The following is a 72,089-nucleotide window of genomic DNA, read 5'->3' as shown; positions in this document are numbered from 1 at the left end:
AGCTTCAACTCATTTAACTTTTATTCAAATAAACTTCAACTTATTTAACTTTGATGGATCTATATAAAACTTTATCTTGGTGTTAAAACTTCTAGTCTCTCAAGTTCAGTTTTTTACCTCTTTTTAAAAGTTGTCTACGCATGCGTACAACACTACCAAAAAACAATAATATTTTGGGCACTTTACACAATTCTTACAAAAATTGGCATTAAAAAAAAGACTTCCTTTTGCTTACTTTTTGAGATTATAATTGAAAATCTAACAATAAGTTTTTAAAAAACATGCCAAAATAGAGACATATAAAAAATGATACAACTGTAAAAAGAAGCTATTTTTTAAACATATAGCTTATGGTTCCTCATAATCATTGCTACACCATCACTAGTTGATGTGCCTTTCCTTGAGAAGGTAGACGAGGCATCCACTTCTTCATTATCCATAAATACATTTTTTTTCTTCTATGTATACACTTGAAGCTTAGAATCCTTGGGTCATCTGCCATGTTAGCATGATTGAGGATGTGCTACAAAGTGCAACTATAAAAAATTATGTATATGATTATATTACAAAAGTGTTATCTTGATACAATTATTATCCTAATTATAATACCCTATTTTGGCTCTTGATGATGAGAGTAGTATTAAAATCCATTTTGAAGCTCTTGAGTATCACAATTTCTTAATTGATAATATATACTTTTTTTTTAAAAAGTTCGTTACGTATAGATGAATTTAATAATATCATGAATAAGCTATTTAAAAGTTGTCTAGTTTTGAAAAATAATTACACTCTCATTTTTAAAGTAGATGTGTCCATGTGACAATAAGGGGTTAAATGGTAATTTTAGTTATTAAGTGAGTTTAGAAAGCATGAAAAAGCTCACTTTAAGAAACAAAAGTTTATACTTTCCAAAATACTTTTTTGTAAAATATCAGGCAGAGACTCATGTTCGAATCCTACTAGTTATTACACATGGTAAGAATGTTTTAGTTACAACATTTACAGCCAACTTAATGCTGAGTAAGAACTTCTCAGCTAAGAGTTGATGTTTTTCATCAACTTGATACAAAACATCAACTTTTATGAAAATTTGATATTTTGCATCAAGTTGATGTAAAATATTAACTTTATATGCAAAACATCAACTTTCTATGCAAAAGATCAACTTTTTTACAATACTTGATGTTTTGTATCAACGTTATGCAAAACATCAACTTCCCACAAAACTTGATGTTTTGCATCAACTTTGATGCAAAACGTCTAGTTTTGTGGAAAAGTTAATGTTTTGCATATCAAGTTGATGCAAAACATCAACTTTTCCACACAACTCGATGTTTTGCATCAAAGTTGATGCAAAACATCAACTCTACCACAAAACTTGATGTTTTACATCAAGTTTGAGATGCTCGGGAGGAGAAGAAAGTTGGAGGATCAAAGGCTGGTTTTCACAAATGGCCTGTTTTAGCAATTTCGTCCATGTTGGCATACTCAGACAACCTCTTCCACAAATTTTGAGTATTAGCATGACTATGTTTCGATGCGTTGTATTATGTATAGACGTCATAAATTGCTTTGTGACATCTATACATCGCATTGAAACATAGTCGTGTTGGTACTCAAAATTTGTGGCATAGGTTGTCTGAGCATGCCTACATGAACGAAATTGCTAAAACAGGTTGTTTGTTAAAATCGAGCTCCGATCCTCCAACTTTCTTCTCCGAAGCATCTGAAACTTGTTGAAAAACATCAAGTTTTGTGGTAGAGTTGATGTTTTGCATAAACTTTGATGCAAAACATCGAGTTGTGTGGAAAAGTTGATGTTTTGCATCAACTTTGATGTAAAACATCAACTTTTAGGAGGCTATTTTTCTTAACTTTGAAATATTTTTATATTTTTTATGAGAATTATTTTTTATTTTTATCACCAATAAATCTGTAAAATATCATTCCATGTATTAGATAGCAACCAATAAAATCTAAAAAATCTTTAAAAAAATCTTATAAATCATAGAATTTTTAAAAAAATACCTAGGATAAGGTGATATAGGTAGAACATAGGTTTAGGGCTAAGGACCTAAAAAACACATATGGTCGATCGCAACCTTTGACTACAAATTTGAGAGGTCATTAAAAAAATGCTTATCTATGTAACCATGTAACGTTTGTATCATAAATAATATCGCTACATAGTAGATGCCAAAAATTCATGATAGAAGAAGAGCTAGATGAGATAATCCATGATGACCTCTAATCCATTGGTTTTAATCTAGATATGCAAAGCTCTATTGATTTGGAAAACCACGAGTCGATTGATTTGCCAATCTTAATTTTCGTTCTACAATTCAATTTTAAAGCTGAAGAACTATAAGCAAATACACGTGGTGGGACCATCTATGTTGAGGAGGGGAGTGCATGTGAAGAACTATAAACAATTCAATTTTAAAGCTGAAGAACTATAAGCAAATACACGTGGTGGGACCATCTATGTTGAGGAGGGGAGTGCATGTGAGCCTCGACTTTGCCATGCATGTGTGCAGTAGTATGCTCTCCAGCACAGGGGACCTTGAATCTACTGTCATCGTGAAATCTCCAAGCTCTTCTCTACCACCATTCTAGAAGCCATAAGCTCCTCTCTTTTCTCTTTGTACACAAAGACTCTTAGCATCCTTCGCATGTCCTCAAAATAATTATAACCAGAGTTCATTCTACACTACCCTTAGACATAACATCTCTCAACATCCTTCATATGTACTCTAAATAATTATAACTAGAGCTCATCCTTCACATGTACTCTAAATAATTATAACTAGAGCTCATTCCTACACTACTCTTAGATATACGATCACCTACATTCATGATAATGGCTATTTGGATCAAACATCAACACATGCATACTATGAATTTTTGCCACCACCACATATGTACATGTTATAGGCTACAATTTCTTGCCCCCACCCTTATCCATATTGCATAACAAGAATTTCCTTCATGAAAACAAATGCCTATGTGGGTCAAAATTTACACCCATAGGCTATATGATGTTTGTCTCTAAAATTGTCTTGTCGACAAAATATTTTAATTTTTTACTCTTTGAACATGCTTAGGTTTACTCAGAGCCTCCGTAGTTACCATCTTCTACATATATATATGAATAGAAGTCTACCTTTGCACACCTATAAGTTGACCTCTTTAAAATCTTAGCATTGGTTATATATCATGCCCACTATATCTGCTTATAAAGAGCAAATAATTATGTCATGCAAACTGTCAAGGTAAGTATATACTAAAGGCTTTGCTATTTGGGTCTAGAAATAGACTCAAGGATGTTTGTAGAATTTTTCATAAATTATGATGTTTATATTGTTATGTGCTCTACCTAAGAAAGTCCATTAAAAAACTGTCTTACATTCATAAAATTTATAAAATAAAATTTTATTGAAAAATATTGATATTTCTTTAAGTTATGTAGACTCCTATGTTATTTTGTAAGTCAAGTTTATTTTTATGTCACAAACAACAGCAGTTTATAAATCTACGAAGGTCACATGCATTCTCAATCTTGAAAAAAATAGCAAAATTCATGTAATTTTTAAATTTATACATGGAATTCTATATGTGTTTTCAAAAAACTATGTTTTTAAGCCATTTTTGAGATTTCACACATTTTGGGACGAAATCTTTTTAGGTAACCCTCGTCAGTTACCTATTTTGCTCGCAACAGTAGAAAGATATGAAAAAAAAATACTTGATAGTTTTTTACCACCTTGTAAGGCTACTAAAAAGAATGAATACTTGATAGTTTTTTATCACCTTGTAAGCCTACTTAAAAGAATGAATACTTAGTCAGCCTTTAAGGGTACAAAAAAGAACGAGTACTTGTCTTACTAGCCTTTAAGGCTACTAAAAAGAAGGAATACTAAGTCTTAGCCTTCTTAAGACTACTAAAAGAACGAATACTTGTCTTACCAGAATGATTTTGATAATTATTTGTACACCTACAATAAAAATTCTATCAATAAAATTAGGAGGGAGCTTTCTTCTCAATCATAGAAAATAAAAATGAAATAAACAAATCTTATGATTAAGAACTTTTATATATTTTTATATACTCTTTCATAATGATTAGTGACCAATTATTATTACTCGACAATTTCAAAACAAAATCATTTAACTTAGATTTCTACCATCTGTCTCGATAGACTGCCCCAACCCAGAATAGAGTCGTTATTACGCTGCAAAGGACGAGTAACGAGCTCAAGAACATCTCTTGCATTAGTGGATCCATGAATCTGGGCAAATGTGAATTCGACAAACCATTTTGTATCAATACCTCTTGCCTCCAAAGGGTTGGCGTGGGCCATCTTGGTAATTGCTAAATCAGGTTTCAACTCATGCATACGCTGCACCTGAGTATAATTATCTGGTTTCTCAACAATTCGTGGCATGGGTGTTTTCATCTTTTTGCAAGTATGTTGCAAAAGCAATAATTTGCCAGCTTGATATCTCTTAAAGGTAAGACAAATAACATGGTCTAAAAATGAGAATGTTACTTAGACTTGCTGTTTACGAAGGCAAGCCAAATAACATGTAACATTCTACATTACATGTAATATTTTAGCTTACGTTTTAGTACTAAAATTCACGTATCCGCGTTGTCTCTTGTGCCTAATAAATTTCCATGAATCATGTATTTTTGTTAAGTGGATTTTTACATTGTCTCTTGAAGTCACTCAAAAACATGTAAAATATAAGATGCTTCCACAAGAATGTGTTTGTCAATATGGTATATACACAAGAATGTGTATGTCAATATGTAAAATATTGTCAAGATTCTTGCACAAGAATGCGCTTAACATGTGTAGACATAATATTTACATGTTCAACACAGAGATATTTTGAGTAGTCTCTTGTGTATTATTTTGCTCTCCAAAACAAAGGTAGTCCTCAAATTTCTTTGGGTTTGAAAGAATCCCACCAATGGGGAATTTAAAAACTTTCAAAGAATAAAAGACAAATCTTAAGTAGGTTCACTCTAGAAGGGTTCAAATTGTTTGTACATAGATAAAAAATATATATGTATTTATTTGAAAGAATCCCACCAATGGGGAATTAAAAAACTTTCAAAGAATAAAAGACAAATCTTTAGTAGGTTCACTCTAGAGAAGGGTTCAAATTGTTTGTACATAGATAAAAAATATATATGTATTTATTTATTGAGAAGGAATTTTTTTTCCTCTCTTTCTCTCTCCAAAACAAAGATAGGCCTTAAATTTCTTTGGTTTTAAAAGAATCCCACCAATGGGGAAAAAAAACTTGAAAGAATAAAAGACAAAGCTTAAGTAGGTTCACTCTAGAAAGGTTGAAATTGTGTGTACATAGATATAATATATGTGTGTGTGTGTGTGTGTGTGTAGGAAAAACACACCCCATTTTCTAGAGGGAGGGGGTCTATTGTCTCCACCACCTAGAACAAAGCACAACACGTGCTTCCATTAGTTAGAAAATTCCAATCTTCCAAGTTATTGGATCCCTCACAAAAGGACCACCAGAGATATTTTTACTTGTACATGGGAAAATTTTCTATGGAAGAGAGTTGATGTTTGTGAGGGAGATTTGTCGGCTATGGCAAAAGGGAGAGAGATACGTAGGTTGTTGACAGATGCGATTCTAGTGATTTGAGATAATTAGGTAGTTAGCTTGCGCGATGAGGCCTTCGTGTGTGTGCATGACTCTCAAGGAACTAGGCGAGGTAGCCTGACAAGCAAGAGGAGGGGGCGACCAAGTAGGTGCAGATGTGAGCATGGTTGTTCTAAATGGCATCGATGAGATAGACACAACAATCTACATTGATGTAATTGAGCAGAGGGGAGGGAGGGAGAGAGAGAAGAGAGGGGAGAGAGACAACGTTTGATATATATGTTAGTTGTATAACGTTTAATAAGGCTATTTGTTCAAGATTCTATCCTTTCTAATTAATTAATGTTTTTTTATCCTAGTTAATTAATTGATTTTTCTTTTTTAACGTTGGGTGACAGGTCGCTGTAGGCCGGACAAATATTACTTTTTGATCGGGACTCGGCAAGCAATTATAATTTCGCATCACGCGTTTTGAAAGAGTCAACAACCATGAGCTGGGTCATTGACTTCCTTAATATAGATCGATGGAAGCAGCGTAAAGAAGCATCGAATGCTCGCGCTCGCTCTGTGTCTGTCTCGGCTTGTATCTGTCACAGATAATTACAAGCCTCCTCACGTTCTTGTTTCTCCCGCGACTACAGTTGATTGTGTCTGTCACGTTAAAAGCGTCTTCTTCTTCCTCTCTCTGCTGCAACTGCAATCGCCATCTCTCTCTCGGTCTATACACTACAACCGCCATGGGTCTGCAGTTGCGCAGCGTAACGCAGCTCTTCGGGCGACGGAAGTATAGCCGCGTTCTTGACCAAGCAACTGGTGAAGATGGAGCTCTAGATATAGTCAACCCTACCAGCAGTAATTTTGATTACGTTGATGATGATAACCGTGGGAATGGCAGCAGACAGGAGACAGCCCCTCCCACCGGCCGTCATCCAAAGGGTGCAGGAATAAGGGGGTTCAGGATGCGCCCAAAGCTTCGCACGAGACAGATCAGTAGCACAAAGCTATCAGTAGATCATCATCAGAGGCACCATGCTGCATATAATACTTCATCTTCATCTGCTGCAGATGGGCCTCAGGCTGCAGTGCAGAACTTCCTACAAGGGCCTGCCAAGGAAGGTGAAGACAACGCCTACCATCAACAGTGCACAGACTTGCTCAGAAAGCTGTCCGCACGAGGGAATAGAGTCCCTGGATTCGTATGAGATTAGATCATTAGCAGTGAGCACCTACCTAGGCTATAAGTAAGCGTTTGCAATGCATCGACAGCCATTATAGCTTATCTTAAACTGGTTGTCTTGTATAACACGTTTTAAATGTGCTCGCTTTTGCATTATCAACGTATAATTCAAAGCCTGAAATATATATTTTGCACATTTTGTATACCAGATCCACTTTTTTTCAATTGTATTACATTTTGTATCGTTCAAATTTAAGGGCATGCTTGCCTTCGATGTTTTTGGTTCTGGATTTAGGGGTAAGCTTCTTGCTCGTATATGTATAGCCAAAAGCATAGGCATAGAGGATCCTCAAGAAATAGCCCAATCACTCCTTGAGCACACTCTGTCCAATAACAAGAGAAGGAAGCTCAATATTGTAAGAAATCTTTTGTAAAGATGATACAAACACTTGTATCCATTCACAATTGAGATAGACCAAACTCCTAGGGGATTTAGCAAGGTCTCTCTTTGAATGAGTTGTTGCCTCCTCACCCAGATTTGCGAGTCATAAGAGACCGCTTCTTCCGCGTGTACCGCTCTGGATCCGGGGAAGGGGCTTCTTCCTTGTCCTGATGCACCTACATTGTGAGCTGCCCTGCCTGCCGACCTTCAATCCTTCAAACTGGTTCATGAATTTCACAAACTCCTCCCAGTTGTTGGAAGGCCTTAGGGCACCTGCCTGCTACGCTATCTGGATTAAAGTCTGCATATAATTCAGGGCAGTGCCCTTCTAGATGACCATGCTCTATTGTCCCAGCTCAACTTGGACCCTTTTCTGTAACTCTTCCTTATCCCTCTTTTCCCTTTTGGCCCAGTCTTAGAAGTCTTCTATCATTCTTCTCCTTGGCCCTAATTTTCTCGGCATGTCCTTCCTCATGGCATCTAGTTGATCTTTTCTCTTCCGGGGGTTAGCATGGGCTATTGTTAGGGTGACATTTAGCTCGTTTTGATGATCACTTTCCCTCCTCTTCCTCTTGTATTCCTCGTAGGGGTTGCGACCTCTACTTCCTTCTTAAGAGCCTTTATGGTCAACATGTCCTGCCTATGCTACTCTTTAAACTCCTCCACTAGTGCTTCCAATTCTTCAATTTATGCCTTGAGTGCAGCTTCGTTATTCTCCTACTTCTCCAACTTCTTTTCGTGCTGTAACCCATGCATGCTCCTTTAGCTCATTGTCAAGGATTAGGTCCATTAATGACCCTTTGTATATTACCAGCTCCTTACCCTTCCCATTTGTTGGTGCAGCTATCTTCTTCATGTCTCCTTTCAGGAGTGTGAACCTGTGCTTCCAGACATCCACCTCATTTTTTAGCTTCTCAATATCCTTGCAATACATTTCTTTGTCGGCACTTCTCCCACTGGCCTCGATCTCCTTGCCGTCTTGGCTGGGTGTGCTGCTGCTTCTAGGGCTCTTGTTGGTTCCGGCCTATTAGCTAGGCTTGGTTTGGCTATCCAGAGCCTCCTTCCAAATTGTTGTCCTATGAGTGGTAGGGGATCACTACAAGATGGTGTCGGGGCTTACATTGCTATTGACAACTTCTTTAAATAATCCCCCCACAGCTCCTTTAGATCTTCAATGGCCTACCCTTCCCACTGCTTCATCTTTTTAGCTTCAAGCTCATATACTTCCAAAAATTCATCAGCATCCAGGACAACCAACCTTGCTTCTGCCTTGACTAAATCTACTCTATCTCTATCGACCCTGGCCTACACACTTCTTTGATGATTCTAATATGCTCTTCTCTTATTAAGGCAACCTGTCCTTCTAGTGTGGCATGGCTCTCCCTGGCCCTTTCCAGATCCCCTTGCAGCTGTATAACCTCATGCTCCCTCCTTGCCATTGCCTCTTTCACCCTTTCCATATCCTCCTTGAACTTCTTGTTGGCCTTTTGGAGATCTCTGATCTTGATTTGCATCTCTCCTAGATGGTCCGTCTCCATTCTCCTTTTGTGCAACTCTTCCTACAAGGGTTTCCTATTGACTTTTCACCATCTAGATGATGGCATTCTTTTCCTTTACTACAACCTGTAATTTTGTCATCTCTTTTAAGCCATCAGTTCATGCATCTCTGTGCAAATAATTGAGGGCTCCCTGCACCCAATCTGCATCTATGTTTTCCAAAAAGCTCATAGCACCGATAGCAAGGATATCTGGCTGCACTTGCTCTAGCTGCATGCTTGTGCTTGTCAGTGCTTCCTGCTACCTGTTGCTCCAGTTGGTGCACCAGGATAGACTTACCAATGTTGGCCAAGTCCTCCTTGAGCTATTTGCTACTCTTTGTCAGCCGCCCCACTGCTCCCCTCCTTGGCCATCTTTCCCTTTTTGCTGGACTTCTTCGTGCCAAACTTCGAGATTCTCTTTTTTCCCAAGTCAACCTGCTCCTTTCCCTGTCCGAAATCTTATCCCTGGGGATTTTCAACTCTTCCTCTCTGGGCTTTGTGTCTTCATTTTGTTCTACCACTTCTTTTTGGCCCTCCTTCTTTCCGGCTCCTGATTGCCCCTTGAACAGAGCTGTCAAGTAAGGTCCAATCTTGGTTTTATTGTTCGGGTTGTTGATCTTACCAATCTAATCCTTTAGATTATTGTATAGCACTTTAGCCCATGCCACTTTGGTTCATGCCTTTGCCACCTTCACCATTCTATAGGCTTTTCACGACATGCATTATGGCTTGTCGGTGAGATTTATCATCTCCACCATGAAGAGCATTTTCTTCTATCGCTCCTCATCTGGAATGCCTGTTATTTTGAATTCCTTAGCCTTCCCCTCCAGCGGGCCAAAATCCTTGATCAGATCATCATCCTCGGCTGGCTTGACCTTAGCCGACAATATTAACACTTCAGCTACATAAAGGAGGTTGAATGTTCTCTTCTCACCTGATGGGAGCATTATGATGTTGGATTTCTTCAATTGCTCCAGCTGCTCAATGGCCTTGAGGTTGTGTTGGAGCTCCTCCCAAGGTAGCTCCACAATCTCCTTCAACCCCATTTTCTCCAACCATTGAGCGTGCTTGTATGCCTCCTTCTATAGGGTGGATGAAAGGTAGTTGCACTCCACCATTTTGTCAACTTTGGTTGCACTAGGTCTGAGTGATAGGGGCAAGGGTGGAAACAGAGCTCAAAAGAAGCGTCGTTCAGAGCGCAAGGTAGCAAGAACTCTTTGCATAGTGATTTTTGAATTGGGATTTCGATGGAGAGGTAGCCGACCGTTGTCGTGGTGCACGCTTTCCTTGGGTACGGCCATAATCGCTCAACATCTCCATGATTTTTCCAAATCGCTTTCACAATCTGGCCATAAGTGCCTACGGCACCTTTTGCAAGGTCATTGATGGTTGAGTCGAGAACAGGCGACGGCGATAACCTTCTAGCTCCTTCCTTTTCCTCTACTTCTTTGATTCACACCATATAACATTAAGGGGAAAAAAAAGGGAGAGAAAAAATCAATTTGGAGAACCGATGAGAGCGAATAAGAGTAATACATAAACTAAGAAATTAAGAAGATGGCAACAAAGAGAGAAAAAGAAAAAGAAAGAACAATAAATAGAGTAAAATAAAAAGGTCACAATAAAGAAAGAAGAAGAAGAAGAAGAAGAAGATAAATTACAGTCATTATTATTATTGGTGTTGTTGTTTTAACAAAGAAAACCCCAAAAAGGAACACTACGGACTTACAAAAAACATGGACACTGGAAAGAATAATTTAAGTATTAGCTTTTTTATGGTCTTCCTCATTTTCTCTTCTTCTTCTTCTTCCCCCGAACTAGTGAGGAATGAGTATTAAGCAGAGCATGTAAGCATCACTAAGTAATGCTTTGTATTAGTTTTAAAAGGGATTGAATATTTAGAGGCATAGCACTACTATTTACTATGGTCTACAGTTAAGGATACCATTTAGGCCACCATTCTAGGCCAATTAAAAAATTGTTTAATAAATCATTGGTAAATTTATATAATAAACATTTTCACTAGTAGTATAATTTTACCAACAACCTTTTTATAAATTAAATATGTTGGGTAGATGAACACTAATCCTAGTTTCTATTTTCCCCAAGTATTTGTTGTCAAAATAGGTGGTCTTAGTTTGGAAAGCACCCGTATTCTCAGGTCCACCCTACCACACCCACTTTCTAGTGATTGATCATGTATAACTTAGACCAATTCCATAAGCTCGGCCTAGCCTCGTCCAATCCCATTAGTCTAGACTTCCACCCTTCCCACTATGCCTATGGAGTTGGTGTGAACTCACACACTTGTAATAAAAGTTCTCTTTTCATTACACACATAATTGAATACAAAGTTCGCACACACACTACACTAATAAAATTTTCTAATAATAATAAAAGCAGTAATTTTAACTATATAATATAATAATTTAAATAAATATTATAAGCTAGAGAATCATCCAAGATACATCATCACAAAAGGCTACCCTTTATTCTCTCCTAGTAGATTCTTCTCACCTTTTCACAGGTTCTCTCACATTTACACATTCTCTTTTACAGCCTCTAACGAAGGGCTTGTTCTCGCACACACCCTATTCACTTGTATATTTCAACACATCCCCTTAAGTGAATACTCCTAGCACACTTGGACCCTATACCAAGTTTCCCTCTTACTTGATAGTCCGCGACCAGTGCCTAGCACACCTCCCCTCAAGTTAACTTAGCACACCTGGACCCTGTACCAAGTTTCTCTCTTACTTGATAGTCTGCGAGACCAGTGCCTCAAGTCCCTAAACTCATAGTCCTTGACACTCTCTATGTGTCCAAGGCTACTACAAGTGCCTAAACTCATAGTCCTTGACACTCTCTCTCTCTATGTGTCCAAGGCTACTACAAGTACCCGCGACCTTGACTAAAGTGCTCACATACATCTACCACGTGGCCTACATCATCAGTGGCTCAGAGGTGGTTTTACTTTGTTGAAGCAGGTTACATTGGGTTGTGGGGTCTCTCTCTCTCTCTCTCTCTCTCTCTCTCAGAGATTTTCACATGGCTCCTCTCTCTTTGGAGCCTCACATCTTCTCTTGTCTTCAGTCTTCTTGTCGCTCGTGGTGGCAGCTTCTCTTCACGCGTCCGTCTCTTCTTTCAGTCTTCTTGTTGTGGCAGCTTCTCTTCTCGTGTCCGTGTCTTCCTTCAATGATTCCTTTAGATCTTCTTCTCGGTGTGGATCCTCCTCTTGGAAAGAGATATTCTTCTTCTTTCATGGCTGGGGCCATGAGCTTGTCCGTCAGGTCTTCTTGCTCCATGTGAGCAACATATTTAAATGTTTTGTTGACAGTTCTTTTGGGCTTTTGATGTTTATCTTGTATCATTATGCAATGCAAACCCAAATCTATGCGGAAGGTCATACCTCTTGCCTTATTCCGGACAAGGGCAGTGTCTGATCCCATTTTTACACTGATGTAATGTGCCCAATACATAATGCATATAGCATTCATTCTTATTCACATTCCCAAATGCAACTCTGGCTCTGAATAATCTTGAATTTGAGTGTGATTTGCAGGCATTAACCAAGGGTTAAATGCAAAATGATGATTACCACAAATTTATCAGCATAATTTTCCCAGAAATTACATTAAATCAAGGGGAGTAACCAATTTGTACGGAATGGTTTGAGTATCAAACCAACTTCAAATTTCAATCTGAAGTTATAGGGATCTGTATCAGATACCTAATGGTTAATTTGAACCCTCAATTGTATCAAAATATAGTGATTAGCACTGATTAATCACTAATTAGCAAATGAATCCTCTATTTTGTGTGCAAAAAATAGAGTATGTGGGGAGCCCAGATCTGGGGCCTTAGACTTCAAATGAGCTCAAATCCTTTCAAGGCCATCAATAGCAATTATTCTAGTAGAGGATTAAGCCAAGAAACACAAGATTTGACCAAACATTGAATGCTTAAGCTCTGTTTTACCAAACATTGAATGCTTAATCTCTGTTTTACCAAAATCACCTGCAGATTTGATAAAGAGCTTGGATCTCATTGTAGAATTGATCAAATCAAATTCTCACTTCACCAGCTTGTAGAGCATGCTTGAAAACCCATGGAGCTACTATGAGGAATTAGACCAATTTGATTTCATGAAGTAGAAAACTCAGATTTCCTCCAAAAAATGGTGCCTGCAAATCGTGCTGCCACCGGCGTTCTGCGCTGATTTGCTTCAATTCCTTTGGGCTATGTGTAGGCCCTTGAGTCTACTATGAGTACCTAAAAAGGCTTGGGCAATGGTTGAGCCTACAAGGAGAGGGAGCTCCTCCACTGGCTGGGGGTGCAGAGGTTAGTTGAAAAAGAGGTGAAAATTTTAATGGGCTCACAAATTGATGGATTCTAGGCTTGGCTCTCATGCCATGTTAAAATTACAGCAATGTGATGAGCTATGGTGGATCAAATACTAGAATCAACATCATTAACAAAGTGATTAGATGATAATTAAGATATGATTAGTGAGTAATTAACAAATAGCTTAATGTAGGCATGGATAATCAAAAACCAAAAATTCTCATTAGGCCAATGCCTTAATTTATAGAGTTTACATCCAAGCATCTAATCCCACAGATTTCTCCTTGATTCACTCCACCTCTTTCGCTTGATTCTCTCCACCTCTCCCAGAATATCTCCACACTTCCTAAATCTTCTCATGCTACCCTTTATTCTCTCCCAGTATATTCTTCTCACCTTTTCACAGGTTCTCTCACATTTACACATTCTCTTTTACAGCCTCTAACCAAGGGCTTGTTCCCGCGCACACACCCTATTCACTTGTATATTTCAACAATCTCCTCGCACCACAGCCGTGATCCTTAAACAATGATGATATTATGCACCACTAAGCCCAAACACTCCCAGACTATACTGTGCTGACCTGAGAAGCCCTCACAAATCTCACATCTGACTCAAACACCCATGTACCCATCCAAAGGAACCATTTTTCTAGTCGTCACCCCTCCCAAAAGCACAAACACTTTGGAATCAATGCAAAGAGCCATGTATGACTGACCATCACATCCAAGTCGTTAACTACCTACTCGATACACATAAGAGCCACTTCTTCCTGTCCTTCATACCAATTGTTCCAAAGAGAACTTGATGTCGTGCACTCAGATGTATGGGGGCCGACAAAGACAGCATCAATGGGAGGATGTTACTATGTGTTTTTCATTGATAAACCACACAAGAAAGGTGTGGGTCTATTTCATGAAAGAGAAAAGTGAAGTATTTACTCACTTTCAGAATTTAAGAATGTTGTCCAAAAAGCAAATAGGTTTGCAGGTTAAGTGCTTTAGGTTTGATGGAGGGGGAGAATACTTCTCCAATAAGTTTAGTGAGTATTTGGAACTTAGAGGTAACTCATGTGTAGGTACAATCTACAGCAAAATGGTGTTAATGGCTCCACAATACAAAACAGGGTTCACATATCCTCACCATAACTATTTGTATAGCTCCACATTGAAAGGGGGGAGGGGGGGGGAGGACACAAGAATGTGCGTGCTATGTTATATATGGATGGACAACCCCTTCTTTGAAGGCTACTCTGTGTATACATAGGTTTATATATGGCATTATTCCCCTTCTATGTGTTGATTATATAAGATAATACCTTTATTTTAAGGCCTCAGTTGAATGTGCATGGTATGACACGTATGGATGGGAACCCCCCTGTCTCTTTGAAAATCGAAAACATAGTGCTATGTGTATACCTAGGTTTATATATGGCATTGGGTATGGCTGTACATAGTGCTATGTGTATACCTAGGTTTACATATATCATTATGTATGGCCATATATAAACCTCTGTGCATACATAGGTTCATATATGGCATTATGTATGTTCATATACATAGGCATATGCATATGTACTAAGGCATTATGTACAGTCGTACTACATAAGTGGAAAAGAAATGGATACACTTAACTTCTTCTTGACATTGTACACAAGAATGGTGCAGCAATGTTTGCATTTATGATTGCCCACCACAACATGATGTCGCGTGATTTGCATGAAGCGTATATCTCTCATTAGTGTAATTATTACTTTATCAATATGAAGACATTTGTTTTACTAATATAATGGACCTAAATCTCATCATACATTGTCTTGTTTTGAAATTATCACTTTATCAATATGAAGGCATTTGTTTTACCAAAAAAATGTGCCTTAATCTTAACATGCATTGCTTTGTTTTAATTTTTCTCTTAGAGAGAGAGAGACAGAAGCTTTCCCCTCTCACGTGGGACATAGCAAAGACTATAAGAGAGTCTCTTTACACCCTAACTCGATGTGTTGCATCAAACTAGTATTCTTGCTTCCCAAATCGATGAAATTGCATCAAGAAAATGGAAATCTTATGCAAACAATAGTTTTTCTTTCTTTTTCATGAAAAAAATCATAAAATATGCCAAATGGTCTTCCTTTTTCCCCCCTTTTCATGGTGTTTGTCTCCATTCTATGGTTGGTTCTTTTACAAACTTTTATGTTTATGATTATTATGTATTTTGTGATGAAAATCTATTAGTTTAAGAATATTGTGCTAACTCTTTTGGTGACCATTATGAGCATATCCAAATGATTGGGTACAAATGAAAATTAGGTTACGTTTGGATATGCAAATTAAGCAATTAAATACAAGAGATTGGATACTTTTCTTACATACCCCATGTGTACTAATACATGATCATGATGTGGCTACATGGAAAATCCACTGAGCAAGGATTACAAAGCTAAGACCAAGCTCTCCATATTGGGGTGTTATCTAGTAAATAATAACTCTCCTCACACAAAAAATGTGAAATAGCATACTAGTCACAAAGTGATTCGTATTTATTAACATAGAATATTTACAAGAAAAACTTGACTTTGGTGCTAGAAGTAGCTTGAACAAAGTAGAAATATGTTTCCCATCATGGGATTGTAAATCTCATGACACTTTAGGAGCTTAAAGTATGTGCAATAGCTCCTTTCACTCTTACAAACTTGATGGTATCACATGAGTTTATTCACAAATCCCTAGCTTGACAATTATCACCCCAATCTTTTAACTATTAACTATCAGAGCATATGTAAGGAATCAAGATACTAAAATAGCCTACCCACATATGGGTGTACAATCCTGAGTGTAATATTCAACAAGCAAAAGCCTATTTTGGGTGATGCAAACGTACATATTCCCCTTTGATATCATGAAATTATTATTTAGATTCATGAGAATCCATATTTACTTAGTTGTGGTAGTGTTTTTTAAACATGCTTTTGTGCTTGAAGTGTGAAAATATCAATGAGCCAATTTTTTGAATTGCCTTAAAAATGTTGTTACTTTCAAAGCTTCTCATTTTAAGGGGATTCATGTGTGTGTGTGTGTGTGTGTGTGTGTGTGTGTGTGTGTGTGTGTGTGTGTGTGTGTGTGTGCCTCACTAAGGGTTGGGCAATTGGGAAGGTTTCATATTGCATCACACATTAATATATGTAACCACAATAAGCATAAATGGAATTTCAAGGTCAAATTAATCAAATTTAAGCCAACTTGGCATGGATCTTCATTATAATGGCTATCGATAGTTCATGCACTGATGTGATGGCACTAAGATATACCACATAATGTTCCTAGGAGACCATTAATGTTAAGCTCAAATGCTGATAAATCACAAAAACTTTAACCTATTTGAAATCATATGAGAGCATATGCCTTCAGATAGGTGGCTTCTATGCTATTGATTCCTCGAACTTATGCCACTTAAGTGAGGTACCATTTGTCTTCCCTGGCCATTGCCAAAATCAAGTTCCAAATCTTCTCCCCTCTTGCTTGCATTTCCACATCCTTTGAAAGGAGGGGAGTTTTTGCCTTTTATATTGGCCTACCTTATCTTGAGGCCCTTATACACATGATTTCTTTATAAGGTTATATATTGCAACTTTCAAATCCAAACTTTAGTGCTATGATGATAAATGAGAAAAACATTAACCTATTTGAAATCATATGAGAGCAAATGGCCTTGAATGAAATCAAATGAGATCATATAGAACTAAACTACAATAAACTTAACCTTATGAGCTAAAATCCAATAGACATCAATTAAGGACTCAAACCATGGCGGCAAGGTTCCACTATATGGACCTTAGTTTATTGAGCTCCTCTCATATGACCCTTCCTAGTCATGTCATTGGATCTCACACATGGTAAACAAAATTATAAATAATGAAAGGTTGACCCCTAGTATCTATCCTATAAGATGGTGCAAAATTTATGTACACAATGCAAACCTACATTTAGCCACTACAGCTTCTTTTTAATACCTTTATACTTACATGTTTGCAATGGGGGGAAGAGAGGCTCTTTCATCTTAGTTTTATGGATCACAAAGAAGTAGCCATGCACTTTCGTGGTATTGCATACTCATAGATGCACAATGCATACAAATAGATAGCCATTGACGTAGAGGCAATTTCATCTACAAAGGTCAAATCACTAATCATCAAAAAGTTGATCATATATTTGGGCCAATCTTTCTTTCCAAATGATTTTTTTCCATTTTTACCTTTCTTATTTAATGGGTTCTGAATTACATGCCGCTAGGTAGATTTGAACATAGGTGTTTTGGCAACTATGGAAAGAGTGAGTTGAGTTAAATTATGGGAATGCATATTTTTGCCTTACAAGTGGTTATATAGCATTTTACAACAACCATAAGGCAAACCATGCAACTCACTCAACAATTAGACCCAAGTGCCAAATTTGCATTCAATCTTGGGAACTATATAATGCAACTTAATAGGATCGGGTGTTCCGCGTCTTACTGGATGCTCGGATGGAATGAACATGCTTGATTAATGAACAAAGTCTTACTGGATGCTCGGATGGAATGAACATGCTTGATTAATGAACAAGAGTGCTAACCACATGGCCATGAGCTTTCTATGTCAAACGTGATACAAGGAGCCAAGCAACCATGCAAGTTGAAGGGTAGCCTATTTTGCTTACACATGTTGTAATCAAGGTTTTGCCTAGCATCTATGAGAATTAAGGTTCAAGTTGCAATATAGATGCTATATATGCATTTCGCCGAATTAACCTAAGAGGCCTTGAAAAGGAAAATAGAGAGAGAACTTCATCTTGGTGTTGCTCTGTTGATATTCTAGGCCATGGCTTAAGGAGGTTTGTTCAAAACATGTGGCCTTCATACCACATCAAAAAGTCAAAAGTCAAAAGTCAATTGGCTAAGTTTGGACTTGACTTTTCTTTATAGCTTCATTTGCTCCTATCCCATGGCTCCTTACATCACTAGTGAAGAAGGGTTATCACTCTTTAAGGGATTCTGTACCCAGCATCGTAAATTAAGCTGAGGCACTCATCTTTGCTTCACATTATAGATAAACACATGCAACCTGCAGGTGAATAATTGAACATCACTAAATTTTTGCACTAGATTATTTTATCTTTTGGTTCTTTCTTGGGGTCACTTGCTTAGAAGTGACAATTCCAACTACAATTTTTTGTATGTAGGATGTTCATCCCCAGTCTGACTCACATTTACTATAAAAAATAGTCATGCCAAGGTTTTAGGCTTAGAAGTAACAATTGCAATCAGTGCCTTCATTCTTATTCACAAAAAACAGTCATGTATCGATGCAAGGGTCCTTGACCTTTTTTACATTGTGTTAAGCTTCGTTTATTGATTAGTCTTTTTTGCTAAATTGAGAGGACCAGTCTTGATGCCAACAATTCAAACTCCTATACAAAAATCAAGCCATTAAGATTACATAGCATAACCTGAGCAAATTGTGAAGTGGAGGATGTTCCTCTCCCTATCCCACCTAGGTCAAAACTTGGGAGCTTGCCATCTTTAGGACCAGTCTTGATGCCAACAATTCAATCTCCTATACAAGAAAAAACCAAGCCAACAAGATTACATAGCATAACCTGAGCAAATTGAGCAGTGGAGGATGTTCCTCTCCCTATCCCACCTAGGTCAAAACTTGGGAGCTTGCCATCTTTAGGACCAGTCTTGATGCCAACAATTCAATCTCCTATACAAGAAAAAACCAAGCCAACAAGATTACATAGCATAACCTGAGCAAATTGAGCAGTGGAGGACGTTCCTCTCCCTATCCCACCTAAGTCAAAACTGGGGAGCTTGCCATCTTTTCTGAATAAATCAAGAATCCCATTTTATATCGAAACCTTACAAAAACGAAGCCAGAGCCCAAGAGCCTGCATCACTAGTGGACATACATATTACTACTGGACATCATGTGTAATTTCAACATGGGTATTCTTTTGCACAACTGGTTTTACTGCATGAAGAGATCTGTCACTGGCTGCTGAAGCCTTATCCAAGGCATAAGGAGCTAATTGTAGCACGGAGTCCTATGTATCAGCATGGCATTGGATGTACAGGCCAAAATACCTTGCCAGTTTTTCACCCATCTCTCACCATCTTCTGAGACTGGGGCGGGCTCATGTTTATGCCTGCTCAAGACAGAAGGAAACAAGGCATGTCTCTCTTTCAGTGGTGCAATCATACACTCTAGAAAGCACTAATATCAGACAACCATTATGATTTTGTATGGTGTTTGGTAGGTTCACTTCCTGCAAGCTGGATGCCTCCGCGTTGAAATGTAAATGGGTGACTGCAAGAAAATGCAATTGCATGGCATACCTTCTCCATCACGATCCATAATCTCATGCCATTCTTGAACAAGAGCACAATAGAAGCACATAACATGTGTGCAGAGATCTTCACAGCATCCACCCTGCAAGAACAAAAATATTTTTCAATATGTTTTTGAAGAACTAAACACCCAAAATATGTGGTCACAATGAAAGGTAAACCTGGAGAAGGCTCAACTCTTTGCACTGTAAAAACACCATAGGCTGGCTCAAAAAAACAATTGCTGTGGGTGCACCTTGAATTTGGTATGAAACAATCTGGATGACAATTACCTCAATGTTATACCGTTTGCGCAGCTTTCTCCTGTAGCAGCAAGTATAGCAGAAACAGCTCAATACCAGTGAGTATGTCAGGCAATCGTTGCATGCATCCTCGGGCACTGTTGGCAGGAGAGAGCACCATAAGAGAAAGAACAACCACAGCTCACTTTTACACAGAAAAATACACCTTTATATGCTCTTACAGCCTTTCTGATTCTATCATTCTATCCCTTATGCAGGAGCCCATATGACCATCCAACAAACTTTGGCACCAACCCACATGGAGAGATGAGACTCCAACAATAGATTGTCAACTCCCAATGCTGAAAATAATAAAATTGAGCCCCTTTTATAATAATCCTTGACTTCACGTTTTTTCTGCTTTTCATGTACGGATTTTAAAACTTCAGAAATAACCATGTTTCTTTGCCCCCACTTCCCCCCGGGCATGATTTCAACCAATTTTGATTTAAAAAAGAAATCTTATTCTTCTCTTCTTTCTCTTCCCCTTCACGATTTTCTTTAAAAGCCTGTAAAGATGAAACAAAGAAATAGATGAAAATTTTCTTGTGACTAGGTGTGTGCTCAAATTTTACTCCTTGGTCAATTTCACCTAGTTTCACACCCAACTGTTAAAATTTCTTACTAGTATTCCAGTAGCTCGTTTATTTCTCACTTTCCCCCAATTTACAAATCCTAATTTTACACTTTCAACCTCAATGGTCAAAACACAGTTTTGCCCAAATTCGACTTCTTGGTCAATTTATGTCACATGCACCCTATATTGAAGTGCTATGGACACACTGGCTCTACATCAGTGCAACATTTGTACAGTAGGATTACTCTTTTTGAGAACATTTTGTCGTATACCGTGACCACATTGTGAGCCCCAATCCAAGACATATCGGTCATGAGCTACATAGGTCAGTCTCCAAGACTTGAAAGCGCCCGCATGTGTCAATCCTCTTACCCACTTGGAGAATTCATCATATAAGTACATGGGCCAGCCCACAAGGCATGCTGCACCCTATTATGGGGATTACCTTGTATATGGTGCTAGACACCATATGCCACCCTTCTCGGCCAGCATAATCAGCATGTCGGCCATCATAAAAACATCATGGACAGATTATATGATCAGTCAGCCAGCGCAACATTTGATGCTAATTTTTTTGCATTTTTATCTTGTCCAATATGGCCAACAGCCCCTGAAGCAGACCAACCAGCAGCAAACAATCATATATAAGTAAACGCTCAGTCCATTGCGTAAATCATCAATCAGATTTTCAGTCCTCAAGCATTCAGGAGCAGATATGTGTGCCTAGATCCCCCGGCCTCTTGTGCATACATCCAACATTCAATACTTTATTGTGCTACAGTCCCCAAGGCCTCAGTGAAGATCCTCTTCTCAGCATTCAGCCAGCATATGTGCATCCCTCAGCAGTTCTAGGCTTGATTAGTGGTCATTGAAGAGTTATTCAAGGTGTCTTGGACAGTACATGGTCAGCCTGCGTTCAGTCTTCCTCGTCCTTGCGTTGGGCAGTCCTCACTCATCATTCATTGTCATTGTACAAAGTTCTCCAAAGAAATACAAGCAAATACTTCTACTTTAAGGGGGGGGGGGGGGGGGGGGGGGGGGGGGGGGGGGAAGGGGGGGGGGGGATTGGGCGGCCTATTGGGACCCAATCTGGTGTCGACTATCTATCTTCTCTCTCTATCCTAATGTAACTATTTGGCCTCCCTAGCTCCATTCACATAATGGAACCGTTGCCTAGACACTAGATTGGTGGAAGAATGCATGGGGATAGAGACCATAAGGTTTGTACACGAAAAAGCACCAGTTTTTGGTCAAAAAGCAAAGAAAAGCAAAAGGTATAACTAAGTTGACCGCAAGCCAAGAGCACCACTGGCAAGAGAGGATTGAGCAAGCTGCTTTTTCAAAAAGCAAGGCCCTAAAGCCAAAAAAGCAAAGCAGGCACGAAGATAGAGACCATGAGGTTTGTACATGAAAAGCACCAATTTTTGGTCAAAAAGTACAGAAAAGCAAAAAGTCAAACTGAGTTGACCAGCCAGGAGCACCATTGGCAAAGAGAGGATTGAGCAGGACCAAAAAGCAAAAAGCAACTCTAGGGCCAAAAAGAAATGCCCTAAAGCCGAAAAAGCAAATCACAAAGAATTCGCAAAAAGCTGGCCTTAATAAAAAGTGAAAAAGAGCAAAAGCAAAGTTTAAAAAAAGGAAAAACAAAGCTTGGCAAGCTTTTTGGCAAAAAGCAAGACCCCTCCCTGAAGTATAAAACTAGCATGAACCTCTCTTCATGATCATCATTGAGGCTTGGTGTTCATCATCATCACCCTGCTGTACGCCGCCTACTGGATTGTACGACTAACCACCTACCATACGACTACCAACACAGCCGCCAGCTGATCTGCCAATGCCGTCGCCACCTGTTGTGCGTCGTCGCCGCCGCCGCTTGACTGTGCCATATGGAACTACCACATGCACTTGATCTGTTGACTGCCTGTTGTTCTGTCTATACCACCGCCTACTGAAATGTTGTACGTACTACAGCCTGTGCCACAACTGAGTGCCTGCTGCCGACTAAATTGAGTGCCTGCTGCTACCATCAGTACCAACTGTCGTACAGCCACGTGGAACTCATACTCCCTTGTGCAGCCTCTTTTGGGTTGTTTCTGTTCCGGCTTGGGCAACAGAATCTACAGCTGATCATCATAAGCTTCACCCTACTAATGTATTGTGGGGCTAGATACTTACCTTCAGTTCTTTCTTTTCTTTTCCAGACAGTGTATCAGATGTCACATGGTTATAACTTTGGTCTCATAGGTCACTTTGGCCTTTTGAAGACGTTAATATAACATTTCATTTCATTTCATTTATTTATTTTTTCGTGAAATGTTGTTTTATATTATATGTAAAAAATGTACATCAGCCACATGGCTCACATAAAACCTATGGCCCCGAAAACCCCACAAAAGATCCTCTAAAGGATCATGACCATGGAAACCTGTACACTAATAAGAAAGCCTCCTAGCCAAATAAGCATCCCAGATAAAAGCATCAAAGATGAGCCAGCCGAGCCACCGTAGACCATAACGAAATAGCATCTGCATCAAGTAGCTGAGCTGAGAGAAGAGAAGAGAACTGCAAAGCAGCAAACTGTGGATATGTAGAATGTGCCCATGTATTCTAGACAAGGAATCAAAGAGGAACCCATTCCGTGTAGTCCAAATATGCCAAAGTCCTGTCCATCTAAGGAAATGGAATATCACAAGGTGACTGTCCGAAGTAATGACTTGAGAACAAATCCCAAATATCCACTGATGAGCCGAAACAGTAGACCTCTCTACTGCCTCCCAAACGCAAGAGACAAAAGACCAAATCTGACGGGCCATTGGACAACTCATGAACAGATGCATAACTATTTCAGTGCATGTCGTGCAGAAGAAGCAAGAGGCCAATGTAATTTTACGACGGCTAAGCTGATCCCGTGTAGGTAACCCTCCCACCAACATCCTCCAAATGAAAACCTTACCTTGGTAAGGGAGTTTAGACTGCCAACCACGCATAAGAGTTTTTTTCCACCATGATTTAGACTTGTGCAATCCCCACACCTTATTGGCCTTGGCTGAAACCCAATCTTTCTCAGATATGAGCTTATGATAGACCTAGTTAGCTGAAAGTGATATCAAGTCACCAGATTTACATAGTGTCCAATCAAGCCAAGGCTGATCTGCAGATGGCCGAGGTAATGGAGTAAAAGGCTCAACTACATGCATGATGTCAACCCATAGTGGCTGAAATGTCCGAGGAACCTTAAAGTGCTGCCGAATACGACAAAACGAATATGGCCTGTCAAACGACCAGGTATCACAGCATCTCGGATTCTAACCAAGCCTAACCTGACTATGCGGTTGAGTTGTATGCGTAAGGCATCTCTGTCTGGCCAAACAATGACACGCGACTCCACAAATGTTTCGAACTGCAAAGAGTTCAAAAGTAGTCTTTCATGACCAAGATCCCACCAAGCCAATAGTAGAACTTCATGCCAAGAAAGGAGAATATGCGATAAAATGTGAGAGAGCGAATACGGGCAGGATGAGCCGCATTCACAATGTCCCACCATGAAGCCTGCACACGTGTCCGTCCATGTGACAATCCCTCCAACTCAATCAAGTCACGAGCCATGAATACCCAAGGTTGCTCCTGCAAACACATATCCTGAAAAAGCGCCCACCTACGCGCCACCATATGCAAGCGGACATCCAGTAAAGCAACCCCACCCATTCTTTTGGGCGTCGTAATGTGATTCCAAGCTATCCATGTTTGACCCATAATATTTCCTTGCCTCTTCCACAGCATAAACCGAATGGGAGCAACCAAACGGAGAAGAGATTTGTGCGTCCAAGATAGCAAAGGCAAAAAATAGAAAATCATGCTAAGCATAATAACTTGAGCTACCTTAACCCTCACGTGCATAGGCCACCCTTGAGCTTTCCAATACACAAATTTATCCGAGATCCGAGCAGAAATCCAAGCAAGAAGCGCTTGGGGGTCCACATCCACACCCACCGGATACCCAAGATGACAAACAATGTCTCCTGTATGCACCACACGGCCTTGCCACCCTAATGCCTCAAGAGCAAATTCCGTGCATACAATGAGGGCTGATTTTGTTGAACAACCAATTGTTTGCCATGAGGGAGATGCAAACCAACCACTTCACCATGCGATGCCATAGCATCTAGGCGAGATAACATAGGATGAGTGGCAATAGCAAAGAAAAGAGGGCTAAGAGGACAACCCTGCCGGAGAGAACGGGTGAGATACATTGAGTTGACTTATCCCCACATGTCTCTCTCTCTCCCTTCTTCTCTGTGTATGTCTCCCACATGAAACCCTAATTCTCCCATTCAATACTTGATCTAAGGAGAGGTGTCACCAATTGGCCGACCATTTGGTCCATTCCCACATTTTTGCGTCTCGTTCACTTGAGGCCAGGCCGGTGTCTCATGTGAAGAGGCCAGTATTTTGCTGACATGGACGGGAGCCAGACTGGTGCCACCCGTGTGTTAGCAGGATGGTGTCGTATGGACGGGAGCCAGATTAGTGCCACCCGTGTATGACCTGGACTGTGTTCGATCCATGGGACTGTCACGCCATGGAAGAGCCAGTATTCGTGCCGTGTTTTACCTATGGGACTGTCACACCTAGGGAAACTCGTGCCTGGAACTGTGTCTTACCTATGGGACTGTCACTCCATAGGAAGACCAGGTTTTTATGTTTTATGTCGTGCCAGTTCTGTGCCGACAGATATTTTGTACATGTTCCATGAACGGGAGATATGTCCATGTTACTTTTTGCACATGCACACATATTTTGTATGCTTGAAACTGTTTTCGCATGACATGTATTCGTGTGTTTGCCTGCTTGACGTGTTACTTACTGAGCGGGGACGCCTGCCAGTGAGTCGTGAAGTGTGCCCTGTATTCTGACGAGTTTCAGTGCATGTGAACAGGTGGTAAGTATATGGTACATGTTGTTTTAAATGTTTTAAATACTAACCCTTTGATTTATAAGGTGAAGTGTTCACATTCATTTAAATGTGGGCACCACTTTGGGCACCCACTTTGGGGCCAAGGTGGGGAGCCCCATTTAAGTGAGTGTGGGGGTGGGCAAAGGCACCTACCCAAACTCCCCCACCCTCATGCAAGCGTGGAGTTAAACTTCACATGAATTTTATTAAAAAAGCGCCGTCCTTCAAGCGTGGGACATGATCGCTTCTTCCTAACGTGGATTTTCATCACCCGATTCAAACTTCACATGAATTTTATTAAAAAAGCGCCGTCCTTCAAGCGTGGGACATGATCGCTTCTTCCTAACGTGGATTTTCATCACCCGATTCTCCTTCCACAAGCGTGGGACATGATCGCTTCTTCCTAACGTGGATTTTCATCACCCGATTCTCCTTCCACGTGAAGACCAAGAAGTCGTCACCTACGCCTCTGCTCCTACAGCAATAAGTTTAGGCTATAATGTGGCTGCTCTGAGACGTGGACTCTCTACAGACGTGGCCACCTCCACCAGGACTATTGTGGCTGCTCTCACAGGCGGCTGTGGTCTCTCGTGGTGGTGCTTGTTTTGTTAGTTCTACACGAGACTGCTCCTTCATCAACAAGGGAGGTTTCATCTTCATCATTCCGCAAGATTTGGTCTTTTATCAACCAATTACAAGTAAGTGATTTTCAGATTTGAGTAAAGCATTTAATGTTTAAATCTGGTAAAAGATTCGTCCCGCTCGGCCTACACCCGTTCGGTGCCGGGTTGTCCAAGCTATATGGGCGAACCTCGGTCCAAAGGTGCTGAGATCGGGAGAGCCAGGCGTTAGTACGAGAGCGCCTGTCTGTGCGTGGTCTCGGAACACCAGTGTGGTGCTCTCTGCGGAGTCTAGTGAAAGCACAGGACCGTAGCGATTGGACCACACCAGTGGTCGTACTGCTTCGAGTATTCATCATCGAAATCCGAGCCTACTTGTTTGGTATTGTTTTCATATGTACATGGACATTATCTGGTTCTCAGAACCCATGGAGCATTGTATTCATTAAATACTCCCAATAAATATATCATATATTGAGGGGGGGGTCGGCCCGTTCCGGCCCCAGTGCTGGTGTCCATTTTTTCATTTCTGCTCATTTAAATTCAAGTTGTTTTTAAGTTGTCCATTTCATATTTGTGGTTTTAAAGTTGTGCTATTAAGCGTGTGGGTGTCCAACGGAGTCTTTCCCACTTGACGGGATCGGTTTCATTGGTATCAGAGCACGGTTGTTTCCCTCTTCCTAGTGGGGAAACGAACCTGTGTACTGGACATCCCGCTTTTAGCAAACTTTGAACACAATGGACAGCCAAGGCAACCCTTTGGAAGTACCAAATTCGAGGGGTCCCTCTAGTGCTTCTCGTGGGTCTGATGCCCTGCGTGGTAGGCACAAGCCCCTTGAAAGGGTTATGGATAGTGAATCCAAAGGTCAACTGTCTCCAGGAAAGACAGTTATGCTTGAACAAGACCCTGATGCTATGAAAGCTGAAATGGAACATATGAGAAAACTTTTGCAGGCTCAAGAGCAAGAATTGAAGTTTTTGCATGAAGATCCTCATCTACAAAGTGCTATTGAAGCCAGGAAGGCTGATGCTATGGTTGATGTAACCTTTGAATCAATGGCTCGTGAAGTGGGCAAGAAACCAAGGGAGTTGGCACTTGCCTATCTCCTTCGCAAAGGTGATATCAAAGAGGGGGATGACGGGGAGCTGATTTTCAGAAATCCACCTCGTTTGAAGCATGGAGATCCCGCATCCCAGAGGCTGAAATCTTATATGCAAAAGGAAGAGGTGACTGTCACCTCTCGTCATGCATCCTCTCCCCAAGGCACTAAGCCTGACAGACATATGTATGCCAGTGCTCATGGAGGGCATGAGAGTCACATGCATGCAAGATATGTATCTCATGGAGACAGGTCTGCTTCCAGAAAAATTTTGCCTTCTGAGTTGTCTCATGAAGAGACTATGCCTTATGCAGGTAAGTCACATGCATCTGAGCTTCGAGTTCGTGGAGCACATGCCACCGTGCACTTTTCATGTTTGATGACTGTGCAACTGACAATTTCATCTCTATGCAAATGGCAGCTGCATTGGGTATTGAGGTTGAAAACATGGGACCTCAGATTGAAGCCGAAGCTGCATTTATTGGTAAAGAGGTGCAGGTTACCCCTTTGATTGGGAAGTTGCGTATTCATATACAGGGCTATCTTGATAATGAGCATTTCCTAGTTGCTCCTTTGAATGGATGTGATGTATTGTTGGGCAAGCCGTGGCATCATAGGCTTGAGCCCCGCAAAGACTACAAGTCCAATATGATTTCCTTTATGCATAAAGGCCACATGCACTTTATTGATGCTGGCAAAGAAGGGGATTCCATCCCAGTTGTATCACACATCCAAATTAATAAAGCAATGAAAAAGAGTCTTTCAGCGTACTTGGTTTTTGTGCGTGATAGTCTTGTGCCAAATCAACAAAATGTGGATGCTATGTCTAATGATAGGCTGAATTTTCTTAATGCATTCAAAGACTGTTTTGCTGACTCATTGCCAGGTGAATTACCTCCCCAAAGGCCCGAAGATCACCGCATAGATCTTGTGCCAGGTAGTTCTCCACCTAACAAACCCGCATACCGAGTGAGTGCTGCACAACAAGAGGAAATTATGAAGCAGGTAAACGAGCTTTTAGAGAAAGGTTTGGTTCAGCCCAGTTCCTCACCTTACTGCTCTCCTGTGCTTCTAGTTCAAAAGAAGGACGGATCATTCCGTATGCGTGTAGACTATAGAGCTTTGAACAAGCTTACCATCAAGAACAGATTCCCAATTCCACGTATTGATGATATCTTGGATAAGCTTGATGGCTCAGCTTGCTTTAGCAGACTTGATTTGAAGAGTGGTTATCACCAGATCCGAGTGGTGCCACAAGATGTCCATAAGACTGCATTCAGGACAGCCTTCGGATTATATGAATTCTTGGTAATGCCTTTTGGTCTCACCAATGCTCCTGCTACTTTTAATCGTATGATGGATAGGATATTCCGATCCCATCGCAAGTTTACAGGAGTCTTCTTTGATGATATCTTGGTTTTCTCCAAGAATGAGCAGGAACACAGAACTCATTTGGTCACAGTGTTCAAAGAGTTGCGGAAGCATAAACTTTTCGTCAATGCCAAGAAAAGTGAGTTTTTCCTTTCAGAGATTCATTATCTGGGACATATTGTATCCAAGGATGGAGTTACAATGGATCCTGCAAAGATAGAGACTATTCAGAATTGGCCCGAATTGCAAAACGTACATCAAGTACGTAGTTTTCTGGGATTATGTTCGTATTACAGGCGTTTCATAAGGCATTTTGCCATGATTGCCACTCCTCTACATGATCTCACGAAGAAGAAAACTGTTTTCAAATGGACTTCAAAGGAACAGGATGCTTTCTTGCAACTCAAGCATGCGATCATATGTGGACCAGTATTGATTGTTCCTGACTTGCACAAGTCATTCGTGGTTGAATGTGATGCTTGTGGTGATTGCATAGGAGCTGTCCTAAATCAAGAAGGGCATGCAGTTGCATACGAGAGCCGTCGTTTGCATGATGCTGAGCTTCATATGGATATCTATGAGAAAGAGCTCTTGGCTGTAATTCACGCCTTAAAGATTTGGAAACACTACCTTCTTGGGGCTGAATTTGTGGTCAAGACAGATCATCAAAGCTTGAGATATTTTCTATCTCAAACCAAGCTTTCAGAAAAGCAAATGAGAATGGCAAATTTTCTTTCCATGTTTCATTTTCAGATTGTGCATACTCCAGGAAAGAAAAATGTCGTGGCCGATGCACTATCTAGGAGGCCTTATATTGCTGCAGTCTCAGTGGCCTCTCATGGAGATCTATCTGCTATGAGAGATTTGTATCATTTGGATGCTGATTTTTGCCATATATGGACTGATTTGATGGCTCGTCATTCACATGCCTCTTATGTTATCAATGAGAGTTATCTCATGAAGGATAATTGCCTATGTGTGGTGAAGGATTTGCGTCCAAAGGTTATGGACGAATGTCACGCTCCACCTTATGCTGGTCATAGAGGTATTATGCCTACTACTCGCATGATTGAGAGGTACTTCTTTTGGCCGAGCATGCGTAAAGACATTGAGGCTTATGTGCGTGCATGTATTACTTGCCAAAAGGTGAAATTTGACAGGCAAAAGCCTCCAGGTTTGCTTCAGCCATTGCCTATTCCCTCGCAACCTTGGGAAAGTATCACGATGGATTTTATTATGGATTTGCCTAGATCCCAGCATGGGAATGATGCTATTTGGACTATTGTGGACAGGTTTAGCAAGCAAGCTCACTTCTTGCCTGTCAAGAAAACCATCAAAGCTGATCATATGGTAAAGCTTTTTCTTGCTAACATTTTCAAGCATCATGGTATGCCTAAATCCATTGTTGGGGATAGAGATCCCAGGACTACAAGCCTATTTTGGAGGGCTTTGTTTGATAATATGGGTACTAAGCTTGAGTTTTCATCAGCTTATCATCCCCAAACGGATGGCCAAAGTGAAGCTGCAAATTCAGCTGTGTTGGATTTATTGAAATGTTATGTGGCAGATCAAAAGAGTGCATGGGAGAAGTATCTTCCACTTGTTGAGTTTGCCTACAACAATACAATCCATGCTTCTACAGGAAAGGCTCCGTTTGAGATTATTTATGGCAGAGTGGTCTTGCCACCCATCCTTCGTACAAAGGATGAGATTTTTGCAGCTGATGAATATGTTCGTGACTTGGATGTTGCCTTTGGTCAGGTGCGGACAGCCATTGCAAGATCTCAGGATAAGCATAAAAAGGCTGCTGACAAGCATAGAAGGGACATGGAAGTCAAAGAAGGTGATTGGGTATTGCTGAAATTTGAGAAGGCTAGGCTTCGAAAGAGGCCAGGACGAGAAGGATCATATCCTAAGCTTTCTCCTCGCTATTATGGACCCTTCAAGGTGATTCACAAAATCAATGAAGTGTCCTACAGGCTTGCTTTACCTAGTCATTGGAAGATTCACAATGCTTTTCATGTGAGTCTATTTCGGAAATATGTGGGGCCAGATCCTGATGAGCCTGTCACAGAAGATCCGCCAGAGATTGAAGAGCTTGAGAAGATCCTCCAGCCAGAACAGATTGTTTTTCACAAGGAGAGAAAGCTACCTGCAGGAAAGCTTTCCAGGAGATACCTTGTGAAGTTTAAAAATTATTTGCCTATTGATGCCAAATGGGTAAATGAGGATTATTTTGCAGATTATCCGCAATTGTTGCAGGCATATCTTGAGGCTTTTAAGTTGAGGTCAACTCTTTAGAAGCCCGGGGGGATGTCACCAATTGGCCGACCATTTGGTCCATTCCCACATTTTTGCGTCTCGTTCACTTGAGGCCAGGCCGGTGTCTCATGTGAAGAGGCCAGTATTTTGCTGACATGGACGGGAGCCAGACTGGTGCCACCCGTGTGTTAGCAGGATGGTGTCGTATGGACGGGAGCCAGATTAGTGCCACCCGTGTATGACCTGGACTGTGTTCGATCCATGGGACTGTCACGCCATGGAAGAGCCAGTATTCGTGCCGTGTTTTACCTATGGGACTGTCACACCTAGGGAAACTCGTGCCTGGAACTGTGTCTTACCTATGGGACTGTCACTCCATAGGAAGACCAGGTTTTTATGTTTTATGTCGTGCCAGTTCTGTGCCGACAGATATTTTGTACATGTTCCATGAACGGGAGATATGTCCATGTTACTTTTTGCACATGCACACATATTTTGTATGCTTGAAACTGTTTTCGCATGACATGTATTCGTGTGTTTGCCTGCTTGACGTGTTACTTACTGAGCGGGGACGCCTGCCAGTGAGTCGTGAAGTGTGCCCTGTATTCTGACGAGTTTCAGTGCATGTGAACAGGTGGTAAGTATATGGTACATGTTGTTTTAAATGTTTTAAATACTAACCCTTTGATTTATAAGGTGAAGTGTTCACATTCATTTAAATGTGGGCACCACTTTGGGCACCCACTTTGGGGCCAAGGTGGGGAGCCCCATTTAAGTGAGTGTGGGGGTGGGCAAAGGCACCTACCCAAACTCCCCCACCCTCATGCAAGCGTGGAGTTAAACTCCACATGAATTTTATTAAAAAAGCGCCGTCCTTCAAGCGTGGGACATGATCGCTTCTTCCTAACGTGGATTTTCATCACCCGATTCTCCTTCCACGTGAAGACCAAGAAGTCGTCACCTACGCCTCTGCTCCTACAGCAATCAGGCGCAGGCTTTTTCCCCATCTCTGCTGGCGACTAAATTTACAGCAGGCGGCTCTTTTATTATGCACGTACCTGTCCCCAGGCGGCTGGCTGTGAACTGCACAGCAGGTGGCCACTCATCTCCTTACTGCTGCGCCTGCCCCTCTACAGGCGGCTGAACCATGCTGCTGGTGGCTGCGTTGAAATCTGCAAGGTACTGCTTATGCTGCTGCTGCCTGCGCCAAAATCTCTACAGGCAGTTGAATGTGTTGCTGGCTGCGCCTACTACCCTAGGCGACTGCTGAATCTGCCCCTTCACAAGGCTATGCTGTGGCTGCTCTGAGACGTGGACTCTCTACAGACGTGGCCACCTCCACCAGGACTATTGTGGCTGCTCTCACAGGCGGCTGTGGTCTCTCGTGGTGGTGCTTGTTTTGTTAGTTCTACACGAGACTGCTCCTTCATCAACAAGGGAGGTTTCATCTTCATCATTCCGCAAGATTTGGTCTTTTATCAACCAATTACAAGTAAGTGATTTTCAGATTTGAGTAAAGCATTTAATGTTTAAATCTGGCAAAAGATTCGTCCCGCTCGGCCTACACCCGTTCGGTGCCGGGTTGTCCAAGCTATATGGGCGAACCTCGGTCCAAAGGTGCTGAGATCGGGAGAGCCAGGCGTTAGTACGAGAGCGCCTGTCTGTGCGTGGTCTCGGAACACCAGTGTGGTGCTCTCTGCGGAGTCCAGTGAAAGCACAGGACCGTAGCGATTGGACCACACCAGTGGTCGTACTGCTTCGAGTATTCATCATCGAAATCCGAGCCTACTTGTTTGGTATTGTTTTCATATGTACATGGACATTATCTGGTTCTCAGAACCCATGGAGCATTGTATTCATTAAATACTCCCAATAAATATATCATATATTGAGGGGGGGGTCGGCCCGTTCCGGCCCCAGTGCTGGTGTCCATTTTTCCATTTCTGCTCATTTAAATTCAAGTTGTTTTTAAGTTGTCCATTTCATATTTGTGGTTTTAAAGTTGTGCTATTAAGCGTGTGGGTGTCCAACGGAGTCTTTCCCACTTGACGGGATCGGTTTCAAGAGGACAACACTTCAACTGATCAGCATACATGGATCTACCTGATATACATTTTCTAGTATTTTCCACTATTTTCTACTCACTATCATCTCGGAGTCTTACAATCCTGTTCTTATAACCGTAGGACAATCAGTTTAGTGTACTTTTTAGTCTCATTTAATTGTTCTCTTTGATGAGACACCAACTTCAGATGTACTCTCAGTTTTAGTCTCATAGGCCACTATGGCCTCTTAGATTTCTCTCCTGGATACGTAGTAGAATCTATCACAGCACGCCCTACTAGGCTTACAGTGGTATCAAAGCAAGATTTCTCTCGAGGAATCTTTCTTGGGGTGACAGAGCCACATGTCGAGAGTAGAGGGCAACCAAGGGCCTAATGAAGGGAACAACTATGAGGCCGATCCAAGACTTCAGGATGATAACCAGGGTCATCGATCCATTACTCATGAGACCACGGCCATATCGTCAAAAGAGTACAATGATTTTCAGCAATTCCGGAGTTTGCTCAGGGATGAATAATTCCTTGCTTGGATAGCCAAGAGGGAACAAGACAAAAGAAGGACTAAAATGTTTGAAGACTTCATCAAAGATAGAGCCACCGAAGCCAAAGGAGTTGAAGCTGCAAAGCCTATCTTCGTGCCAAAGGAATCACCATTGCGGAAGGACCTAGAGCCACCAAGTCTGTTTCTTGTGGAGGAGGCAAGAAGGCTATTCCTAGCCCTGCCATCTCAGATTTAGCTTCTTCAGGACAAGCAAGAGAAAGGAAGACAAAGGAGCCAACAACAACCGGCAAAGTGGACTTCAAGCCGGGAGAGAAGAGTGTCAAGTTCAATGCTTTCTATAGAAAGCAAGATACACAAAAAGCTTTATCTTTTATTAAGCAATTTGATTCCACCTTTGGAGGAGAGGACTTCTCCGAAAAGTCCAAGCTTCGCATACACTTGAAGGATGCCGCCTTAAATTGGTGGCTAAAGGTGGTACAAGAAGGAACTCGGCCAGAGACGTGGACCGACTTCAAGGTTATGTTCAACAAGAAGTTTCTACCCGCAACCTTTGAAGCGGATGTGCAAAAAGAGTGGGATGAGGTAAAGCAGAAAGTCGGTGAGAATGTGGCAACTTATCTTAACAATTTTTCAGCTGTTTCATTGAAGTCTACTTCTTATAATCCTATTTCACCGATAATGGAAATTTGTAAGTTTGTGAATGGACCTAAACCTAAGCTTATGCAAGCAGTGTATATGGCTGGTCCGAAAATTTTGGAGGAAGCCCAAGACAAAGCTTTGCAAGCCGAGGCTTTACACATGCCTTGGTGGGCAAAACGAAGAATGACAACCGGGATCCACCTCAAAAGAAGAGTTTAAAGACGGATCCCAATCGAGAACTGGGACTCAAGAGAAGAAGGATAGGAGCGGAGACAAACCTCCTCCACTCTTTCAAAGGAAATTGCCCCACAAGCAACTTGAGGAATATGTCAAGGAAGGAAAGTGTTTTCAATGTGGAAAGAAGGGACACATGGCTGTAAAATGTCCCGACAAGCCAAAGCAAGAAGCCAAGCAAGAGACCCGAAGATCATCAAATTGACATCATGCTAGGAAGTTCATCAAGTGGTTTGCAGTGGTTGCTAGTCCATTGCATGATTTGACAAAGAAAGCCGTGGGATTTCGGTGGACCAAAGCTGAAAAAGAATCCTTTAAAGCATTGAAATTTTATGCTAGCAAAGAACCGATGTTGCTTATTCTAGATTTGTCAAAGCCTTTTGTGGTTGAATGTGATACCTCAAGAGATTGCATTAGAGCAGTTTTGAACCAAGAGGGCCATGTTGTGGCCTATGAAAGTCGAAGACTTCAAAGAGCCAAAAAGACCGCACCCACATATCAGAAAGAGTTGATGGCTATCATTCATGCAATGAAGATTTAGAAGCATTATCTTATGGGTGTTGAGTTTGTTATCAAGACGGATCATCAAAGTCTTAGGTACTTTATGTCCCAACCTAAGATATCCAAAAAGCATATAAGATGGGCTAGTTATTTGGCCCAATTTCATTTCCAAATTATGCATACTCATGGAAAAGACAACAAGGTAGCGGATGCATTATCTCAGAGACCCATGAGCCATGCAGTTTCTATGGGATATCATATGGATTTTACTTTGATGAAAGATCTTTATGCTATCGATGAGGATTTCAAGGATATTTGGAACAAATTGCAGAATGGAGATTTGGTGACCTCCTATGTCATCAAGGAGGGTTTCCTTATGATGCGAACCCGGTTATGTGTGACAAAAGATTTGAGGCCAAAAGTGTTGGAAGAATACCATGCTCCACCCTACATGGGACATAGAGGCATCTTGACTACAACTCAAGCTTTGGAGAGCTATTTCTATTGGCCTAGTATGAGAAAGAACATTGACCGATATGTTCGAGAACGTTTGGTTTGTCAAAAGGTCAAGTTTGATCAACAAAAGCCAACATAATTATTGCAACCATTGCCGATCCCGAATATTCCATAGGAGAGTATTGCTATGGATTTTATCTTTGGATTGCCAAAGTCAAGAAATGGGAATGATGGTATATGGACTATTATTGATAGATTCAATAAGCAAGCCCACTTCATTAGAATGAAGAAGACCATTCGCACACAACATATCGCAAGATTGTTTATTTAATAGATTTTCAAGCACCATGGATTGCCTAAGTCCATTGTGGGGGATAGAGATCCTCGAACTAACAGATTCTTTTGGAGAGCTCTTTTCGACAATATGGAGACAAAGCTGAATTTCTCTTCGGCTTATCATCCTCAAGCCTATCTATGGGCAAAGTGAGATTGCAAACCTCACTATCTTGGATATGCTAAAGTGCTATGCTCACAAAGCGAAGGATCAATGGGAGAAGAATTTGCCTTTGGTTGAGTATGCTTACAACAACACCGTTCATTTATCTACAGACAAAGCTCCTTTTGAGATCATCTATGGCAAATCATTATTGTTGCCCATGCTTAGAACCAAGGAAGACATCTTCCATGCGGATGAGTTTGTTCGAGATTTGGATACAGCTTTTGCACAGGTTCGAAAGGCTATTGAGACATCTCAAGCCAAGCAAAAGAAAGCTGCATATAAGCATAGAAGGAAGGTTTCATTTGAAGAAGGGAATTGGGTCTTGTTGAGATTTGAGAAAGCAATACTTAGAAAGTCTAATGCCAAGGAGCACAAGGACCCAAAGCTTGCTCCTAGGTATTATGGATCTTTTCAAATTACAAAGACGATCAATGATGTATGTTATCAGTTGGACCTTCTAGATCATTGGAGGATACATAATGCCTTCCATGTGAGTTTATTAAAACCATATACGGGACCACCCCCAAAGAAGCCTTTATTGGAGGATCCACCAGAGGTGGAAGAGCAAGAAGAAATTTTGTAACCAGAACAGATTGTGTTTCATTCTATGAGAAAAAAAGGAAAGACAGTGGTCAGAAAGTTTCTCTTGAAATTCAAGAATTATTTGCCATTGGATGCCAAACGGATGCCAAAGGAGTACTTCAAGGACTATCTAGAGATACTTCAAGTTTATGAGGAAGCAGTTGGTCGAGATGTATTTGAAGTACAAGCATAGACGTCTTGCAAACAAGACAGATTCAAGAGGGAGGGATTGTATGATCATTATTTTGCTTATGTAATGGTTAATTGAACATGCTCTAGTTTGGTCAGTTGCATACCAGACCACCCAAGAAGTAAGACTTATATTTGGGTGGAAGTAATGCTAGATGACCCATTGGGTGGCCTTTGTGCCAGATGCCTTCGATTTCACGATCGGGTGGTCGTGGTGACCTCGGGCGGTCAATGCGACCAGATGGCCCAGAGGGCCAGATGACTATTGATGAACACTCGGGCGGTTATAGTGACCAGATGGCCCTCATGATTGACTGAGCGGTTTCCTTGGGGAGCCAAATAGCTCAAGAGTGGTTTCCGATGAGACCAAATGCTCGACCGTTGACAGGGCAATCCATGAACACGAGGATCTTTACATGTGCATTGCATATTGATGTATGTTTGAATTTATTAGACTTTGTGTGTTGTTTTTAATGCATGGACAATGCTTAAATTTATGGCATGTGATAGTCCACTGGGCTCCAGACTACCTGGCCAATACTTGGAATACCCAATAGACGCAATGATGCATTCTTGTTTGTTGACTATATTGTGTCTAGTTTTTGTAGGAGGTAAATTTCTTTTATCTAACACAAGTCACGAGGAAAAACCATCAAGGACAAAGCCATTGGTCAAAGATAAGACATTGAGATGTTGCCAGATGAGCAAATGACATCACAAATATGGGGATGTCCAGATGCACAAGACTCGCCAGATGGGGCTCGTACTTGGAACGTATGCATATACTTGGTACACTTGTACTCCGCAATTGAGGACAACTCAATATAAGAGGGAGGAAATGTAACTATTTGGCCTTCCTAGCTCTATTCACATGATGGAACCCTTGCCCGGACACTAGATTGGTGAAAGAAGGCACGACCATAAGGTTAGTACATGAAAAAGTACCAGTTTTGGGTCAAAAAGAAGAGAAGCAAAAGGTCAAACTAAGTTGACCGCAAGCCAAGAGCACCACTGGCAAGAGAGGATTGAGCAAGACCAAAGCCGCTTTTTCAAAAAGTAGCTCTACGGCCAAAAAGCAAGGCCCTAAAGCCGAAAAAGCAAAGCACAAAGAATTTGAGAAAAGCTAGCCTTATTTGAATAAGTATTTTATTATAAAAAAGTGAAAAAAAAAAAAGGAAAAGCAAAGTTTAAAAAAAGGAAAAGCAAAAGCTTGGCAAGCTTTTTGACAAAAAAGCAGGACCCCCCTCCCCCCCCCCCCCCTCTCCTCAAGTATAAAACTAGCATGAACCTCTCTTCATGATCATTATCGAAGTTTGGTATTTATCATCATCACCATGTTGTGCGCCGCCCACTGGATTGTACGATTAAGCTGCACCGTACCACCTACTGTACGACTGCAAGTGCCGCCACCAGCTGATCTACCAATGCCACCGCCACCTGCTATGTGCCGCTGCCGCCTGATTGTGCCATACGGAACTGCCACCTGCGCCTGATCTACTGACTACTAGCACTATACAATTACCTACTGTTCTGTTCGTACGACCGCTTGCTGAGCTGTTGTCCGTACTACAACCTGCACCACGTCACCAACATGATGCCAATCGAACTGAGTGCCTACTGCTGCCATCAGTACCAACTGCTGTACTGCCACGTGGAACTGCTCCAGTTCATACTTCCCTGTGCGGCCTCTTTTGAGTTGTTTCTATTCCGGCTTGGACGACAAAATCTCCAACTCGTCATCATAAGCTGCATCATCTATCCATATCTCTCGATACCTCATCTACAAGTATCGGCGATGCACAAATCATGTAAATCATGAGAGAGCTCGATTGCCAACCCCTGAACGGGGGCAGACACCGACTCTGTATCATATTCCATCCTCGGTGCTGCACTCAAGGGAAAGGAGATCGTCATCGCGCCACTCCCTAGAGTGATGAAACACCACACAAATCCAAATGGGAGCCACCATCTCCTCGAACATAGCAGTTCCTTCAAATCGGTAAACATTGGAAGAAATTGTAATCCACTCGTTGCCCTAGAACCCAAGGGAGGCCTCCTCGTGACTCTAGAGGGAGAGCCCTCACTAGAGAGGCAGCGATGGTCATCTCTACCAGCTCCGAGAAATGATGAATCAGGCAGGTGGACTGAACTCGCCGCCTACCTCCGCTCCAAGTCTAGCGTGGCCGGAATGCTTCGAAGAGGCGGAAGGGGAGGGGAGAGGGGGGTTCGAAGGAGTCGGACCAAAAGAAGTTGCTAAAGGGAGAGCTGAAGCCGAAGTTTCGTTTTTTTTTTTTTGGTGGGGGGGGGGGGGGGGTCGGGACCGCTGAGGAGAGGGAGAAGGAAAAGGAGGGGAGGAATCGACCTAGGAGGGAGGGGGAGGCTGGGGATGCGAGGAAGGGCCTGCTGATGGCTCGGTAGGGCCTAAAGGCCCTGCAGGGATCTTGGAACCTAGAGAGGGACCTCCATAAATCCGGGGCCGGAGGTGAGTTTCGGGGGGGGGGGGATTGCCGCCAGGGGGCTGCTGGGTAAATGCTCAAAACGGTTCTCTAATGAAACTATATCCTCCTATGCCCTGACAGCCTGTCACGCCCGAAAGTGCCACTCTGCTCTGGAAGTCGACTGGCAGCTCTGTCTCGGGCCAACAGTCTACTACTCTCCTGCGTCAATGGCCGCCGGATCTTGGTGCTCTGCTACCTGGGGACCAGCTTCCCTCCCAACCCCCTGACGAGGATCTGAGTTGGACCCGGGGACCGGGGGGGGGGACTAGAGGCGGTCTCCTTGAATGACGACGAGGACAAGCTCTAGCGAGATGTCCCATCTGCCTGCATATGAAGCATTAGCTTGGGAGGCCAGAGCACTCCACTCTTTGCACGATAGGGGCTTCCCGGAGGCAAGCAAGGGATATGGCATGAGGCACTGTCTCCGGAGAGGCTACACAGATACAAAGGGATGGAATCCCGGCTGCCCGAGCAAGAACCGAAGTGACAATGGAGGGGGGTTCCATCACTCTCCCGATAGCACCACCTATCATCTCTACACTTGGACATAACATGTACAAAGGGCCACACCAGAGGGAGGCAACCCCAAGACAAAACTCTAGAGCATTCCACTCCAAGAACTCAGACAATGCACCTAAACTTACTCCAAACCAAAAGACTAAGGAGGATAAGATTGGTGCTAAATTGAGTCAGATCTGAAAAAGACCAGTATCAACGTGAAGGACACTATTTCTAGTGTCACAATGGGACATACATTGAAGACCTGTCCCAAGAAGACCCAAACCCCAACCCCAGCCCCTGCCTCCATAGCGATGGTGGTGAGTCAGTGGGGCATTGCCACCGGGGGACTACTGAGTAAATGCTCGAAACGGTTCTCTGATGAAACTATATCCTCTCACGCCCGACGGTGCCACTCTGCTCTGGAAGTCGGCTGGCAGCTCTGTCGTGGGCCAACGGTCTACTACTCTCCTACGTGGCCGCCGGATCTTGTGCTTTGCTACCTGGGGGCCAACTTCCCTCCCACCCCCCTGACGAGGATCTCAGTTGGACCCGCGGGGGTTGGGGGGGGGGGGGGGGGGGGGGGGTTACACCAGAGGCGGTCCCATCTGCCTCCATATGAAGCATTAGCTTGGGAGGCCAGAGTACTCCACTCTTTGCACGATAGGGGCTTCCCAAAGGCAAGCAAGAGATATGGCATGAGGCATTGTCTCCGGAGAGGCTACACAGATATGAAGGGATGGAATCCCGGCTACCCGAGCAAGAAACCGAAGTGACAATGGAGGGGGATTCCATCACTCTCCCGATAGCACCACCTATCATCTCTACACTTGGACATAACATGTACAAAGGGCCACAACAGAGGGGGCTGACCCCAAGACAAAACTCTAGAGCATCCCACTCCACGAACTCAGACAATGCACCTAAACTTACTCCAAACCAAAAGACTAAGGAGGATAATATTGGTGCTAAATTGAGTCAGATCTGAAAAAGACCAGTATCAATGTGAAGGACACTATTTCTAGTGTCATGATGGGACATGCATTGAAGACCTGTCCCAAGAAGACCCCGACCCGAGCCCCTGCCTCCGTAGCAATGGTGGTGAGTCAGCCCCGAGAGCTAGAAGACACATGGGAGGGGAACAAAGACCAAAAGTATGAGCACAATGAGCTACTCAAGTGTTTTGGCTATATTTGTGGACAACGGTAGAACGGAGTACGTAATTACTAGGCAGGCTGCTCAACGGGCCCACTTCACTTTATCTTTGGTGGAATGAGAAGTTTAGGGATTTGGCACAAGTATGAGCACAAGCATCAAAGTTGAAGCCATGCCGAGGTGGTCATTCAAGGCACAAAATTATCGCATGATACCAGCATCGTCATGTACATTCATTAAGCCGATGCTCATGGACATGATTATCTTTCCTAGCAAGTATCTAGACACATTTAGAGGAAGACTTGGACCTAATTTTGTGTAACATGCAGCGGAAGTATTCGTAATTGAGGATCCTGTCACACAAATGCTCACACCGTCTTCTATATCCTGAGTTTCGCGAGTTTAGCCATCCACTTTAAGAGAGAGAGAGAGAGAGAGAGAGAGAGAGAGATGAAAACTGTACATCGTATGGGGTCCCGAATTACCCACTGAAGGGCCCCCTATCCCGTTACCGGAATAGTATTTGCTTTATTTCTTTGAAGAGACTAACGGTGGACTGATGATAAGCCAAACGCAAGATCTAGGAAGACCAAGAGTCGGGCTGAACTGTACACGGCTGTAGAAGCACCAATGATATCCACTCTCGAGCCTATGCACTCTTCCCAATGGAATGAGGGAAGGCTGCAAATCTGAGGCTAAGATAGGGGCTGTTTGGAACTGTTCTAGGCTATGTATGAATGCTGTAAATGAATATGAATGCTGAGTTTTACCTTCACCAATTGGCTGTAGCAAAACGATGAAGAGATGAATGCTGAAAACTGCTTGTATGCAGAAAACGCAATGTTTACTGATGGCTGAATGCTGTAGATTGCTGCGTTTTGCTGATGGAGGGCTGGATGCTCATGCGTTAATACTCCTATAGCTGTAGGATGAAACGCTTCTCCAAAATGCTGGATGCTGAGGTGAACTATGGGCTGAATACTAAAACGCTGAAGTGCTTGAGGCTGATTGCTGAGATATGAGATGATATGAATGAATGAGCAAAGCATGCCTATTTATACTATACTGTGGACTAGTCGGTTGGCATTAAATGCTGGCCGACTGGATATAAAATCCTACACGACTGATAAACGGTGTTTAAATGCTGGAAATTGTGGTAAAAATGCCAGATAAATCCTAATAAGTATTCTAAGGCTACCAGATGCTATTTCAAGGCTTCTGCAATGATCTATATGCAATGGATGAATGATATGCAATATGCAGAGTGCTTTCTAATGCAAACCCTAAGGTTTCTACTGACTCTACATGCATGAATGCGTCTCTTCAAGTGGGTTAAGAGACTTGATTAACTGACTGACTTGCTATGGTTGAGGAATGACCTACATAGCTCGTGCCTGATTTATCCTGGACTAAGGATTACAATGGGGTCACGGCGTACGACAAATATCATCCTAAAAGGTGCTAATACTGTACAATGTTGCACTCATGATGATGAGCTAGCTCGTCACCATGCACTACAGTGCAGAGTGCATGTGAGATTTTGAGGCCCTACAAGCGTCCAGAAGAGCCTAGAACATGTGACCATGGATTGGACACAATTTGGAGGCCAAATATCTTTTAGGACATTATTATGTAGGTCAAAAAGGCAAAACCGACCTGAACACAACTTTCCATCCTATCCCTATATAAAGGAGGTCAAAGGGCATGGAAAGGCAAAAAACAGATAGATCTCTCAAGCATCTCACAAGTGTTGGCAATAATCCCCGCATAGAGGCAGCCCAAAGCAACTCTAGGCAAGAAGGCAAGCATCTGGAGAGCACGACCAAGCTATGGAATCAACAAGTTTTTGTAAGCATCTAGATTAACATGCACATATTGGATCTAGGTCAAGATTCAAGATCATTGTACATATTCATGTTTGTATACTCACAAACTTTTCCATCTGAAGCAAAAGCTGCTATATCTGAAGAAGTGCCACATGGATACATACAGGTGGATATACCTGAAAGTCAAAGGATGATACTTTAAATCCTCACTTTCACATCAGGGCCAATTGGAGAAAAACATCACTCAGCACTTACACAAATAAGGATCCATACAGCAATCCAATAGACTGTTATGCCATGTATCTGGGCCCTGTGAAGTTTTCCTTGCAGATGGTTCTTGTTTTGGAGATGATGATGCCGCTTCTTGCCTGCAAAAATCTCACAGCACCACTCTAGCCTAAGAAACAGAGGAAAACCACATGGCATGTCAGAATACACGAAATGAAATTAACTTGGGAGGTAAACTTAAAACCTTGAAGAAGGAGGACTTGATTCCTCATAGTAAATTGACTCTGAGTGCTCAAGGGTATGACATTCTTCTTCTTCGTGTTCTTGACTTGTTTCCAAAACCTCTTTCTTCACATCCAGATGCTTTGAGCATTTTGACTTTGAGCTGGAATGCCGTAGGCTACTCTTCTGAGGAAAAACACTCTCTGTGACATCTATTAGATGGTGAATGACATCAACCTGATCCATCTCATAACTTTCTTCCACCTGTTGAAGCTCCACTCTTAGCTTGCTGTTCTCTTTTTTGAGAGCATCATCAATGCTTAATCCTGGATAGCTTCGAGAAAGAGATTTCTCCAAGATGCGGGCATCTTTTGCGGTAACTTCTGTCTTTAAAACTGTCTCATGAACCTTCAACTCTTCTTCATCCAAGGTATACACTCGCTTGTCCTTTTCTATGGCTTGCAAGCGCTCCTGGAAACTACGATTGCACAGTTAGGAGCAGATGCATATTCATTCTCTCTCTCTCTCTCTCTCTCTCTCTCTCTCTCTCTCTCTAGGATGATGTACCTCATGGATATAATGTAACCTTTTGGTCTCATAGGTCATTTTGGCCTTTTGAAGACATTAATACAACTTTCTTTCTCTCTCTCTCTCTCTCATATGGCATGAGCACCTATGCCCCTCCTGTTCGCGTTCGCTGTGCTGATACACGCACCACCTCCGCCTCCATTATCCCACGCACCCTGCTCAGGCCCCCAAGGCAGCAACTAGGGGGGTTTAGCCAGAATGCACCTACAAGAGCTGGAGGCATAAATTGAGACTGTGGAGGACAACACCAAGAAGGCGTTGGGCAAGCAGAAGAAGGTGCTGGCGGGGTCCTGAACCAACATGAAAAACAATTGAAAGGCCTCCGCAAGGAGTTACAAGGAAAGAATAACAAGATTGCAGAGCTGGAGGCAAAGGTGAACCCCCAGGAGGAGAGATTCGGATGCTGAAAGAGACCCATATGCAACAATAGGCAATGCCAGAGGCCATCCCAGTGATAGGGGAACTCCGGGCAGAAATGGAAGCCCTAGAGGCTACTATCGAGGATCATAGGGTGGAGGAAGGGGAACTGAATATACAGGAGGACCTAAAGACGGACCTGGAGCAACTGAAGGCTGCAAGTGATAAGTTGCAAGAAGAACTGCACACCACCAAGAAAGAATGGGTAGAGGTGGTGAAGAAGCACAAACCCCATTAGAGCATCATACATGAGATTCTCGAGGAGGAGAAATGTAGGAGGATAGGTCCCTCCATGTGTGAGTGTGGGGGCTACAGGTGGGGGCATTCCCCAAGGCAAATGCCATGACACTTTGTGAGATAATAGGAGTGGACGGGACCACCTCCCCCTTTGCAAATACGTGGAGGGCAGGGAAGGATATGACATGAGAGCGGCCCCTCAACATCAGATTCCCCGATGCCACCTGTAGACATAACTTCTTAGACACGGGCTACCCTCAAGGGCATACAGATCTACATGGAGGATGATCTCACACCAGCGTAGGTGGTACACTGACGTGAGGCAATGCCGCAATGGTGACAATTCATGAGGCCCGTAGAGCAGGCAAGTGGGCTATCTACAAAGATGGCAAGGTCATTATCACTGTGAGCACCATCCCAAATATGGCAGTATGGAACTGCAATGGCACCCTGTGATTGAATCTAGGAGATTTGAGTGAGATTCTCACAATCAAGGATGTCATTTTCTATACAGAGACTCATCAAAGCCCTGAGAGGGGTTTAGCATACATAGCTGGGTATGAGTGGGAGTCAACTTTCCGAGGCAAGACCCACACATTAGGAGGAGATGCTGGGCTAAGGTAATGAGCGAGCATCTCCGTGAAAATCCATCTCTTGCTCTAATCCTAGCCAAGAGGAAGTTCTTCCAGTGCTCACTGCCCGAAAGAAAGCCTCGAACAATCAACTTGCCCGAAAGGGCGTGGCTCTGAATGGAGGTGTCGATGATGCCCAAGCCCCCTCTACATCGCAGCTAAATGATCACTCTCCAGGCCACCTTGGTAGGGTAGGCCTCGCGTCGCCACCAGTCCACAGAAAGTTGCAGATCAACTATTGAACCTGACCAATACAAGCCCAAGACAAGGCCCAACAGAAGATGATGTACCACATGGTGGTGAGAAGAACCTGGTTGGACACCAGGTCGAGCCAACTAAAGAAAGCCTGGCTAAACTCCAATATAGCTGCCTCTACCGAATGCTCAGAAGAAGAGGAGCTAGTTGTTGCTAAGGGGAGATATTGTAATTCCACCAGTCGGTGTGGAATGTGTGGTTGAACACAATGTTAATCAACACACTTAAATACACCAAGATTTAATGGACAACAAGCACAATACAAGATGTAATTTTCTAAATTGACAAGAGACGCACAATACAAGATGTAATTTGCTGAATTGACAAGAGACGCACAATAAGCCGGAATAGTCGGCCCCTCCCTCAAATAATGTTTATTGATCTTGGAAGAATGACGTACATAGTGTCATGGGCATTTCTGACCAGATTTCCATACCAATGTATATGAATATAGTTTTGCAAACAATATAGTCGTCGGTGAAAATCTGCAACTCACACTACCCTCTCAAGTGCCCATGTTCCCTACCCCATTGTTCCACCAACACACAGTAGAAACAATCTGTAAGAGAGCACATAAGACAAGAGAACACTACACAGGGTATGTAAAAATGGAGTCCTGCTCCTTCCTCTTGCTACTTGCTTCCATTATTGAGCATTAAAGCTTACCAATTGCAAGTAGAGTCAATGACAATGGAAGTCTTCGCAATGGAAGCGTCTAGAGTATTGAAATCTTCAATCTATCATGATCCTTAGCAACAAAAGTCGTCAAGTGGACGAAGGGAACCCTAGGAAAGCTTCCCTTATGGTTCAACTTGAGAATAGGCTGAAATTAGGGTTTTCCACCAAAAGACCAAAAATTACAGCAAATATAAGGTCTGTTTTGCTGAATTTTAGTCATTGGGAGTATAGGAGAGTGAATACCACCTGGAAACACTGTTGGGAGTTTGGTTAACACACTAGCAAGCTTGGATATGGTGTTGGGAAGGAGAAAGTGCAGAAAATATAGCTAAAGAGCCTCATGAAGAAGGGCACCAACTTCTAGAAAGAGAAGAAAGAGAGAGATTAGATGTCCATCTTGGGTGTCAAGCAGAGAGGGCAAGTGACTTGTGGTGCAAGCTAGGATGGACACATGGCTGGTTGCTCCCTTTGAACAATGGGCGGTGGCCATTGTGCTTTGTCCACCTCGGGACATCAGTGTGTGCGAACACAGAGCTAGTCATAATTTATAAGTGAGTTTTGGTCGCCCAAAACTAATGAAGTGTGTACACAGTGCACACTCACTTATATATTAATACTAGTCTAAGGCTAGGTTTTGACCAATACTTATCACCTGTCACATGCCACATAACCATGTCAGCAGACAGTTTCCGTTCATGGACAGGTGTCTCCTTACCCTGAACTACACATTGGTCAAGCAAACATGAGAATGGCATGTAAATTCAATTTGCAAGCAAGCACATAAAGATGTTATGCCATGCAGCATTGGTATGGACAATCCATGTTCATAAGACTATAGCAAAATAGACGTGTTCTAGGCAGATACACGAGGTACCAAACCCAATGGAACACCAATCCTCCGAGCATTTCCAAGCATGTATGCACAGGCACAAGTCCTAACGGAAAGCCAAGTCCACAGTATCACATAAGCGGCATCAATCTCCAACATATGCACTTGTCATGGACGCCAGTTCAATGTACATACATAATGAGAACGCATGGGTTGACCCGTAACATGCAGCAGAATTATGTGTAGATGTAGAGTCTTGTCACACAGAGCCGCACACCACCTTCTTTATCCTTAGTTTCGTGTGTCTAGCAATCCACTTTATCACTTCACAATTTAAGAGATGAGAGAGAGATAGAGACATAGAGCTTTGTACACCTTATTGGGTCCCAAATTACCCACTGAAGGGCCCCCTTCAATTGCTAGGAGTATTTGCTTTATTACTTTGAAGAGAATGACTGACTTTGGACTGTAGATACGCCAAATGCAAGACCTTCCGAAGACCAAGAGTCTGGCTGAACTGTACACGGCTGTAGAAGCACCAATGATGTCCAATCTCAAGGCCAATGCACTCTTCCAAGGGGCTGTAGGAAGGCTGCAAACTGTGGCTGAGAGATGGGCTGAATTGAAACTGTTCTAGGCTGTGAATATGCAAGATGAATGCATGAATATGATGCGTTTACCTTCACTTGGGAGGATGGAGCAAACGATGATGTATGCGAATGCTGAAATCTGCTGCAAGCTGAGAAATGCAAGGGACTGAAGCGCTTCTTCCTTGGTTGATTGATCAAGATGCGTTTTATACTGCTGAATGCTTCTATGCTTCAAGCGATGATGATCCAATGGCTGAATACTGAATCGTTGAAGGCTGAATGCTGAGATGATTGGAATGATGCAAAATGATTGCTATTTATATGGAATGGGTGGCTGGTTGGCTGGCTACAAAGCTGGCCGACTATAGCATTAAATGCTACACGACTAGGTAATGTGATAAATGCTGAATAATGAATTATGATGATAATAATGCTAATAATGCTGAATAAAGTTCTGAGGCTTTTGCAATGGTTTACATGCACATGGGGATGAATGCTATGCAAATGCATACCATGAACTGATGCAAACCCTAAGACTTCTATTGACTCTACGTGCATGAATGATTCTCTCCAAGTGGGTTAAGAGACTTGACTGACTGACTAACACTCTAAGGCTGAGGAATGACCTACGTAGCTCATGCCTGACATATCTTGGACCGAGGATTACAATGGGACCACGGCATACGACATTTTCATATCCTAAAGGGTCCTACTGCTGTACAGTGATACACTGATGATGAGCCATCTTGTCACCATGCACTACAGTGCAGAGTGCATATGACATTCCCTCCTGCTTAGCCTAGCAACAGGTTCATGGCTTCCAAATAGTCCGCCAATAACTAGGGGTACTCTTGAAAGAATTCTTAGTCTAGCCAAACTTCTTCGTGGGTACCTCGATCTCGAAACTTCGTGTAGAACTGACGGAATCTTCGACCGGAACCATGCTTCCAACGATAAAGAAGAATCTCCTCAGGTTCAATGACTTCTGCTTCATCAACCACGTTTAGCTGCTGTTCAACTGAAACATCAAAAACCTCTGGTCCAACATATGGTTTTCGGCAAGAAACATGGAAAACATCATGTGTCGTCCAATTGTTAGCCAACTTCAACTTCATAGAGACATCACTTAGCTTCTTAACTGTAGGAAAAGGTCCAAAACTACGGAAAGAAAGCTTAGGACAACGTTTGCCTACTTGTTTCAATCTCGGTTTCATTATGCGCAAATACATCTCGCCTAGACTTATTTGCCTATCTATGCATTGAATAATAGCCACGCTCAGAATTGAGTGCCAAACTGTATTGAGTACCAAACTCTGTGGGATCGACATTCTGATCTTCTATGCTATCCAAGCCTTTTCCAGAGATCTTGAGAATGGTAGAGAAAGACAATAGGAAAACTTCCTAGGAGGTTCTACCCCAGGGACCAAATCAATATGATCGTCCTCACGACGACGAGAGGGGAGAAGACTTGGCGGGAGATCGTCCCTAAGCATAATGTCCTGGTGTCGAGACAGGAGGTCTGCTAACTACGAGACTAGAGATAAAGATGAGATAGCCGCTATTGATGAGGTAGAGGCTGTTTGAGCACAAACATAAATCAATGCTCCTTCTGCTCCCTTGCAGATAGCTCGTTGGGCCTGGAGATGAGAAATCAAAAAGATGCTGAGAATGCTCCTATCCCCACGAATCATGAAGGGCTCATGAAAACCTTTACACATAGTAAAAATGTCCTATCCCCAATCGGGAATAGATTCATTCTAGCAAAACCACTCGATTCCTAAAATCGTGTCACACTCCAAAAGAAGCGAGACAATGAGATCTTGCTGGAATGAGACCTTTTGAACTTGAAAAGAAAATTGTTGTGCCTTTCGAGAAATGTGGGTGCAGAGACCAGGTGTAAACCCGTTCACATCCAAATAATAGGGCACTAATGTGGAGCTCATTTTGGTAGCCAACTGGGGAGAGATGGCGTCCTCATAACTGCCCATGTCAAACAAGACTGCAAACAGACGGCCCTTAGCCAAGCCATAAGCTTGGATCAAGCTTTTCTGTGCAACATCATTGTCACCCTCCTGTTTAGCATCAAATACCACGGATGGCATAGGATGCATAAAAGGTAAAAGCTGAACTGCGTTGGTGGTAGTAGGTGGTGTTGGAGGAGCAGGAGATGTTGTGGCAACTGTGGAAGAAGGTGGCTTGGAGGCTTGCTCTATTTGCCATTTCTAACAATCCTTCTTACAATGCCCAATGGTGCGACAAAAAATACATCAATTTTCTGAGTCGTATTCCTGTTGCTCCTCTAGAGGAAGATAGCCTCCAATGATGCCTGCTTTAGCCTTTTCCTCGGGGGTTTTCTTAGGTTCCTTATCCTTTGTACTCCCTGAACTAGAGCTAGAACTGACATCCTTCTTAGCGTCTTTAGAAGACGAATTACCTTTCCCAGGCTGGAAAGCAAATTGTCGCTGCTAGGGTTTCGTACTAGACTATGGTTGTTTTGGCTTGCCTCCGTCATCTTCATTTCTTCATTTGGAGTAAGAGTCAAAGCCCGGTCATATGTGTTGAGTCCAAAGTTACAAACCGTGAACGGAATGTTAGGATCCAATCCACGAGTTAATTGATCCATCTTGGCCTCTACTTAGATAATATATACCAAGATGAATCTAGGAACATGTCCAAATTCACCTTATAAGAAAGTGCAATTTATAACCTCATGGTAGTCATCCACAAGACAATAAACCATCAACTCCATCATGCATACCATGGACTAGATACTATGACATTCCCACTAACGTCATCAGTGCGCCCAATAGTGGGTGTAGAACTTGGTATCAATATATGCTCCCACACACACACACACACACACACACACAACATACATTCATACAAAGGTCTGTGTACTGAGTTTCTGTCAGAGCTCCGGAGATACAGGGCAAACTCAGCCATAATGAAGCCTAGCACCAAGGATCATAACAAATAGAAAGAATAATTACCCTGTCTCCCGATTGCATCCAAAAGGAGGCTCTGGCATGGTACCTATACTCCACCCTCCGCTCAACTATGGATCTGAGCTCTGTGCGGGGGGCAGCCAACTGCCCCTCAATCCAAGCGCTATTTGGTGCACTCTCGTGAAGCCACTATCAGGAAGCTAGGCCCCAGGGAACACTCCTCATTTGCTCTCGAAAGCCAGCCGATTTGCTCTACGCCACCTCCTGTAATAAACTGCTAATCTCTCCAAGGCCTACATCCAAAGCGCTTGCGGCTGATCCCAAGTGAAAATCTAGTCTCTCCCAAAACTCATCTATCCTACTGCAAATCTAAGGGTCATGGATGAGGCTATCAAGGATCCGAGTGCTCAAAGACATGTCCTGCCTCGGGAAAGAATGACCAGTGCATGATCGGAAAAAGTAGTGCCTATCCAAATACCAATCATGCCACCAAGACCACAAGCCCACTCATCTACATAGAACCGATCTAATCCGGATAGATTAGGGCTGGTACTCCTCTCAAATATCGAGAAACCTAGACTCCCGGGGCTACGTCCAATCTCTGGTAAATGCCAAGGGTCGTGCCCCTTAAGAGCCAAAATCAACTCCCCCCCAAGCCGAGTACTCTGTACCAAAAACTATAACCATGCCACCTCCGAGTCTGTCCTCTGCCGACTCTAGCATGTTAAAATCCCCATCCATAAACTAGAAATCCGCTTGCGGAAGGGACTGACGAACTGTACTCCAAAGATGGCTCTGCCTATTGCGGCGTTTGGCACATATACGTTCAGAAAGCCCACAAAGTCCTCTCCAATCTTTGATGGTCACCCACTGAGCTTGTCCAGTGACAATGGTGCCTGAGTCAACCACTACCAACAATATCTGCTCACTGATAGAAATACATACTCCACCCTGTGTCCCAAGGGGGCCAAAAGAATGGGACCACAAGGTGTGACTCCTACCCTACAGGATCTTCCCGCAGCGGCAAGGGTACGCCCCTCTAAGAGATGGGCTCTTGAAAGGAGAATGTCAATGAATCCACCAATTGTTGCTCTATGAAGCTCCTCTCTAAGGACACCATACCTCTAAATTTTAAAAGCATTGTGGACCCCCCAAACCCTAAATGTTCCATGAGACAATCCATATAACTAAGACCTATGGGAGGAAAAACTGTCGGAAATGTTAGCAGTCATCTTATGTCTGTACCATATTACACTGTAGGGAGTGAGGGCCACTGTTGTGGGTGTGCCCGCCCGTGTGTGAATTTCTCCATTTTTCCTCATTGTCCATATTTTCCCAGTTTTGGTAGTTGTGGGGGGGCTCTATTTTTTCCTTGGTCGGCTGTAGGAGCTTGCTAGCCAGGAGGGCCGGATTTTTTGCTGGCCGACCAAGTGGTGCTGATCGTGAGCCAGCCGACTAGACTTTTTTGCTGGCCGAATAGGCCAGGCCTAGTCGTGGGCCTACACAAGGGCTGTCGGCCCAGTTCCTACTGGCCGACTTGCTGCCCTTCATGTATATATAGCACATGTTCCCCCCACACTAGTTTGTACCGGATGTTGTGTATATAGTAGAGTTTATACAGCACTTCTCTCTCATGCATTTCTACGCTTCTGTTCTCTCAGTTGCTTCTCATTTCCGCTGCTCATTCTGACATGGTATTAGAGCCCCAGGTGGCTTGAAGCTTTGGAGACGGTGAGAGCATTCGGGACTGCTACATTTGATGCTGATTGGAGTATTTTTGGGCTGTATGGTATATGGAGAAGAAGGTAGAAGGCGGCATCATTGCTGGACAGCCACCTTGCATTTAAGTGCAGCCTTTTCTTCATTTTTTTTCCCACCCACTCTCCCTTCACAAGATCACGTGAACCCCCGAGATAGCAGAGAAACATGTGAAGATCCCCACCCTCCCGACGTTCTCAGTGGACCGACAGTTGGACGGGAACAACTATGGCATTTGGAAGGTAATGATGGAGTCTATCTTGGAGTCTTATGATTTGGCTTATTTCATCGTGGTTGGAGTTCCTAGGTCAGAGTTAGAGGAGGAGGAACTTTCATTATCCACCAAGAAAGAGTGGGAGGCCCAAGCACAATTGTGGGATCGTGTCAATGCCCGTGTTCGTTCTTTCATCTTCCTCAATTGCACACCCCAAGTGATCAACCATATCAAACACATGACGCTAGCTTGAGGGTTTTGGCAGCACTTGGCTTCTTTGTACAGTCGAGTATTGCCCATGAAGAGAATTTCCTTGGAAGTGCAGATACAAGTGATGAATCCTGCAAAGTCTTCGAAGATGCATGAGCACATAAACAAACTCTAGGCTCTTCAACAAGAGGTTCTTCAAGCTGGGAAGGAGATATCATCAAAGGACATGGCCATCACCTTGGTGTCTCATCTATCCCCTCAGTACTCAGCTTTCTACTCTTCTTTGATAACCAATGGGAGGCTCAGCACCATTACATGGGAGGAGCTTGTGCCGATGGTTTTGGACCAGGAAAAGCGGTTTCTGAACCCTCCACAAGGCGAAGGTTTTGAGACTTTGAATGGCCAGCGGTCGAAAGGCCGCAACAACAACAACAAGGACAAAGGGAAGTCTTCACAATCGAAGTCTTATGAGAAGAAGCCCGACTCAAAGCATGATGCTTTGAAGGCCGAGCGGACCTGTAACCATTGTGGCCAAAAGGGTCATTATTGGAGGAAATGTCCTCAGCAAAGCATCGAGAAAGGTGATGATTCCTCAACTGCAGGCGTGAGGATTCCAGCTTTTGTGCACTTGGAGATTATGGACATCGGAGCTTCATCTTCTTCGGGTAGGGAGGCCATTGGTCTCACCGTTGGGGATACTCGAGAGTGGATTCTAGATAGTGGTGCTTCCAGGCACATGACTCCTTCCCGAGATTTGTTACAAGAACTTCGAAGGCAAACAGGTCACATCTCTATTGGTGACAAGTCCACTATCTCGATTCACAGTGAGGGCAGGTTGGAGATCGTTCCCAATGGCAGAGGGGGGAAGCATTCCTCCCGGGTTCTTTATGTCCCATCTCTTAGCTTTCATCTTTTGTCAATGCATGAGGTTTGCAAGATTGGCATGCGGGTGGAGTTTGATGAGCATTTTGTTGCTATCCGAGACACATGTGGAGTGGAGAATGGGATTTATAGACTCTTAGCACTCTCTTCTCTTACAGGTACTCAACTCGCATTTTCGTTTTGGCCAATTGAATGTGGACGCACTACAGCAGGCTTTCCGAGACCAGATGGTAGATGGCTTGCCAAATGTACACAGCAAGCAGGGACATTGTAGTTCTTGCATTCGTGGGAGGCAACATAGGGAGTCTTTTCTGACGCAGGCTACCAGGCAGGCTTCGAAACCTTTGTGCGGTTTTGTGCAGTGCATGGCATCAAGCGGAAGCTGGCCAATATAAGGTCACCTTCAGAGAATGGAGTAGTTGAACGAAAGACCCAGACTGTGGTGGAGATGGCAATGACGATGGTGGAGCATCGAGACCTGCTTCGTCCACTTTGGCGAGAGGCTGTGGTCACAGCTGTCCATATCCTCAACCGATCTCAAACGACTTCAATGCCTAAGATGACTCCGTTTGAGGCTTATTTTGGCAGGAAAACAGATGTCTCCCATTTCTGTGTTTTTGGGAGTGATGCTTATGTTCACATACCAAAGAAGCAGAGGGGAAAGCTTGACTCAAAGTCCCAAAAGCTTGTTTTTGTGAGATATAACTCTCTTTCCAAAGGCTACAAGCTATATGACTCAGAGCGGAATGCACAGATGTTGTATTTGATGAGCATATTCCAGCTTCCACTGTTGAGAAGCCACCACTTCTTAGAGAGCCAGATGTGTATGAGGATGAGTCCCAGGCTATCGTTCCAGCTAGCCAGCCTCAATCAATCGTAGAGGTTGAGCCCGAGGCTAGAGATGTGCCATAGCAGTAGTAGGAGGCTCCGCGTTCTGTTCAGGTACCAAAGTGGTGGTTGGATACCATTCAGGAGCCGAGGGTTACGGAGTATCCCTCCAAGTGGACCACGGAGGATGGACCTCGAAGATCGCACAGAGTCCTGATAAAAGTCAATCAAAGGAGCCTTTACAGGTAAACTATGCATTGATGTCTCGTATCATTTGGGACAAAGAGCCTACTTCAATTAAAGAAGCTCTTTTCCAGGAGACTTGGAGTAAAGCCATGCAAGTGGAGCTTGAAGCCATAGAGAAGAATAGAACCTGGGAGTTGGTTCCGAGGCCGTCATTAGTGTCAAGTGGGTCTACAAGACCAGGTATACGTCCGATGAGTCTGTGAAAGGAAAAGGCCAAACTTGTGGCTAAGGGCTATGCTCAACGGCCAAGTATCAACTATGAGGATACTTTTGCACTGACAGCTAGGATGACCACGATTCAGTCAGTTCTTGCCCTTAGCCTCTTCTCAACAATGGCCGGTGTATCAAATGGATGTGAAATCTACGTTCCTAAATGGTGACTTGCAAGAGGAGGTGTATGTTTCAAAAAGGTATGGTTTACAGGTTACGAAAGGCCTTGTATGGTCTTAAACAGGCTCCCAAGGCTTGGAACCAGAAGATTGATTCTTTCTTTCTGAGAAAGGGTTTCCAGAGATCAATTGCAGATCTGAACTTGTATCTCTTTCAAGAACGTGGTATGGTCACATTGATTATCCTCTATGTGGATGATCTTATTCTCACTGGCGGGTCATGTGGAGCACATAGCTATGACAAAGGCTACTTTGTCAGAGGAGTTTGAGATGACAGATTTAGGCTTACTCCATTTCTTTTTGGGATTGGAGATTTGGCAGACCCAGAGGGTGTTCTTTGTTTCTCAGCAGCAGTATATTCATGAGTTGCTGGAGGCCTTTGGGATGGAGAACTACAAGCCTATTTCATCTCCGATGGACCCGAATACCAAACTTAATGTACATGATCCTTTTGAGCAAGTTGATGCCTCCTTGTATTGGAAGCTTGTTGGTTCATTGATTTGGTTGCTTAACACCAGATTGGTCTTGAGCTTTCCAGTGGGGCTGTTAAGCTCATTTATGCACACACCTTTGAAAACTCATTGGGACGCAGGATTGCGGATCTTGCGGTATCTACAGGGTACTAAGGATCTTGGACTTTTTTATAACACTGGAGGGGGAATGCAGGACCGAGTTAGTCTCCGAGGTTGGAGTGACTCTAATTGGGGAGGAGATCCAGACATGAGGAGATCTACTTCAAGATACGGCTTTACCCTTAGCTCAAGAGCAATTTCTTGAAGCAACAAGAGGCAGCCAACTATTGCCTTGTCTTCTACTAAGGCAGAGTATCGGGCTACTTGTGGTGCTGCTTGCGAGGTGGTGTGGCTGCGGAGGTTACTTGGCAAGATTGGGTTTCCACAGAAGGAACCCACAGTCATCCAGTGCGACAACCAGAGTTGTATAGCTATTGCTCGGAAGCCGGTCTTCCATGCTCGGACCAAGCACATAGCGATAAAATATCACTTTGTTTGTGAGAAGATTTTGGCTAGTGACATCTTGCTAGTCTTCACGAAGCTTCTACCTCAGCAGATGCTCCGTCAACACTCCAGCTCACTAGGGTTGGTTCCACGTCCACGAGCTGAGAGGGGGTGTGAGCAGTCATCTCCTATCTATACCTGTCTATACCATATTACACTGTAGGAAGTAAGGGCCAATGTTGTGGGTGTGCCCGCCCGTGTGAGTTTCTCCATTTTTCCTCATTGTCCATATTTTCCCAATTTTGCTAGTTGTGGGGGGCTCTATTTTTCCCTGCTCGGCTGTAGGAGCTTGCTAGCTAGGAGGGCCTAATTTTTTGCTGGCCGACCAGGCCTCATCATGGCCGACCAGGTGGTGCTGGTTGTGGGCCAGCCGACTAGGCTTTTCTACTGGCCGACTAGGCCAAGCCTAGTCGTGGGCCTACACAAGGGCTGTCGGCCCAGTTCCTACTAGCCAACTGGCTGCCCCTTCATGTATATATAGCACATGTTCCCCCCACACCAGTTCGTACCGGATATTGTGTATATAGTAGAGTTTATACAATACTTCTCTCTCTTGCATTTCTGTGCTTCTATTCTCTCAGTTGCTTGTCTCATTTCCACTACTCATTCCAACAGGAATTACCCTCCACTCGCACTTGGATTTCAATGGAGAGTAGTGACTATCGGTTCTAGGACAAAAGCCACGCCAAATGGGCACAAATCCTCCCTCCATGTGAAGCCACTCTACCCAAGCTCTGGAATATGCATACTCTAGACTCCACCCGTCACAATGCAGGTATCTGTAGGAGGGGGGCAAGAGTACTACCACTGAAACATAAAGAAAAACAAAAAGAAGCACCTCCAGCTAGAGGACACCATATCCCCTTCTTGATCTCTGTGGCCCAAGCCACCCAATTCCATCCGAGCCAAGGACCAGAGGTGGGTAAGCACATCACTGATACATAGATCATGCAAACGGTGTGAGCTCTCCATTGCCTACCCGTGACCGTGAATATAGCGGCAAACACCGACTCCATGCTCCAATCCGTCCCCGACGCTGCACTCAAGGGGAAGGAGAACATCGTGCCACTCTCTGGGGTGGATGGCCTAGAGTGATGTAGCACCACACATATACCGATGGGAGCCACCGTCTCCTCCAACATACCAGCTCCTTCGACGGGAAGGCATCGGAAGAAGTTGTCAACTGGCTGCCCTGGCACCCTTTGGGCAGCGATGGTCATCTCTACCAACAATGGTCATCTCTACCAATTGGCTGCCCCTTTGGGCAGCAATGGTCATCTCTACCAGCTCCATGAAACGAGGGATCAAATGGCAAACTAAACCGGTCGGTTGCCTCTGCTCCAGGTCAGGCACGACTAGAGGGCGACGGGAATGCTCCAGAGAAAGAGGGAAGAAGGGGGGGGGGGGGGGTGTTTTTAGATGAAGGCAGAGCAGAGAAAGTTGCAGGGGGAAAGCCGGAGTAAAAGGCGAGGGGTGGGGGGGGGGGGGGAAGGGGAGATGGGGAATAGGCAAGAGCCGAGCAAGGGGGGCTAGGGGGGGATGGGTTCACCTGCAAAGAAAGGGGGGGGGGGGGGGGGGGGGGGCAAGGGCTACGTGGTAGGGCCCGCCGAAGGCTCTGAAGGGTCAGAGAGCCTCGCGGGAATCTGAATGCTTGAAGAGGGGTCTCGACGAGGCAACGGTCTTCATATAGGGGAGGCCGGAGGCGAACTCCTCAAGGGTATTGGGGAGGCCATCGCTGTCAGGGGCTGCTCAGATAAATGCTTGTAACAGTTCTCTAACACAACCATATCCTCATGTGTCCTGGCAACTTGGCCGCGCCACTCTGCTTTTGAAATCTGTCAACGGTTCCACCTCGGGCCAACAGTTTGCCACTCTCTGGCACCAAGATCGACTGAGGCCGAGTCCTGGGGATTGGAATCCCGCCCACCTCCCTAAAGAGGATCTAAACTGGGAACAGGGGGGGCGAGGACCACTGGAAGCGCCCTCCTTGGACTGACAACAAGGACAAGCTCTAGCGAGGTGTCCCATCTGTTGGCAGATTAAACATTGGCCTAGGAGGCCAAAGTACTCAACTCTCTACAAACTAGGGTCCCCCCGAAGGCAAGGTGAAAGAGTGCACGGAGCGGAAGCAAATAAGTACTAGAGTGTGCTGAATAGAGAGTGCAAGAGAGAGAGAGAGAGAGAGAGAGAGAGAGAGAGATATGGAGCAACTATGCTGAATATATTGAAGCAATATAGTCCCAAGCAAGAGACAGAAGTAGTCTCATAACTGAAGGAGCAAAAGATAGGCAAGGCAAGATGAAAAAGTGAGGCCAGCCCACCTATTTATAGGTGGGAGAGCTGGCCGACTGGACATCTGTAGCTGGCCGACTGGGAAAAAGGCATCCAGGCTCGAAAAAATCCCAGAAAAATATATAAAATAAGGGTGGCCAGCCCACAATCAAGGGCCAAGGGACCAAAAGGACACCAAACGTGGGCAAAAACTAGGGATGAATGTGCTAACACCCTCTCTCAGCACCAAATGCTGAACAAACTCCGAGAAGCCAAAGATGAGGAGCCAAGGAAGCCTAAGAAACCGGCTTGGTAAACAAATCTGCAGCATTCTCCACTGAAGGACAATACTCCAAACGCAAATCTCCAGCAAGAACCCGTTCACGAACATAGTGATACTATATCTCAATGTGTTCCGTACGAGCATGAAACATAGGGTTCTTGGCGATGGCGATGCAACTCTAATTGTCACACCAAAGAAGAGTAGATCCGATAGGAGGATAGCCAAGCTCCTCCAACAATCTCCGCAACCAAATCACCTCACATGCAGCATAACAAACTGCACGATACTCCACCTCTATAGAAAAAAGTGCCACAATAGGCTGCTTTTTACTGCTCCATGAAATGGCTCCAGAGCCGAGTGAAAAAACACAACCAGTGGTCGAACGCCGCGTATCTGGATCTCCAGCCCAATCTGAATCAAACCATCCAACAAGAGTGCATCCTTGGCCATAGAAGATGCCAAAGTCCAGAGTGCCACGCAAGTACCAAAGAACTCTGAGAGCACACCGCCAATGCTATTGACGGGGTTTGGATGAAAAAGAACTCAATAAACTGACTGCGAAACAAATGTCCAATCGGAAGTAGGTCAACCAAGCCAAACAACTGACGAGCACCCGATATTGTCCCTGATCAGTCCCTAGAGAAGGAAGCATCAAGTAGAGAAAGCTTCACACTAGTATCCATAGGAGAAGATACTGGTCTGCATCCAGTCATCTGAAATCTGTCAAGAATCTCTCGTGTGTACTTCTGCTAAGAGAAGAAAATGCCCTTTGAGGTCTGCCAAATCTCAAAGCCAAGAAAATAATGCAGAAGGCCAAGATCCGTCATCTCAAACTCTGTCTCCAAAGCATCCATGACTGAACCGATTTTCATAGAATAAGAACCTATAAACATGAGGTCATCAGCATAGACCACAATGATAACAATCAACCCCCTCTCAAGGAGGATATAAAGGTTCGAATCTGCATGAGAACGACGCAGGCCGAGCTTCTGAAAGCACTCATCAATCCGCTGGTACCAAGCCCGCGGAGCCTGCTTCAGACCATATAAAGCCTTCTTCAGCCGGTACACCTGATCATGTTTGCCTGGAACAACAAATCCCAGCGGCTGATCAACATAAGCCTCCTATGTAAGCTCTCCATTCAGGAAAGCCGACTTGACGTCCATCTGAAAAACGGGCCATCTATGATGTCCTGCAAGAGCAAGAACAGTGCGAATGGTAGTCATCCGGCCGTCGGAGCGAAGTTCTCATCGAAGTCGACTCCAGGGCACTGAGCATAACCCTTGGCAACCAACCTCGCCTTGTGCTTGTCCAAGCTGCCATCAGCTCGGAACTTCGATTTGAAGATCCAACGCACACCGCGAAGGAGACCGTCAATGACAAACGACATCCCTCTTGCTGACTACGCGCAGGTGTGGAATGATGACTTCCAAACTAGGGGCGAAGCTCATCCAGTACGTCCTTGCCTGCATCAAAGGAGCAAAAAATCCTTGCCCTCGTCTCATTCAACACTTGCTCCGAAGCACGAGCCCTTGTAGATTCCAAATCTGGAATACTAGGTGCTCGAAATGCCAACTCTATCTTGTCAAGACGGGTAGATAAAGCCGCCAGCATATCCATGGATGCCTTCACACTCAAAAGCAGATCTGTGTGTTGCATGCACGGAAGACTTGCTATATTGATCCATAGCCCTAAGCTTGATTAAGAATAAGATGCTGATTTAAGCATGATTAAGACAAAGGAGAGAGAAGAAGAGAGAAATTGGTATCAGGGTTTTTCTTGTATTTCATATGGAACAAAAAGGTGGCTGATTGACTTTACATGGTTTAGGCCCTTGGTCAACCCCATAGGGCCCTACATGACTTCTACTAATGAAATGATGAATGAACTTTCTTCACTGTTGAATGAGGACTTTATGCTTATATATATGTGCTAAGGTGTTGGTCAGCCTACTGCCTTGCTGTCGGCCAAATTGCTGGACACAATATTCATGAAATATGTTCCTTTAATGCTGCGCTTACTTCTTTGCATGCCCCATTGCTGGCGAACTCGACAATGTTGGCCAACTGGCTGCCTCGATGCCAACTCTTGTATGGATGCTCATGCTCATGCTCATGCTCATGCTCATGCTCATGCTCATGCTCATGCTCATGCTAATGCTAATGCTACTGTGATAACTCTAATGATGCTCATGATGATGATGCTAATGATGCTCTAAATGCTGTCCTAACTACTATCCTAATCAGGGATTATGAAGTTCCTGCTGAGAATTATGCCATGGCACAAGTGTGCACGTGACGTAGTGAGTTGTGAATCTATGGCAAATATCAAGTGATCAAGGACTAGGTGAGGGATTTAAGCCCTACGGGGTTTGGTGGGGTAGGGAAGAACATTATACCATAGTCACAGGAAATGGTCGTTTCAATCCCGTTTCTCCGTTTCAGGACCACATCTGTTTCCCATGGCCGTTCCTCGTTTCCCAATTGATATTGTCTCAAGACACGGCCGTTTCCATCCTCCTGTAGTGATGCGAGTGTGGGCGAGGGCCACGAGGTTGGGGGCGTCAGGCTCTGCATAGCTCGATAGCTCTGCCTAGTGTCACTATCTAAAAACTCATTTTCCCGTTTCCATTCCTCAAACCTTTCTGGTCTCGTTTCTCATTTCTGGTGACTATGCAATATACCCCAATCAACCCAGGTGCATTGACACGGCCATTTCCATCCTCCTGTGGTGATGCGAGTGTGGGCGAGGGCCACGAGGTTGGGGGCGTCGGGCTCTGCATAGCTCAATAGCTCTGTCTAGTGTCACTATCTAAAAACTCATTTTCTTGTTTCCATTCCTCAAACCTTTCCGGTCTCGTTTCTCATTTCTGGTGACTATGCAATATACCCCAATCAACCCAGGTGCATTGAAGAGAACCCAAATATTCACTTTTCCCAAACCGGAACTTATGCACTCTTGGAAAATAGGTGCTCTACCTTATCCACACAGTCAACACACACAAGTGTCAAAAAAGAAAAGAAATTTGCAAGTTTCCTAGGCTCTGATGCCAACTGTAGAACCCTTGTGCTCTTCAATGTGGTGATGAGGTTCCCGTAAAGCTCTTTAGCCATGGACTTTGAGTACTGCCAGGGCCACATCATCTTCAACTTGTACCTTTAGACCTACAAGCTCGTTCATTAAGGACAACATCGTGTTCACATGAGCATCAAAGTTCTCATGTGGTTGCATTAAAAGACAATAGAACTCTATTTGCAAAGAAACTTTTGTCATGTGCAAGAATTGCCATGGACATTCTCTGGAGCTAGTCCAGAAGGGGCAACCAAGGAAAAGATGATTAGAACCAGGCCTTGGAGCATAAAGTGCAGAAGTGGCAGTGTTGGACTTGGAGCAGGGCATGGAAGACAAGGAAGGGTGCTGTCGGCTGCACACAGGGGAGTAGGCTGTACCAGAGGAAGGCGACTGTAGGCGCTTCAGCATTTATGGAGAAAAATGCCAGTCGAGTTAGTCATTCACTCCCTTATGGAGTGGGTCCTTAGTGTAGGACTGTTTTTGGTGTTTTCCACCTTTTCAAGAAGGCAGCCTATGGCTGTAGACTTAGGGTAGCTTTTTGTACCATATGAATATACTGAATTTCCAGCCATCTCTCTCTCTACTCTCCCTTCTTCTACGTTTTTGCATCAGCATGTTCTAAGTGGTGTTTAGGGCTGAAAGAAGACTCTCAGAGCTTCCGCGTGTTACAACTTTGGAGTTCTTTGCCTGAGCCCCAAAAAGCTTATCCAACTTTTCATAGGCTTCTTTGGAGGTAGGGAGATCTACAACATGGTGTGTGAAATTATCAAAGAGATCAAGGGCTATGAGGCCAAAGGCTCTTCGATCCCTGAGCTTCCATGCTTTTGAGCTGCATCTTCACTCTCGGGCATCTTCTCTTCTCCTTCAATGAAAGGCCATCTCTCATGAGACTAAATTTTAGTTTAGTCTCGGGCATCTTCTCTTCTCCTTCAATGAAAGACCATAGGCCATCTCTCATGAGACTAAATTTTAGTTAAGTCTGCCATGTATGGAAACTTTCCCCATTGAACTGGTCAATGAACATGTGGGTAGCCATGATATGCTATGGATCTGGGAAGGTCTTAGCAAAGGGGAGTTTCCAATGCCAGCGTCTAATCCCTTACAAAAAATGCCCTCGAAAAATTAGGGTTTCCAAACAAGGGGGTTTTGAGAAATGATGTTGTAGCATCCTATAGAAACACTTTAATGCTTGATTTGTACCCTCAATTTTGAGAAATGTTGGAGTAATTAGGGCTAATTGCTCTAATTAAGAAGGATTTTGCTGAACAATGCAAAAAACTTACTAAAGGCGGTTGACTATGGAATGCCAAACGCAAGGATGAAGTAGACTAAACATCGACTGAACCATCAATCGGTATGAAGCTACATGCTCTGTTCTCCAAGTGAGTTAAGAGGCAGACACTGACACATAAGGCTTGGAAAAGACCTACATAGCTCGTGCCTGACGTGTCCTTGGACTAGGGCTCACAATGGAGCCACGGCGTATGACAAACAAAATCATTTAAAAGGTACTAATGATGTACAAATGTAGCACTGTTGATGAGACAGTGTCCCATAGCACCTCAATGCATAGGTGCATATGACAATGGATAACATAGCATTTGAATCTACCATCTTCAAACAACTACAACGACTTTGTATCAGTCTAGCATTTGAATCTGCCATCTTCAAACAACTACAACGACTTTGTATCAGTCGAGCATTTGAATCTACCATCTTCAAACAACTACAACAACTTTGCATAGGGATCTCTGGCTGGCACAAGTTTTTAAGTGAGCGCTGAGTTCATACATATTTCTGGTCTTTTTTTTTCTCAAATATCACTTTTGATCACCCAAGCAGTCAAGGAACCCTCCAAAGAGACAAAGTAGGAACTGGGGAGGGTGGTTCCCTACATGGCTGGCCACTCTCGGAGGGAAACTACCTCATGCAATGGTTTTGGGGGGGGGGGAGTGTGGGGGGAGTGTGGGGGGGCCTCTAATGCCAAGTGATCTCACCGCCTACACATGCAATCCCCATTGTGGCCGCCAAGAGAATAAATGATATCAGTCAAAATGGAGCGAATGTACTCTGCTTGAGAACAAAGGGGGGGGGGCTCAGTGGCCTTGCTACAATGGACCCACAATATATGCCAAGCAGCAACGCTGCTCAACCACCTCTGACTAGTGCCTGGTAGTGACTTCACTACTCTCTCTACACTATCTGATGATAACATGTGACCAAAGCAAGAAGATGAACAGCAAAATACTCACCCGGTTATTGTCCACCAGAGTGATGAGAGGGATTAACCTCAGCAATCTGTCGATCTCCGCCTGGCGTTCTTTGAACTGGGAAACTGTGGTCCAGCCTAAGGCAAGCAGGTACAGGTAACTTTTGTCTCTGCAGCTGTTGACAAGGAGATATGCTCTCTTGAGGGCCTCTTCAAGCTCCTCTAATGGCTCCCGGGTTTCAGGCCACTCCTTGAGATCTGACAGCTTCAGCTGCTCGAGCAGATTGCCTATGAGCTTGAGGTGCTGTGCAAACTGCTTGCAGTTCTTCTTATGCATGCGTGCATTGTTGGCGGCCTTCACGATCAGAGCTATGAGCTTGACAGAGTCTAGGCCAGTGAGCTGTGCTGCAGTGGCCACTTCCCCTATATGGTTCCAGTTAAGGTAAGGCATCTCTGTGCACTTTTAATCGGTTCAAAGCTACAGGTTATTCAATCGGAGCAAGTAAAAGGGCAGATTTAGTAGCATTTCGGACATGCTGAAAGTGAGCTACATCTTACTCAATGAGCTAAAGCTTAAGTGTAATGAGAGCGAGAAAGGAAGACCCATTACTGCAAAGAGGTTTATTATGCAGAGAAAGGTGGCAAGAGGTTTATTATGCAGAGAAAGGTACATTGTGGCAAGAGAGTGAGATCCGTTGTATGCATGGAAGAACCCATAATGCGGTAGGGTGGGCTGGTTGAAGCTGGTGACAGAATGGTACAAAAGGAAGGCTCAGCAGAGGGTAAGGTGCGAGAAAAGAGAGAGGGGGAGGGTGAGCAGAGGGTAAGGTGCGACAGCAGACTCCAGAGAGAGTACAACAGCGAGAGAGAGAGAGAGAGAGAGAGAGAGAGAGAGGATTTTTTTGTTTGGGGCGCACAAAACTGAAGGAAAGATGCATTGATGAATGCAAAAAAGTCGTTGAGCACCTACAAGGCAGAGACGCACACACACAGAGAATTAACTGTCTTGAAACTGAAGGGAGGATCCATTGATGCATGCAAGAATGAGAGGGAAAGAAGACCCCATGAGTAGCAGTCGAGAAAATGAAGGGCAGCAGACTTGGAAAGAGGGTTTTGGGGGAAAGGTGAAACTTTGCCTGTACCCAAAAAGTATTCCTTCCATCACAAGACAGCTGAGAGCTCCCTTTCAACAGAAATTGGCCCATAGGCAAGTGTTCCAGAGTCCCCTTAAGGATTGTTTGATGTCAGCCAAAAGAGTAAAGGACTCCAAGGATGAGACATATCTGCCCCACCCACTTTGCTTCCTTCACACATAAGAAAATTGCACTACCCCTACACTTTGCTACTCTTGTCATCATCACATCTTTGCATCCACATCAGTAGTCATCATCAACATCCGTAATTTGCCCACTCTTGTGGCAACAATTAACTGAGCCTAATTGGACTTAATTGGATTGGGGGCCTTCATTTAACAAGGCCCCCTTGACACATAATGAAGCTTCAAATTGTTTTTTTCCTTTCAACACGACACCTTGGACCATCGAAATTCGAATATAATGCTCAAAATTTCCATATATTCCCTTCATTTAATGCTACGTATCTTGAGTCTTTGTAAAAATGAAGCCTTCTGGGACCTCCACCTATAGCATCGTTGCCTTTCCACACAAATGTGGCTCCATTGAAGTTCCAAAACCATCAAAGGTAAATTCTGAATTAAACATTTTAGGGGTCTAGTTTTAGCCTAGTGGGATATAGTTAAGGGTAACATGTGGCACATTTGCACTTACAATGCACAAGCACCCACAATGTATCCTTTTCTCATGATTAAGCTTAACCTTGATTTCATGTCATTTAAAGGCATTGTTTATATAGTGGGAAGATGGGTTGATCGTTTGTGCCATGTCCTTCATTAATTTCACCCAAGGGTTGGGCGAGAACTAGAATAATGCCAACACTGCATGGTGATTGGTTACAGCAAGTATGGATGATGGATGGCGAATGTTGCCCCAACTATATTGATAGTGGATGGGCGCTAGAGATCTTTCTCTTTTATTGTTCTATGGCAAGTGTGTGGATGCCTTAGTAGCTCTATCGAACAATCCATATGTTCACATGTAAAGAAGAGCTTTTCCCATCCTTGTAACTCACAAACTCATCTATTCAAAGAAGATAATAGGCAATCATTCCCTATCTTGCTTCCTTTTCCTCTTGCGTATACTTCCTCTTTCCTAGTCAAAAAATAACTAATAAAAGCAACATGTTTTTACTCTCACTTAATCAGTGATTATATCAGTCATTGTATAGAGTCTCGTACTTTGATATCTTGTTCCAAGTTAGCAATTAGTATGTAATGAACAACTTTGTTGGCCACATAAGGAGACATGTTTCGCATGGTGTACTTGTGTTCTTACTTTATATTATGGGCCACTATTTGCTAGAAACAATCAAAAGAAGTATGTTAAAGATACATGAGTGGATCCTTTTTAAAAGCATGTAAAATCTATCTTTTTGTATACTACTTATTTTTTTCATCTTAATCTCTAGTATGAAATTACATGGACGTCGTTCATATCATGTGAACGGGACTTCATTTTTTACAAAACTTTGCAAACAAATGCTCTTCTTTAAATTTATGTATCTAAGAATAAATAGACCAAACATCTACTTTTTTGAAGGTATATTATCACCTCTTAGATTGCCTCATCCAAATATAATCCACATTCATAGCTCTTTTATAAGTATGGCCTTATGTGCTCATAGAATCTAGCTATATATGCACTCATTCTCCATATGTTGATTTTACTATAAACCTATTAATAAAAGGTGGAGCTAACAACGTGACTTGATATCATGCTTGGGGACATGCAAAATAAATGCATGTCCACACCAACAAAGAAAGGGACATAAAGGGTAGTCCAAACTATTTCGCACCCTTATGTCGCGACTAAATAGTTACATAGCAACATATAATCGGCCACAAAAAAAGGGCAAATGCCTTTTTCATGCAGCAAGAAATGCCCTATTAACGGTTCTCCTCTTTTATCAATAAAATGGGCCACAAAACAATTAACTTATCTAAAGAAAAAAAAACAAATAGCAAATGTATGCTCCCAAGAGCTAACAACCTTATCCTTTAAAGGAGACTTATGTTGATGGGAGAGGAGAAAGCAGTAAGAGCGGTTAACTTGTATCATGCATGGAATTCAAAGTGAAAGAGGTAAGTAGCATTCATGTTCAAATGCTCTCTCTCTCTCTCTCTCTCTCTCTCTCTCTCTCTCTCTCTCATAAGTGCACATTACTTGAATGCCCTAAGTCTTGCTTAATCTTGAATTCTTGTAATTATCACTTTGTCAATATGGAGGAATTTACTTTACCAATACAGTGGGACTAAATCTCATCATGCATTGCCTTGTTTTAATTATTCTCCTCGAGAGAGACAAAGAGATTATACTAATTACATGTTTCAAGTAGATTAGGCTACAGCATGTCCATGTTGTGGAGGGAAATCATAAAAACAAACACTGCCCCGCAACATTCTTGTATACACCAATGTCTAGAAGAAGTTGAGTGTATTGGTTTCTTCTCCACTTTTGTAGTACATATGTACATAAGGCCTTATTACATATGTACATAAGGCCTTATTACATATGCATAGGTCTTGAATATGGCCATACATAATGCTATATATAATCTATGTACACATAGCACTATATATGGCCTTTGAAGGAGGGGGTTGGAGGGTGGCCCAATGGCTTGTTCCAATCACTCCTAGAAGAAAGGCACTTTGACACACAAGAGACCATTAAAATGGAGTATCCTTCTTGAGAAGAGCTAACATGTCTAACCCCAAAATGGGTTTTCTCCCCTTCCTAATGTTGATCGTGTCCTCACAATCAAGTAGCTTATCAAAGGCACTCTGACACATAGGAGACCATCAAAATGGAGTATTCTTCTTTAGAAGTGCTAATAAGGGAGAAGCGGTCTTAGCATATCGGTGGATGAAAATTTGATACCACCTTGTTAAGCTTAAGAATCCTCTAACTTCCTTTATCGCTTTAGTTTTGATCAATCATCAATTTATTGATGATTGATCAAAACTAAAGCGATAAAGGAAGTTAAAGGATTCTTAAGCTAAGTCAACCTAATATTCCATCCATTGACACTTGAATCCAAGATATTCAATGAGATCAGTAAAGAAGGTACGCTTACTCTTCTTGGCAAAAAGTTTGTGCTTTCTAAGGGTTTCAAAGACCTTGTGCACATGCTTCTTATAATCGCTAGCATTTATATTGTGACTAGCTTTAGCACTAATCATCACTGCTTTTTTATGTTCAACATTCTCTCCCATAGGGAAATCTAGCCAACCTTTAATAAGCACCTCAAATAGAATCATAGATGTCTCAGTTTCAATTTTCCATTTACTTTCAGATGGAAGCATTGAATCTTTATCCCCTGACTTATTCTCCCAAGAGTTGGTCTAAAGCATAGTTTTTCTCATTTTGGCTCTCAATATTCTTAAGAGTACCCAATATGGTGCTCAATGTGTATAATGGCACTATAGGTCCCCTTATTATGTTAACTAAGACTTGTTTAGAAGCTTGTGAATTCCTTGGAGGTTCATGTGCACCATTACAATACCCTTCTATGTATGCTTTTAGATCTAGATACAATATGATTAGATTGGAGGGGGTGTAAAGATGGAAGTTACATCCTCATAAAGAAGACGAGGTTGATTCTCCTAATGTAGATCTGAAATAAGGTGTAGCAACATCCTTCACCCCACAAAGTCTCTAGATCTCACAATTCCTTTATCATAAAGAAAAAGGGGTCATTTTATTCATGAGGGGTTTTTTAAATACCCCTTTTGAACGCACGTGATACATAGGATTGCTTAGTAGTGCACCCCCCGAGGGATCACTAATATGTTCCCATTGTTCCTTTCCACAAACAAATTTCCTTTTGAGCACTTTGTAGAAAAAGTGTTGCATACATTGGGTCCTTGGTCTCAACACTTGTACATTGTGTTGCTCTTATCTCTTTTGGGTTTAAGCTTTCTTCTTACCTCTTTCCCTTATCTTGAGGTTTAGTCTTAGCCCCTTTAATTTGGCTTTGGCTTTCTTGGGTTTAAGCTTTCTTCATGCCTCTTTTCCTTGTTTTGAGGTTTAATCTTAACCCCTTTAATTTGTATATCTTTGGCTTTCTTGGGTTTAGAAGGTTGTGAATCCTTTTTTGGTTTTTTTCAAGACATTCTCCTCTACCCATTATGTATTCTTTTGTAGGTTTTTTGGCTTTTACTTACACCTTGGCTTGCAAATGTGTAAATGTGTGAGCACATTTAGTGGAATCATGGACGAGTTTCCATCTTACACACTTAAGATATTGAGAGTTAGGTATTACAAGGTAGCTTACAATAAAGTATCTCTTCTTGGGAAATCTATGAACATAAATTATCTCTCCTCAGGCAATCTATAAACATTGTTCACACAAGGGTTGTGTGGTGGTGGCAGAAATTGTAGGTACATTATTCCACATTGGGCAGTTTGTAACCTTGTGTGGTCCATGATAATAGCAATGCATTGTTTATCTAACTGCTTCCTTATCCTAGGTTTTTTTTTGCATAGGGTACATGCATGCAATGTAAATAAAGATGGTGGTAATTTAGCTCACCCACTTTGTAGTGACTTTCAAAGCTTTCAAGCAAGGCATTATAAAATTATGCAATGGACATCTCAAGGATTATTGTCTCTTTGCTCTTTGTTTTCACTGGTTTAGATGAGGAAAGAGTTTATCTCAATGGTATCTTCTATCATGCTCTCATCTAAAACAGACTACTTCTTTGGAACATTGATCAAAAGAATATGGATTTGAGATGATGATCAAATTGTACAAAGTGTTTTTCTTTAATTCCATTAGGAAACATCGCTTCATTTCTACGTCATTGAGTTTCTCCTAATCCTCTTAAAAATGGTTTGGCCTCTATTTACTAGTCTTAATAAAGTATGTACACTAAGTTCGTAGACTTTTCTTATTTAACATTAAGCTCAAAGTAAGGTCACTTTATATGTTCTAGTGCTATCTTATAAAAGATAAGTGCTTGTTCACGAAGTAAGATGGCAAAGCTCCTTATGATAGGTCGAGTGGGCAAAAACATGTTAATGTATGGAGTGGTTAACATACCCCCTTCATAATGGTGACTGCCTCCTTACATCACCCAAGTCAGTGGGTGAAGCTACTACTAAGAAATGGATAGTGTGGAAGGTCTAGGATATGTCATAAAGTTGGCAATTGAGGTTAAGTGGTATAGTTCAAGACTGATTTGTAGCTAGATGTAGAGGAAAGTGATGGGAAGCTTTGGGTAGCCTTGATGTGGCAGGTATCTTGTAGAGGTGATTTATGCCGAGCCTCTGTTGGTTCTGAAAGTGGTGTGGATACTTCAACATGAGGTAGTTGGTAAAAGTGGTCCGCACCCTATGTTTGGTGGAATGATGCCATGACCCTATAGAAATGATTCGCTTAGGTGGGTGGAGGTCTGGGGCGTCGTGGCACTTATGCGTGAATCTCATAGCATGGTGCTTAGATAATGGTCTGCTTCAACAAATACGTCGTGGCCAGGGTGATGCTTTGTTGGCATTGAATTGGAGTCAAAGTAGAGGATATAGACAGGGGATCTTATTGGAGGTACCTGCAAGGTCGAGGGTTCTCCAAGCCATGGGTTATACCATGGGCTAGGCTGACGCCTGCATGTTGCCATGGTCCCCATCCAAACATGCCATCCTACCCATCACCATGGTCCCCCATCCAAAGATATACCTAGAGGGTTGGTGTTGATGAGGCTAGGTGTAGGTGAATGTGTTTGTGTGTGACATGAGATGCAAGAAGTGAAAAAAATTGTGATTCCCATAGTGAAATATATAGGCGACATGCATGGGCATGGGCATGGGCAGAAGGTGTGTTTGTGTGGGTGCTCTGCTCCAATGCAAGGACTTCTCCAACATAACTTCTTTCTTCGACTCTTCTTGCTACCATCTTCAACATTTTCTTAACAATCTTTTTCTTGGGGAGTCAAGATCATTACTTTGTTAGGGACATGGTAGCAAACTTGCATTTTATTATGCCTATATTTGCAAGGGAGCTAGGCGGCCCCTCTATGGCTTGATGGACTTGGCGTTCTCAAGCATTATGGGTCTAGAGGTAGGGTGGATTGAATAGGTGGGTGGTCAAAGACGAGAAACAAAAGGTCCTTTTGCTGATTGTAGGAAGGTCCAGGCAATGGGTCATACCATGGGCTAGGCTTCCGCCATGATCCCCCCATCTAGAAATGTACCTAGATGGCTATCACTATGATAAGGCTCAATGCAAGTCCATGAAGGAACAATATGTATGTGTTAGAGCCTGTGGATAAATTACAGGTGCCATACATGGGCATTGGGCAAAATGGTGAGCCCGTGTAGAAGCTTCTTTTGGTGATAACTCTAACACTTTGCTTTCTTCTTCGACTCTTACACATGATTTGAGATAGGAAATTGGTATTTGATGTGCAATGAGGTTGGATAAGGTGGGTGTAATTGAGGGTGGGGTGTCCATGAGAATGGAAGAATTTAGGACACCCTGTCGGTCCTTGAGATAGTGATAAGCTACAAACAATGGGTGGTTTGCTAAACATGGCTGCATGGATTTGGGCACTTTTTGAGCTTTGTTTGAAATGTTGGTGGCTATTTGGCCCACTTACTAGAAGGCTAAAAACATGGTGATGTCACCACAGGAAGAATGGAAGCATTACAAAGCAGCTTGGGGGTGAAATTGTGGAATGCCGGACATTGTCGACCGCGGGCATGCAGCATTGCTTTAACCTTTTGGGCATCTCTACCTTGCTCAAGAACAAGAATCAATGAGGAATTCAAGACAACCGGATCAAAGGCATCCATGCAAAGTGTTGCCATAGGGCATGGATGATACATGCAAGAGTGGGATCCGCCGATGTTGATAAGGTGTGGTTGATCGACGAAAAGGTATGAGGGGTGCTACGTGCAAGAGTGGGATCCGATGTTAGAGTGCCTTGATAAGGTGCAATGGAGACCATGGATATGATCGGCAAAAGGTGTGAGGGGATGGATTCTGGATGGACCATGAAGTGGAAAGGACTACATAGGTCTAAGCTCCTAAATGCCATGGCAAAAGGACTACATAGGTCTAAGTGGAAAGGACTACATAGGTCTAAGTTCCTAAATGCCATGGCAAAAGGCATGAGTGCATAGATGGGTTCTAGATGGACTACAAGGTGGGAAGAACTGTGTAGGTTAAAGTCTCTAAGTACCGGTGGAGAATCGATGTGAGTGAAGACAGTTGATTGCACACTGAAAACTTGCGAGGGTTTTGTGGTAGCGGGATTTTCTTTAGGTTTTGCAAGTGGTTTGGTAATTGGGCTATTCAACGATGTACCTACAAACAATCCCAACCGTACCATCTCTACCCTCTGTGGTGGGGAGCACTCTACCCACTCAATGGGGAGCCAAAATATGTAGGAAAATGAGGATGAATTGTTTTACTTGCACTTATAAATTTTTCAAGAAGAACGTGGACGTCGGCATTTCCTTGATCGCCATGCGCATGAAATTGTCTCCAATGAGAATCTGAGCTGCACAAGTATTGACGAGGTGAGTGACACACCTTGCGCATGAAATTGTGAGCTAGGTGATGGCATATTGGCTTCTCGATTGAGCTGTTTTATGCTCCTCAGTGTGGTTGGGCAAAGCCCCACGCC

General features: G+C 43.1%; 1 protein-coding gene across 2 annotated transcripts; it reads right to left on the bottom strand.

Annotated features, from left to right (window-relative positions):
- Positions 1-18,560: 18,560 nt before the first annotated feature.
- Positions 18,561-64,383, bottom strand: LOC147619085 (protein MID1-COMPLEMENTING ACTIVITY 1-like). 2 transcript variants are annotated; one of them, XM_086774290.1, is made up of 7 exons: positions 63,372-64,383; positions 42,802-43,250; positions 42,585-42,697; positions 42,434-42,505; positions 19,795-19,901; positions 19,511-19,604; positions 18,561-19,323 (listed from the first exon to the last, which is right to left on the bottom strand). In XM_086774290.1, the coding sequence occupies exons 1-7, from the start codon at positions 63,777-63,779 to the stop codon at positions 19,271-19,273; spliced, it is 1,296 nt and encodes a 431-aa protein (XP_086630416.1). In that variant the 5' UTR covers positions 63,780-64,383; the 3' UTR covers positions 18,561-19,270. The 2 variants fall into 2 exon arrangements, with proteins under 2 accessions (XP_086630416.1, XP_086630417.1); XM_086774291.1 differs by having other exon boundaries at positions 18,561-19,320; positions 63,372-64,382.
- Positions 64,384-72,089: the final 7,706 nt, after the last annotated feature.

The sequence above is a fragment of the Cibotium barometz genome, chromosome 34, assembly GCF_041138505.1.
Source record: "Cibotium barometz isolate CiBa-2024 chromosome 34, ASM4113850v1, whole genome shotgun sequence".
NCBI lineage: Eukaryota > Viridiplantae > Streptophyta > Polypodiopsida > Cyatheales > Cibotiaceae > Cibotium > Cibotium barometz.
The sequence above is the reverse complement of the archived record's forward strand: the minus strand, read 5'-3'. Positions and strand labels throughout refer to the sequence as shown.

Excerpts from the sequence above, each read along its gene's own strand:
- LOC147619085 (XM_086774290.1), bottom strand. The coding sequence starts at position 63,779 with ATGCCTTACCTTAACTGGAACCATATAGGGGAAGTGGCCACTGCAGCA. Across the intron at positions 42,698-42,801 it reads TCAAGTCCTCCTTCTTCAAG|GCAAGAAGCGGCATCATCAT; the intron begins GTTTTAAGTTTA and ends AGATTTTTGCAG. Across the intron at positions 19,324-19,510 it reads TATGGATCGTGATGGAGAAG|CAGGCATAAACATGAGCCCG; the intron begins GTATGCCATGCA and ends TTCTGTCTTGAG.